This window comes from Lactuca virosa, chromosome 4 (assembly GCF_052849685.1).
Source record: "Lactuca virosa cultivar CGN04683 chromosome 4, Lactuca_virosa_CGN04683_v6, whole genome shotgun sequence".
NCBI lineage: Eukaryota > Viridiplantae > Streptophyta > Magnoliopsida > Asterales > Asteraceae > Lactuca > Lactuca virosa.
The window spans coordinates 226,395,024-226,467,112 of NC_136429.1; the positions used below are offsets into that span (position 1 = coordinate 226,395,024).

At 36.4% G+C, this 72,089-nt stretch overlaps 2 protein-coding genes across 2 annotated transcripts; one reads left to right on the forward strand and one right to left on the reverse strand.

Moving 5' to 3' along the window:
* The first annotated feature begins 27,773 nt into the window (after positions 1-27,773).
* Positions 27,774-29,727, forward strand: LOC145108045 (uncharacterized). Its single transcript, XM_079045032.1, has 2 exons — positions 27,774-27,921; positions 28,055-29,727. Exons 1-2 carry the CDS (start codon positions 27,858-27,860, stop codon positions 29,608-29,610), a joined length of 1,620 nt encoding a protein of 539 aa, XP_078901158.1. The 5' UTR covers positions 27,774-27,857; the 3' UTR covers positions 29,611-29,727.
* A 24-nt stretch (positions 29,728-29,751) lies between these two features.
* On the reverse strand, positions 29,752-30,564 carry LOC145108046 (uncharacterized). Its single transcript, XM_079045034.1, has 2 exons — positions 30,150-30,564; positions 29,752-30,052 (listed from the first exon to the last, which is right to left on the reverse strand). Exons 1-2 carry the CDS (start codon positions 30,446-30,448, stop codon positions 29,827-29,829), a joined length of 525 nt encoding a protein of 174 aa, XP_078901160.1. The 5' UTR covers positions 30,449-30,564; the 3' UTR covers positions 29,752-29,826.
* Between the last annotated feature and the right edge of the window lie 41,525 nt (positions 30,565-72,089).

Genomic DNA, 72,089 nt, shown 5'->3' on the forward strand with positions numbered 1-72,089 from the left:
TATCAATTCAAGTACATACCAATTATAGTTATGGGCTTAGACACCTAATCCAACAGTCTCCCACTTGGATAAGTCTGTAACTATAATTGCTAGTATGCCTTCTAAATTTGACCAGCAAATTGTAGCTTCCAAAAAGCTGCTGCCGAACTCTGACCCAGTCAGTTACGTGTCCTAAGATAAGTGATCATATAACCCTTCGTTCTGCTTGATATCCCCAGACAAAAGACATGGAATGTAATCAATCTGTTTGTCCAGAATCTATGTTTCCCGATTCCTGATTTGTGATGATGTAGGACTTCTAATCGAACACATCAATTTAGTCCTGGCTGGGCCCAGCACATAAGTCAACACCAAATCATCGAGGGGCCCACAGATATCGCTTTTCCTGTTAGGGCAAAAGGAACGAATAAACGTTGACTCATATGCTTGTATCTTTTACTCATCAAATTATGCATGACAATACGTTTTATAACACCAAGTTACTGATGCGTTTTCGTATCACCAATGCACAACCGACTTGTAAATTACAACTCATATATCTTCGTTTCAAGATTATAAGATATTATCGTCTCAGTATTACTCGTGATGAATTCCATGAAGTAATATTCTGAGCGTGGGTTTATCCAATACTCAAATCTCAATTTCTGAGTACTCATGAACATTGCAGCAATTCTATTGCCATGTCTATCCTTAGACAATCTGCAATCCAATTCATGACAGTCTTAATTCACTACTTACTTCCAAGAGTACGAGCGACTGTGGAGTTTGAATAATCTCATTATTCAGGAAGTAAAACATGCAAAAATGAAACACAATAATAAACAATTGACAAAAGGTAGTAGCCAAACTTATAAATAATACTTTATTATTTAATCACCAAAAGTCAATTACATTTACTTTGTTACAAGTTTCAAAAACTAATCTAACTACTAAAACTAATATCATCTTTCAGTCCTATGCTCCGAGAATGCTGAATATGCTTAGCCCTACTCAGACCCTTTGTGAGGGGATCTGCTGGGTTATCTTCAGATGACACCCTCTTTACTATAAGATGGCCTTCTTCAACTCTATGTCTAATGAAATGGTACTTTCTGTCGATATGTCTGGTCTTACCATGATCTCTCGGTTCCTTTGTCAAGGCAACCGCTCCTTCATTATCGCAGAACAGTTCCATAGGCTCCTGGATGGTTGGAACAACTCCGAGATCCCCGATGAAGTTCCTCAACCAAGCTTCTTCTTTCGACGCTTCACTTGCTGCAATGTACTCTGATTCACAAGTAGAATCAGCCACCGTATTTTGCTTGGAACTCTTCCAAGTAACTGCTCCTCCATTCAGTAAAAATACCCAGCCTGACTGAGAACGGAAGTTATCTCTATCCGTCTGAAAGCTGGCATCACTGTAACCATCTACTCTCAAAGTATCACTGCCACCAAGCACAAGAACCCAGTCCTTTGTCCTTCGCAAATACTTGAGTATATTCTTAACTGCTATCCAATGAGCTCTACCTGGGTTTCCCTGATAGCGACTGACCATGCTCAAAGCAAATGCCACATCAGGGCGAGTACATGTCATAGCGTACATGATCGATCCGACAGCGGAAGCATAAGGTACACGACTCATGTCATCTATTTCAACATCTGTACTCGGGCATTGAGTCTTACTCAATTTGGTATTGCTCTGGATAGGTAGCTCTCCCTTCTTGGAATTTTCCATACTAAACCTCTTTAGTACCTTATCCAAGTATGTGCTCTGACTAAGTCCAATTAGTCTCTTCTTTCTATCTCTCAATATTCTAATCCCAAGAATATAGGCAGCTTCTCCAAGGTCTTTCATGGCAAAACACTTTCCAAGCCAAGACTTAACTTCTTTCAAGGTTGGAACGTCGTTACCAATGAGTAATATGTCATCGACATACAACACCAGAAAAGTTACTATACTCCCACTAGCTTTGATATACACACAGAACTCATCTTCACTTCTAGAGAAACCAAATTCTTTGACTTTCTCATGGAAGCAAAGATTCCAACTGCGAGATGCTTGTTTCAATCCATAAATGGATTTCTCAAGCTTGCACACTCTATTAGGGAACTTTGCATCAACAAAACCCTCTGGCTGACTCATGTAAACATCTTCAGCCAACTTCCCATTAAGGAAAGCAGTTTTGACATCCATCTGCCAGATTTCATAATCATGAAAGGCAGCTATGGCGAGCAATATCCTAATAGATTTAATCTTAGCCACTGGCGAGAAGGTTTCATCATAGTCAACCCCTGGGGTTTGAGTGAAACCTTTTGCAACCAGTCGAGCCTTGAATGTGTGCACATTTCCATCCATGTCTGTCTTCTTCTTGAAGATCCATTTGCACCCAACTGTCTTACGACCTGGTGCACTATCAACCAAATTCCAAACTTGGTTGTCATACATGGACTTAATCTCGCTGTCCATTGCCTCTTTCCACTTGGAAGCCTCTGGACCTTCCATTGCTTCCTGATAAGTGACTGGTTCATCTAAGTTTACCAGTGTTCTGTCACTTATGAATGTGTCACCATCTGAAGTAATATGGAAACCATACAACTCAGGTGGCACACTCACCCTAGTGGATCTTCTAAGAGGTAATGAGTTATCAATTGGTTCAACAGGAACTGTTTCCTCTGGTTGAGTGCTAGTGTCATCTAAGATTCCTTCATTGGCTGACTCTTGAATTTCTTCAAGGTCAATAGTGCTCCCACTGTCCTCTTTGAATATGAGCTCTCTTTCAAGAAAGACTCCTCTTCGTGCTACAAAGACCACGTTCTCACTAGGCCTGTAGAACAAATATCCAAAAGACTGCTTTGGGTAACCAATGAAAACACATTTCTCACTTCTAGCTGCTAGCTTGTCGTGAGTCTCTCGTCTTACGAAAGCTTCACAACCCCAGACTTTAATATGTGCTAACGAGGGAACTTTCCCTGTCCACATTTCGTGAGGTGTTTTGGCAACCTTCTTTGTAGGGACAAGATTGAGGATGTGGGCGGCTGTCTCTAAGGCATACCCCCAGAAGTGAATAGGAAGCGAAGCCCGACTCATCATAGAACGAGCCATGTCTAACAAGGTTCGATTGCGCCTCTCAGCTACACCATTTAACTGTGGTGTCCTAGGAGGAGTCAATTGTGAGACTATCCCACATTCTTTCAGATAGTCGTTAAACTCGATACTAAGATACTCCCCGCCTCTATCGGATCTAAGTATCTTTATCTTTCTGCCCAATTGATTTTCGACTTCATGTTTAAACTCTTTGAACTTTTCAAAAGTTTCTGACTTATGCTTGATCAAGTAGATATATCCATATCTGCTATAATCGTCAGTGAAAGTCACATAGAATCGATTAGCATCTCTTGTAGTTGATCTGAAGGGCCCACACACATCTGTGTGTATGAGATCCAACAGACCTTCACCTCTTTCACAAGACCCTGTGAATGGTGATTTTGTCATCTTTCCCAAAAGACAAGATTCACACATATCATCTGACTTTAGGTCAAATGATTCCAACACTCCATCCTTTTGGAGTTGGGCTATGCGTTTCTTGTTAATGTGTCCAAGACGACAATGCCACAAGCATGCCTTGTCTACACTATTAGACAAGTCAATATTAAGTACACTATTTCCTAAGCTATCAACACAAGTCACTGTTTCATACACACCATTACAAGGCAAAGCTTCAAACATAAAAACACCATTCTTATAAACAGAAATTGAACCATTCAAATCATTAAAAGAATATGTAAAACCTTGTCTGAACAATGCATGAAATGAAATAATGTTTCTCGTCATCTCAGACGAATAGCAACAATTTATTAAATCTAATCTAACATCATTACTAAGCAGAAGCTGATAAACTCCGATCTTGGTTACTGGTGAAGACTTTCTGTTTTCCATGATCAGGTTTATCCTTCCTCGCTCTATCTCCTCACTTTCCTTTAGACCCTGCAAATCAGAACAGATATGAAAACCACATCCTGTGTCAAGGACCCATGAACGAGAAGATAATGAGTTATTAGCAGAAATAGTGTAAATACCTGCCGAAGATGGCTTCACTTTGCCATCCTTGATATCTTGCAGATATTGTGGGCAAGATCTCTTCCAATGCCCTTTTTGGTTGCAGTAAAAGCAAACTGCCTCTTTTGGATCAGAAACATGGGGAGTGGAACCATTGGGCTTAGCCTTTGGGCCATTACTAGATGACCCAGCTTGAGCCTTGCTCTTCCAGTTTTGCTTGGGAGGACCTTTCCTCTTTTTCCCCTTTCCCTGTCCAATAGCCAAAACAGGGGCACTAGCAGGTGTGGAGGGTATACTTTTACCCTTCATCCCTGCCTCAGCTGTCTGCAACAAGTTGTGCAATTGGGCCAAGGTCTGCTCAGTATTGTTCAAATGGTAAGTTAGAATAAACTGACCATAACATTCAGGAAGTGAGTTCAAGACCATGTCAATGGCCAATTCCTCATCAAAGTGAATATTGAGCTTGACCAAACGCTCTATGTAGCGTTGCATTCTTTGCACATGTGACACAACCGACTCCCCATCTTTCATCTTGCAAGCCATGAGTGACTTGACTACTTCGAACTTTTCTTGACGAGCTCGCTTATGGTACTTTTCCATAAGGTCCTTGTTCATCTCGAAAGGCCAGTAGTCCTCATAGTACCTCTGCAGTTCTGGGGACATAGTTGCCACCATGATGCATGCCACTTTGGTAGCATCATCGTAATGTTTCTTGTAGGCAGCAAGATCTTCAGGAGTAGCTTCATTCTCATCAAGCTCTTTGAGCTCCTTTTCAAGAACATATTCTTTGTTCTCGAAACGAAGAGCCATCTTGATGTTGCGCATCCAATCGTTATAGTTTGAGCCATCCATAACGACTTTGGAGCATATATTGAGCAAGGAGAAGTTCTGGTTGGAGGAGGATGAAGTAGAAGTGTTTCCAGAAGTAGACATCTGAAAAGAAAGAAAGTTTTACTTAGATTTCAAGATACCTTAATAGAATAACCCAAAGATATAATATCAAGGTTAGGATCCAACTATGAAGATTCACGAATCAGAAATGGGATGCCGAGATCCAAGTGCAAATTTCATAAAGGTAGGCGAATGACGATTCACCAATTCCACCATTAGACGAAACAAACGAAGTGAAATTCCTAATTCTTTTGAGATACATTAAAACTATTCAATGGCATGTTTTAATCTCAGATTATGCTCTTCTATTTGTGACTGGGATGCCGAGGATCACAAACAAGATGTGAATAACCATGCAAATGTGCTTGGTAACCTCATTGTCTTTATCATTAACTATTGATGTGCTGGTAAACCACACACGCTCCATCAAAATAAAAATTATGAGATACCCATTACTACTCTTTATTGGTGCCTTTTAGTGTGCTGGTTAACCACACACGCTCCACTAACGACCAATAAAGCATAATGTGCAATTTCATGGATTAGCATACTTTTCACATTTTTCCTAAAGTAACTAGAGTTGGGATTTTTGAAAATAATGTTCTAGTACTTTTAATATCATTATACTTTTAATGAAAAGTAGTTGTCCTATCAAATCCGTTCTGCTAACGACCCTCCACTAATCAAGGAAGCGGTGGGTGAGAGTGGACACCCATTCAACTACCATTTTATAGGCAGTTTCCTTATACCCCCCTTATAGATTAGCTTCGTGAATGAGGCATACTAGCGATTTGACTGACCATATTCTTATACATATAATATTAAACCTTTAATTATAATATATATAAGGTGTGTTTTAAAACTTTTTAAAACTTCAAGGGTTTATATAAATTTCGAAATTTAAGCTATTAATTTCAAATTTAAATAAACCAATTAACTAGATTTAATATTTATCTATTAATTAACTATTAATCAAATTATTAAATCTTGTAAGGATTATCTAATTAAATTAATCAATTAATTTAATCCTAATCCTTATCCCTCTAATTTTGAAAAATAGGGTAAGGATAATTATCCATTTAATCTAATTAAGTAACAATTATCCAAAAACAAGAAACCCTAGTTATCCTCTTAGCATATTTCGAAATTCATAAGGGAGGAGGCTAGGGTTTTCAAAACCCTAACCCTAATTTCGATTAGGGTTCTTTGGAGGCTAGGGTTTTCGAAAAAACCCTTTGATCCAAAACCCTAGAAATCAAAAGATTGCCTTTAGGGTTTAATAGCTATAAACCCTAATTTGCAATTCAACAATTGTAGCAATTCAATTTAAAACAACAATGGCTCTGATACCACTGATGGGTTTTAGGTACAACAAATAAACTAGAAAACAATTCCTAAGTTCACATGCAACCTACTTTGGATCTATGTTTTAACTATTGAACATACAACTTTGAATTGCAAAACAAGAACCCTAGAGGAGAGAGGCTATTTTCGAAAATAGTAAACTAGAGTTTAGGGTTTACATACCTTTCAATTGCTATAGCAAACAATTGACAATCCTCTTGATCTTGATCTTGATCTTCTTGGAAGCTTTAGCACCACAAGTGTAATGCCTCTAATGGAATCACACCCAATGACTAGCAAGAAGGAAAGTAGAAGAAGAGAGAGGAGAGGGAGTATGCAATTTCGGCCAAGGTATTCTTCCAAAGAATCAGTACCCAAAATGTGAGCCAGGAGGCTCCTTAAATAGTTGAGGGAACTAGGGTTTAGGGAAAACCCTAGTTATCCTTTGCTTAGGGCCTAAGCAAGACCCAAGGCCTTATCTTGGAGCCCTTGGACGAATTCTCTAGGGTTTCCCCTAGGGTTTTCGTCCACCCCCTTCCAAGGGCGTTCTGGAACCTTCCACTCAACTATTAGTTAATTGCAAACTAGTCCCTACACTTTATAATTAATTCTTTTAACCCCAAAATTAATTCCGATTAATTTCTGGCTAACAATTAATTAAACATAATTATACATTCTGCTGAGAGATTCAAGGAGTATTAGGCCACTAGTTTAATTACTGTAAGGCTTGTAATAATTCGTTATGCTTATGTTTCTGTATTGACGATGACATCCCAATGTTTTAATATAAATAAAATACATTTCTTTGGAAATGCTTTGATAATATCATTATCATGTTTTCTGGGAATAAATTCCTCAATATTATTCTTCAAAAAGGATACTCTGATTTAAATAAGCATAAACAAATCAGTCTTTTCTGGCCGTGAAATCGGGGATGTTACACATTTTTTAATTGATTTGAACGTAACGAACAAACAATAGTTTAATAACCTTTTTAACTAAAGTTTATGACACAAATTCACACACTTTTAGATCTGTTAAACTTGAGATTTTTATGTGTTATTACTCTTCATCAACTAAGAATAAAAACTTAGTAAAACCTTTTGTACTATAACCATTAAATCTTAAACGAGCAAGGAACGTATTGTATAGATCTATATGGGTTGACACTCCCGCCTGTGGTTTCTAGCTACAACATTCGCCTGACGAGTCGAAACAGACGATAATGTTCATTCACTTATTTCTTTCACGACGTCGATGCAACGTTGGTGATGTTCTCAACACGTCACTTTGTAGTGCCACACGGATGCTCGATCTAGTCATTTAGCTCAGTTGTAGGCTCATGATAGCCCCAGCGTACACTCTAAAAGCTTGTGTATAAAATAAAATAATATTTATACGTAGCCAGAACACTCGTATAGAATTGAAATAGTATTTATATGTAGCCAAAACACTCGTACAAAATTGAAATGTTATTTATGCGTAGCCAAAGTACACACAAAGAACGATAGATTATGTTTCTTTATATTTTTACAAGTAAACAAATACTTGTAAATATACGAAACACACAAACTGTTGTTATTAAACTTTTCTTTTTATAAGTAAAAAAATATTAACAAGTACACTTGCACCGAGTCACAAGCACGTTTATATAAGTAAGGTAAGTGCTTATACTTCACGAACTCGCACTTTTAAATACACTTTTGGTTTTAAAGTACGCAAAGTCAAAACCTATGGAACTCACTAACATTATTGTTGACGTATTTTACAACACATGTATTCTCAGGAACTTAAGAGATGGATATGCACTCACCGATTAGTTATGGGATCAATCATTGTTTCTATTTTGTTCTGGCCTATCTGTTTAAGCAAAGATTATGTTTTAAGTTTACGTTTTGCTAAACTTGTATTGTTTTGTACTCCTCAAGCACGAGTTATGTAAACACTACTTTTAGTAATAATTATATAGTTAACTTTATGATTTTTGTATTGCTCATTGTATGATGTAACTATAATGCAACGCTATGTCGCACAGCCTGACGTTTTCATCGCTGGTCGGGGGTGTGACATAACCCTTATTTTTTTATCATGTATTGAGGTTGAAGGTCTTAGTAATATCGTTAACGGATTAGTTTTTGGATATTTAGAAGACCTTGTAATCTTAGATTTGTTTACTCAAACTATTGCTTTTCGATTCATTTCTTACACCATCATATGACTTGTTCAAACATTAATATAAGACAAAATTGCAAAAATGGTCCCTGTGGTATGCATTTTTGGGGGGTTTTAGTCCAAACCACAACTTTTTTGGATTGGTGGTCCTTTTGAGGTAGTTTCGTTGCGTTTTTTGGTCCCTAGGTAAACTGAAATGACTGTAATGCCCTTATGATATAATTTTTTTATGTTTTTTCTATTTAATTTAAATGAAAAAGAAAATAAATAATTAAATTGGACCCACATATCTCTCACTCTCTCTCTCACACACACACACACATCGTCTACTGATAAAATGTGTCCCTTTTGCATATTGGAAACCAAATCAATTTCTCCGATGAAATTATCAGATATTCACTTCTCCGACTAAATTGTTGATACTCCTTACGTCAAGGATTTGGTTTGCCTCTGATGAAACACACAAGCTCTTCAGAAAACCCAAATCGATGATTCCTCTGGTGAAACAAACCCTAAAACCGTTCAAGAAGCCAAAATTGTTCATTAATGACACAATCAATAAAGCCGAGATCAATGGAACATTAACTCATTGATTCCAGTGAAGAAACCAGACGTTGTTAACCTGTATTCAGAAACCAACTAAAAATATTGAATCAAACCCTAAATCTCTTCAATAAACCCCAGAATTGAATGTTTGTAGAGGTAACCTTGCGTTTGCTATTCCCTTGTGACAAGTCGAATTGGGTGGTGACGTTGATTTAGCGGAGGAGGTAAGTGGTGAGGTTGGTTAATAAAGGAAATACACATTTTAGTACATTTGATGCAAAATCCGGATATTGGCAATTACGCTTACATGAAAATACGAAACCACTAACCGCTTTTTCATGTCCTCCTCAGAAGCATTATGAATGGAATGTCCTTCCATTCGGTTTCAAGCATGCACTAGCAATATATCAACGATTCATGAACGAAACCCTAAATGGTTTACATCATATTTGTCTTGCATACATTGATGATATAATTGTTTTTACAAAAGGAAATGAAAAAACACATATTGATGCAGTTATCAAAGTTTTACAAAGAATAAAAAAAAAAGGTTTAGTTTTATCAAAAAAGAAATCAAAACTTTTTCAATCTACAGTTGAATATCTTGGTTTAAAAATCGGAGAAAATGGTCAATTATCTTTAACAGACAACATACGAGAAAAATTACATATGTTTCCAGATAAACTTGAAAATAGAAAACAAATACAACGTTTTTTTGGTTGTTTAAATTACATTGCAGAACAATGATTTTTAAACAATTTAGCAAAAGAAAGAAAAGTTTTACAAAAGAAAATATCAGAAAAAATACTTTGGTCTTGGACCAATACAAATACTGTTTTGGTGCAAAATATAAAACAAAAAATTCAAGTCCTCCCTACATTATATAATGCAAAAATCGACGATTTTCTAATTGTAGAGACATATGCATCACAAGACACTTGGGCAGGATGCCTAAAAGCAATTATACATGGAAAAGTATTATTGGGACTAGATAATGAGGGAAACCTCATATCTGACCCATCAAAAGTAAACAATGATAAAGTATACAGTGATATGAAAGTATCAACAAAAGCATACATTTGTATGAAAATACCATCTGAAGTAAACAATGATAAAGTATACAGTGATATGAAAGTATCAACAAAAGCATACATTTGTATGAAAATACCATCTGAAGTAAACAATGATAAAGTATACAGTGATATGAAAATATCACCAAAAGCATACATTGATACGAATGTATCATCTGAAGTATTAAAAACAGATAAATAAGAGCAAAAATTATGCAAGTATATGTCGGGAACATTTTCCCAAACGGAGCAAAATTATAGCACACATGAACGAAAAACACTAGCTTGTCTAAGAACGTTAAAGAAATGGAATGTCGAGCTTCTACAAACAAGATTCGAGTTACGAACAGATTCCAAGTATCTACTTGGATTTTGGCGCTATAAATTACAAGAAGATTATTGCCGTGGACGATTGATTCGTTGGCAATTACAATTACATCAATTTCATCCTTATCTCAGATACATCAAAAGCGCAAACAATCATATAGCAGACACTTTGACGAGAGAATGGAAGCCATCATGAAGCAAGAACAACAACAATTCAAAAAAGCATCCATTCATGAAAGAAACATTGAGAACACCACTCATGAAGGATTAACGTTGGCCATGACATAAGCAAACATTATTCAAAAATATCTGTCCTTTCGAAGGCGGGAGGAATGACGTAAGCAATGACGTATAAAGCCATTATTTATTAAAGACATTATCGAAGACACATGTCCTTTCGTTGTGGAAGGATGTATTTTATAATTTGTATATTATTTGTATTTGTTGGTATTTGTCATTTTCAGTAGACTAAGAGTCATATGTCGATAGGTTATATGTCACTATCGAATATGATGTCTAGTTTGTAGGATATGATTTAAAGTGTGTAACCCTCAATAGTCTAGGGGGCTATATTGTAAATATGTTTGTCGTATTGCAATCATACGATTGCAATTCAATTATGTAACCGACTCCTTTGAGCCTATAAATAGGGCCTTTGCCCATATGGAATAAACAAGTTAAGTTTGAGTGTTTAAGACTTGAGTTGATCTCAAAGTTCTTCCTCTTTTGAAATAGTTGTTCTATTTCTGAATAGCAGAGCCCTATCCAAATATATTCATATAATCATTCATATAATCCAAACAATCCATCGTCAATCCATCCCGACGCATCATTCAGGTATAATTCTATCCTAATCTTTTTATTAATTTCGTCATGTCGGGAATGACGTAAGCAATGACATAAAAAGTCATTATTATTAAAGACACATTATTGAAGACATGTGGCCTTTCAATATGGAAAGAATTTGTTATTGTTTATATAATAAAAGTGTCGGTAAGAAGTTTAGATAGAATAATTATTGAGTGTGTATTATATTATTTGATGTAACATAAAGTGTGTAAGTCCTTCAATAGTCTAGGGGGCTATAATGTAAATAGGTTTGTCATATTGCAATCAAACGATTGCAATTCAATTATGTACTCGACTCCTTTGAGCCTATAAATAGGGCATTTGCCCATATGAAATAAATAAGCTAAATTTGAGTGTTTAAGACTTGAGTTGATCTCAATCTTCTTCTGTTGAAATAGTTTTCTATTTCTGAATACCAGAGCCCTATCCAAACATATTCATATAATCATTCATATAATCATACAATCCATCGTCAATCCATCCTGACGCATCATTCAGGTATAATCATATCCTAATCTTTTTTATTAATTCTGTCATGTCGTTAAATTTGGTATCAGAGCTTAGTAACGTTCTTATTATTATTTTGAATATTCAATCTTTCGTTCATAAGAATATATGCATATGCAGCATCATAAACATGATAATGAATATTCATCATTTTACATAATTACTCATATTCAAAAAATCATCGCTATTAAAAATCAATTCACCAACAATTGAAATAATTCTCGTAAGAAGGTTTTAATATAATTATAGATGTTATTATATCATTTATCATACTCGTCTTTATTTATCATGCATCATCATAAATATTATTATGAGTATGAATATTCATCGTTATGACTTATCATTATAATCATCAATAGTCACAATAAAGTCTACTATCACTATCATTTTTAAAAGCTATAAATTTTAGTCGTAATTTTAATCCAAAACAAAATTAAACTATTATTATTATAAAGTTATAATCATGAGTTTTTCAAGTCTAGATAAAAATAAACAAGAATTAAAAATTTTTCGTAAAACATTGAAACAATCTAAAAAATTTCTTTTAGATTTAAAAATAGATTCTAATATATCAATAATTAATTGTATATCCAATATTGAAGCAATACATATAATAAATAATAATATAAATTGGAAACAAGAACAAATAAAAAACCTTGAAGATAAGATAACAAAATTAATTTGTTAAATATGTTTCAAAAAATAGAAAAATCGTTAATAATAACTATTTCACTAGTAAAAAGAAACTAAAGATTTCATTTACAAAAGACACACAATTTATATGGAAACTTTACAAGAAAAAGTAGAAACACTAACTAAATTATTTGCAGCATAAGAAATTTCATCCGAAACTCAAGAAAATAATATAGAAATAGAAAATAATTTAGATAATAATGACGCAGAAGTAATATATGATTTTTCTTCAGATGACGAAAATCCTTATTCAAATCCATATAGAAATTCACAAAACAATTTTGGATTAAAACGAAAACAATCATACGTTGAAGATGATTATCAAAGTCAATATATTTATGGACCACCTTCATTAGAAGAAAATTTTTTATATAGACAAGGAATGGTTAAAAATAAACAAAATAAATGGGAAAAAATACCTCCTCAATACATACCTAAATTATTTACATTTCCAACAAATTCAGATATTCTTTTTATTGATTGTGATCAAAATCCTGAAGCAAAAATTCAAGAATAGAGTAATAAAATGGGAGTACAAATTCAGTTAACTGAAGAATTAAGAAATTTACACCCAATACATTTTTTTAATTATAGCATTCATAAAACACAAGGTAACGCATATCGTTTTCTATCATCTCTTGATGAAACCGAAACAATGATGATAGCTACTACTGATGCAATGGAAACATTTAAAAATGTATTAAGTCGTCTTATTCAGGAATTCATAGGAAAACAAATTGAAGATAAAGTATCAAAAGAAGCTTTTCAATTAGAATCATTATGACATTTAACTAATCTACGAATTTGTAATATGTGTTATCTAGATCCATTTATATGTGAATATTCTGAACATTATTATAATTTAGATTCCACTAGAAAAAAGGCAGCATTAGATATGTTTTATCAAAAATTACCATCATTAGTAAGCCAAAGTGTAATAAAAGATTTCCAAGAAGCATTACAACAAAATAAAGTTGCAGATACCTTAGGAGCACGAATAAGTATATTAAAAGCATGGATGCAGAAAAAATGTTTAGAACAAAAAACAACACAAGACGCAAAAATTGATTTATGTTGTGACATCCTTTCAAATAAAGTTAATCAATATGGTTGTAAAGATAATAAAAAACAACAATATAAAAAGAAAATTTGGAAAAAACAAACTTATAAACCTAAATATAAAGAATATTATAAACAAGGAGAAAGAAAATATTTCCGAAATAGAAAACAATATAAACAAAAATATCAATCTAATTATTGCCCATCAAATAAAAAGGATTGTAAATGTTGGATATGTCAAGAAGACGGACACAAAGCTTATGAATGCCCAAAAAAGATTAAAAAAGAAAAAGAAACAAATATATTAAAAATTGCATATGATCTTGGATACGAACCCATAGAAGATTCAGATATAAATTCAGATATAGATATTTATGCATATACAACTGATTCTGATTCAGATGCAGATACATAATCCTATGGAAAAAGTTTTATTAGAATCAGAACTTGAGGGAAACCTCATATCTAACCTATTTGGAATATACATTGCTAAAACATAGAATGGTATGAAAATACCATCTGAAGTAAACAATGATAAAGTATACAGTGATAAGAATATATCACCAAAAGCATACAGTGATATGAATATATCACCAAAAGCATACATTGATATGAAAATTCTCATATCATCATCTGAAATATTAAAAACAAACAAATTTAAGCAATCATTCAGGTATCCAAGAGACGCAAATATTCAATCCACAGATATATTGAAATGGAAGCAATCATGAAGCAAATCAAACACCAGTTCAAACAAAAAGAGGAGCAAGAAGCATCATTAGTCAGACAACTTGAAGTAGTCAGACGTGAAAAAGAACAACTACAACAAACAATACAAATTTTATCATCTCATTCAGTACCTAAAGAAGAAGCAGCTAGCAGTTCAACAACGAAGCAACCAAAAGAAGACATTCAAGAAATATCATCCGATGATAGTCAGCCGCAAACAGTACTCAAGTCAGAAAAACAAAATCCAGATGAATATCCACCATTTCAAGCAGATCATAAAAATACAAAGAAATGGTATGTGATTTTCAACGGAGAAAACAAAGGAATCTATGATGATTGGGGAATTGCCAACTCATATATTCTTGGAAAAAATGTCATTCACAAAAGTTACAAAACAACAGGAGAACTGTTTTTGAACATTCGACGTTATCTTTTGTTTTGTAACTTTTGTGAATGACATTTTTTCCAAGAATATATGAGTTGAATTTGTACTCCCATTTCCAACAAAAAACAACAGGAGAACTGTTTTTGAACATTCGACGTTATCTTTTGTTTTGTAACTTTTGTGAATGACATTTTTTCCAAGAATATATGAGTTGGCAATTCCCCAATCATCATAGATTCCTTTGTTTTCTCCGTTGAAAATCACGTACCATTTCTTTGTATTTTTATGATCTGCTTGAAATGGTGGATATTCATCTGGATTTTGTTTTTCTGACTTGAGTACTGTTTGCGGCTGACTATCATCGGATGATATTTCTTGAATGTCTTCTTTTGGTTGCTTCGTTGTTGAACTGCTAGCTGCTTCTTCTTTAGGTACTGCATGAGATGATAAAATTTGTATTGTTTGTTGTAGTTGTTCTTTTTCACGTCTGACTACTTCAAGTTGTCTGACTAATGATGCTTCTTGCTCCTCTTTTTGTTTGAACTGGTGTTTGATTTGCTTCATGATTGCTTCCATTTCAATATATCTGTGGATTGAATATTTGCGTCTCTTGGATACCTGAATGATTGCTTAAATTTGTTTGTTTTTAATATTTCAGATGATGATATGAGAATTTTCATATCAATGTATGCTTTTAGTGATATATTCATATCACTGTATGCTTTTGGTGATATATTCATATCACTGTATACTTTATCATTGTTTACTTCAGATGGTATTTTCATACCATTGTATGCTTTAGCAATGTATATTCCAAATAGGTTAGATATGAGGTTTCCCTCAAGTTCTGATTCTAATAAAACTTTTTCCATAGGATTATGTATCTGCATCTGAATCAGAATCAGTTGTATATGCATAAATATCTATATCTGAATTTATATCTGAATCTTCTATGGGTTCGTATCCAAGATCATATGCAATTTTTAATATATTTGTTTCTTTTTCTTTTTTAATCTTTTTTGGGCATTCATAAGCTTTGTGTCCGTCTTCTTGACATATCCAACATTTACAATCTTTTTTATTTGATGGGCAATAATTAGATTGATATTTTTGTTTATATTGTTTTCTATTTCGGAAATATTTTCTTTCTCCTTGTTTATAATATTCTTTATATTTAGATTTATAAGTTTGTTTTTTCCAAATTTTCTTTTTATATTGTTGTTTTTTATTATCTTTACAACCATATTGATTAACTTTATTTGAAAGGATGTCACAACATAAATCAATTTTTGCGTCTTGTGTTGTTTTTTGTTCTAAACATTTTTTCTGCATCCATGCTTTTAATATACTTATTCGTGCTCCTAAGGTATCTGCAACTTTATTTTGTTGTAATGCTTCTTGGAAATCTTTTATTACACTTTGGCTTACTAATGATGGTAATTTTTGATAAAACATATCTAATGCTGCCTTTTTTCTAGTGGAATCTAAATTATAATAATGTTCAGAATATTCGCATATAAATGGATCTAGATAACACATATTACAAATTCGTAGATTAGTTAAATGCCATAATGATTCTAATTGAAAAGCTTCTTTTGATACTTTATCTTCAATTTGTTTTCCTATGAATTCCTGAATAAGACGACTTAATACATTTTTAAATGTTTCCATTGCATCAGTAGTAGCTATCATCATTGTTTCGGTTTCATCAAGAGATGATACAAAACGATATGCGTTACCTTGTGTTTTATGAATGATATAATTAAGAAAATGTATTGGGTTTAAATTTCTTAATTCTTCAGTGAACTGAATTTGTACTCCCATTTTATTACTCCATTCTTGAATTTTCGCTTCAGGATTTTGATCACAATCAATAAAAAGAATATCTGAATTTGTTGGAAATGTAAATAATTTAGGTATGTATTGAGGAGGTATTTTTTCCCATTTATTTTGTTTATTTTTAACCATTCCTTGTCTATATAAAAAATTTTCTTCTAATGAAGGTGGTCCATAAATATATTGACTTTGATAATCATCTTCAACGTATGATTGTTTTCGTTTTAATCCAAAATTGTTTTGTGAATTTCTATATGGATTTGAATAAGGATTTTCGTCATCTGAAGAAAAATCATATATTATTTCTATGTCATTATTATCTAAATTATTTTCTATTTCTATATTATTTTCTTGAGTTTCGGATGGAATTTCTAATGCTGCAAATAATTTAGTTAGTGTTTCTACTTTTCCTTGTAAAGTTTCCATATAAATTGTGTGTGTTTTGTAAATGAAATCTTTAGTTTCTTTTTACTAGTGAAATAGTTATTATTAACGATTTTTCTATTTTTTGAAACATATTTAACAAATTAATTTTGTTATCTTATCTTCAAGGTTTTTTATTTGTTCTTGTTTCCAATTTATATTATTATTTATTATATGTATTGCTTCAATATTGGATATACAATTAATTATTGATATATTAGAATCTATTTTTAAATCTAAAAGAAATTTTTTAGATTGTTTCAATGTTTTACGAAAAAATTTTAATTCTTGATTATTTTTATCTAGACTTGAAAAACTCATGATTATAACTTTATAATAATAATAGTTTAATTTTGTTTTGGATTAAAATTACAATTAAAATTTATAGCTTTTAAAAATGATAGTGATAGTAGAGTTTATTGTGACTATTGATGATTATGATGATAAGTCATAACGATGAATATTCATACTCATAATAATATTTATGATGATGCATGATAAATAAAGACGAGTATGATAAATGATATAATAACATCTATAATTATATTAAAACCTTCTTACGACAATTATTTCAATTGTTGGTGAATTGATTTTTAATAGCGATGATTTTTTGAATATGAGTAATTATGTAAAATGATGAATATTCATTATCATGTTTATGATGCTGCATATGCATATATTCTTATTAACGAAAGATTGAATATTCAAAAAAATAATAAGAACGTTACTAAGCTCTGATACCAAATTTAACGACATGACGGAATTAATAAAAAGATTATGATAGAATTATACCTGAATGATGCGTCGGGATGGATTGACGATGGATTGTTTGGATTATATGAATATATTTGGATAGGGCTCTGCTATTCAGAAATAGAACAACTATTTCAACAGAGGAAGAACTTTGAGATCAACTCAAGTCTTAAACACTCAAACTTAGCTTATTTATTCCATATGGGCAAAGGCCTTATTTATAGGCTCAAAGGAGCCGAGTACATAATTGAATTGCAATCGTTTGATTGCAATATGACAAACATATTTACATTATAGCCCCCTAGACTATTGAGGGACTTACATACTTTATGTTACATCAAATAATACACTTAATAATTATTCTATTATTCTACCGACACATAATAACAAATCCTTTCCATATTGAAAGCCACATGTCTTGAATAATGATGGCTTTTTATGTCATTGGTTACGTCATTCCTCCCGCCTCTGAAAATACATATTTTTGAATAATGTTTGCTTGTGTCATGGCTGACGTTAATGGTGTTCACAATGTTTCTTTCATGAATGAATGCTTTTTTGAACTGTTGTTGTTCTTGCTTCATGATGGCTTCCATTCTCTCGTCAAAGTGTCTGCTATATGATTGTTTGCGCTTTTGATGTATCTGGGATAAGGATGAAATTGATGTAATTGTAATTGCCAACGAATCAATCGTCCACGGCAATAATCTTGTTGTAGTTTATAGCGCCAAAATCCAAGTAGATACTTGGAATCTGTTCGTAACTCGAATCTTGTTTGTAGAAGCTCGACTTTCCATTTTTTCAATGTTCTGAGACATGCTAGTGTTTCTCGTTCATGTGTGCTGTAATTTTGCTCCGTTTGGGAAAATGTTCCCAATATATACTTGCATAGTTTTTGCTCGTATTTATCTGTTTTTAATACTTCAGATGATACATCTGTATCAGTGTATGCTTTTGGTGATATTTTCATATCACTGTATACTTTATCATTGTTTACTTCGGATGGTATTTTCATACCAGTGTATGCTTTATCATTGTATACTTTTGATGAGTTAGATATGAGGTTTCCCTCACTATCTAAACCCAATAATACCTTTCCACGTATAATTGCTTTTAGGCATCCTGCCCAAGTGTCTTGTGATGCATCTGTTTCTACAATTAGGAAATCGTCGATTTTTGCATTATATAAAGTAGGGAGAACTTGAATTTTTTGTTTTATATTTTGTACCAAAATAGTATCTGTATTGGTCCAAGACCAAGGTATTTTTTCTGATATTTTCTTTTGTAAAACTTTTCTTTCTTTCGCTAAATTTTTCAAAAATCCTTGTTCTGCAATATAATTTAAACAACCAAGAAATCGTTGTATTTGTTTTCTATTTTCAAGTTTATCAGGAAACATATTTAATTTTTCTCGTATATTGTCTGTTAATGATAATTGACAATTTTCTCCAATTTTTAAACCGATATATTCAACTGTAGATTGAAAAAGTTTTGATTTCTTTTTTGATAAAACTAAACCATTTTCTTTAATTCTTTGTAAAACCTTGATGACTGCATCAATGTGTGTTTGTTCATTTCCTTTTGTAAAAACAATTATATCATCAATATATGCAAGACAAATATGATCTAAACCATTTAGAGTTTCATCCATTAATCGCTGATATATTGATGGTGCCTGTTTTAAGCCGAATGGAAGGACATTCCATTCATAATGCTTCTGAGGAGGACATGAAAAAGCGGTTAGTGGTTTCGTATTTTCATGTAAGCGTAATTGCCAACATCCGGATTTTGCATCAAATGTACTAAAATGTGTATTTCCTTTTATTTTTTCTAAAATATATTCTTTTCGTGGTAATTTATATGAATCTCCTATAGTAGCATCATTCATCTTTTTATAATTAATTACCATTCTTCGTTTACCTCGTTTTATTTCATTATTATTTTCTACATAGAATGCAGGTGCAGAATGAGGACTCGTGCTAGGTCGAATGATTCCTTTTTCTAATAGTTCAGTGCATTCCTGTTTGAATTCAGAAACATCTTTTATACTGTATGGAATTTTATTTGGAACATTAATTTCATCATTAGGGTTTTTTAATAATATTATTATTTCTTGATTATTTCTATTTTTTAAATGATCTAGCGGATTTTCGCTACATACTTCTTCAAGTTGTTTTTCAGCAATTTCTTTAGCAAATGTTAGTAATATGCGTAGTTGAAAACCAATTTCTTGTTTGATTATTTTAATAAGATCATAATGTTTGATAATTGCAGTTTTCATGATACCGTTTGTCGGATGATTGAGACTTATATGATCATTTGTTTGTATAAATGGCTGATATAATTTAAGGAAATTATTTCCTATTGCTAAATCTATTCCTGAATCATGTTGATATATAGTTGGAGTTTTAAATGGTGCCTTTTCAATTACTATATCTATATCTCTTCCTACGAACCAAATTTTGTGAATTGATTTATCAGCAATTGTAAATTTTAATGGTTTTTCTAATTTTTCCCAATTTTTTAATATCTTTCTTCTTCCAAAACATAAAGTAGCTCCTGTATCTATATACGAAACTAATTTTTTATCTTGTATTTTGGTTGTAATAAAGATACTGTTTGGGTTAATATTTGTTTTTCTTTTACTCATTGGGGTTAGTTTATAAATTTCTATTAATTAATGATTTTTCTTGCGAAATTTTCATATTAACAAGTTGTGTTTGTTAGTATAGTTGAAACATTATGTATTGTTTCTAAATTACGGTTTTGTGATTTTTTATATTTCTTAATTCCTTCTTTTAATCGAGATATCTTTTTTAGTTGTTTATTGTATTCTTTTTTCTTTGGTTGTAATTTTAACAAATAGTTTTCTTCATATAGTAAAGCATTTTTTAAATGTTGAATGGTATTAGAGATATTAGAGTTTATTTTCCAATGGTTTTTTAATATATTAGTCCAAAGCATGTTATCTTTTGAAGAATTAATTTGTACTTTCGAATTCATTTTAATAAATTATTAAAGCGTCTGAAAGAAAATTAATTGAATTGTTAATATTTTTTATTACTATTTTTAAATGATTAATTTCAATTTTTAATCTTCCAATCTTAACTAATTGATATGCAGTATAATTTTTGTTTTTAGAAATTAGTTCGTGTACTTCAGATTCTTTTTCTTTTAAATGTTTTGTAGATTTTTCTAAATCTTTCCATAATTTTTTAAGTAGATCAACTTTATATTTATTATCGTAAATACAATATACTTGGGTTTTATTACTCATAATTTTTATTTTACCATGTGAAAGGTCGTTTGATAGTAAGTGGTTTTTCTTTAAGTAGTGGTTTTTCATTAAGTGGTTCTTCTTTAATAGTTTTTATTTTTAAATATTTTTTCAAGTAATATCTTCTGTTGAGTTAAACTTTGTAATAGTTCAGGAATTTGTTTTAATACAATTAAACTTTCTACTTCTATAATATTATTTAATTTTTGACTAATTATATTTAATTTATCTCCTATTGATTTATCTTCTTCAGAATTAAGACCAATATTATATATTGTTCCTTGCGGTAAGTTTTGTGGTATTTCTATAATCATTTCTTTATCTAGTATACATGGTTTTGTATTTTGATATGATCATTCAAGTGTTTTAAAATATTTTAGGGAATTACTAGATGATTCTGGCATATTCTTAAACTTAATGATCTAATCATTTCTTTAATATCTTCTAATTTTTCATCGTTTTTTTCATTAGATGTTGTAGGTTGACATTCCGAGATAGAAGATCTACCCATTATAGTTGAAAATGGAGGTTCTATAATTGGACTTCTTTTTATTAACGGAGTAGTTATTATTGGTTGAAAATTAGTTTCATTGAATATTCTATTATTAGTCATATTTGGTGATTCAAGTGAAAATTAGTTTCATTGAATATGCATAATTTATTTGATATGTAATAGTAAACGGATGATTACCTTTTATCATAAAATTTTGTCTTAATAATTTATATCGTACAGTAATACTATTACTTAGATTTTTATCTTTAAGACTTAATCCTAGTTGAATATTAATATCAAATTTTATTTTTCCTTCGATTAAATTACCTTTTCCTTTTGCAATAATACTTTCTTGGTTATTAATTATACGATCATCTCTGATTTCTAATTCTATTGGCGTATCTAAATCGCTAAAAGTACTTTTTAAAATTACTTGAATAGTTGCTATATGAATATAAGCAATTTTTATTCTATCTGCTTCTTTAATATTAGATAATTTATTTCTAATTTGTTGTTTATTTATTATGGGTATAATAATATTTCCTTGAGTTGATTCTATAGGTATTGCTTCTTCTCCTATAATTTTTCCATAATATATAATATTTTTCTAGAAAATAAATTTTTTAATGAGTTATTTTTAAAATTATGTTTTTCTGATAGTGTAAAATTTGATTTTTTATAGCATCTTTATTAATGTTATTTTTGTTAATTAAAGCATCAAAAATATATCCAGATTCATTTTCTTCGTTATTAATAATGATTGGTGAATTTTCTATTTCTTGGGACATATTTATAATGATATTAAAACCTTCTTACGATAATTATTATTGATTTTTAATAACGATGATTTTTGAATATGAGTTTTTATGAAGAGATATGTAAAATATTCATTATCATGTTTATGATGCTGCATATGCATATATTCTTATTAACGAAAGATTGGATATTCAAAATAATAATAAGAACGTTACTAAGCTCTGATACCAAATTTAACGACATGACGGAATTAATAAAAAGATTATGATAGAATTATACCTGAATGATGCGTCGGGATGGATTGACGATGGATTGTTTGGATTATATGAATATATTTGGATAGGGCTCTGCTATTCAGAAATAGAACAACTATTTCAACAGAGGAAGAACTTTGAGATCAACTCAAGTCTTAAACACTCAAACTTAGCTTATTTATTCCATATGGGCAAAGGCCTTATTTATAGGCTCAAAGGAGCCAAGTACATAATTGAATTGCAATCGTTTGATTGCAATATGACAAACATATTTACATTATAGCCCCCTAGACTATTGAGGGACTTACATACTTTATGCTACATCAAATAATACACTTAATAATTATTCTATTATTCTACCGACACATAATAACAAATCATTTCCATATTGAAACACTACAAGAAAAAAGGATATTAGAGACTGACATGATCAGTCTCCGATGGTCAATATTCAGTCTCTGATAAGAATCAGGGACTGATTTAGCTAGTCCCCAACTAGTCCCTGAAACCTAGTCCTAGATAGTCAGATATTTTATGTATCTAAGACTGAAAATCAGTCCCTAATACATCGAAGTATCAAAGACTGGAAATCAGTCATTGATAATATCGCATTCAGTCTCCAACTTGTTTTCTTCAAATCCCCGATTGGATGTCATATCAGTCCCCGATTCCACCTTTTAGGGACCGAATATCAGCCCTTTATAATTATTATTCAGTCTCCAATATGTTTCATTGAAATCTCAATTTTATGTCGGATCAGTCTTGATACTATCTTTTAAGGACTAAATATTAGTTTTTGATACTATCATGTGCAGAGTTCAATATATTTCCTTCAAGACCCCACTTATATCATACTAGTCCCTAATTTATATGGAATATAAAATAATAAATATAAAATATAATATTATTATTTGAATTAAAATTTAACTACTAAAACAACAATATCCTCAATATTGGAAACACGAATGTCTTGAATAACTAACAAATCTAAATGTTTTGCTAGTAAGACTCAAAACATAAAACTATAAAACTAGGTATTTGTCGAGGAAGAAACATGAAAGTCTCTTGTATATGAACTTTACATAATTGATCTTCTTGTTTGTCCAACTTACAAGTAGTTGCCTACCATATACATAAGACATCACATAAAACATGTTAGAGAAGACTTGAAAGTAGCCTAATACATAAAATATGTTCTGATCGTAATTTTGATTTAAAAAGAAAAAATAGAAAATATAACTAAATAAAGAGGTAAAGTAAGAGAAATATACTCTTTTTCAAGACATTTAAATTCAAGGGTGGCTTTGTCTGTCCGGATTTCAAAAATGACATCACCCACTTGTATCTATTTGATCAAACTAATGATTAGGTGCATATAATAAACCATAATTACCGATAATAGATCTCTAAATTTCTATATATCAACTTGGCATTTTCTATGCATATAATTAAATACACAAAAAAATAGATTTCCCCATAACAATTACAACCGACCCTATCTCCTTTCTTCACTCTGCAATGTTATCATGAGTCTATATTGAAGTACAAAAAATGCAAAATTTATGAGCAAAGGAAGTAAATCAAACTTTAAAAATACAAAAAAAAAAAATAGTTTCTTGTCACAACTTACAAGTGTAGGCGACAAAGTTGGCATTCCAATCACTATATGTGCAGAAGGTTACGTTCTTTCCCAATTTTCTTTTTGCAAATACGGAAAAGTGAAGAATAAATTGTCAAGAATCCATTTGAAAATTGATATCATATTCAAACACATATATTTAAAACGCAGATAACTATTGTTGGCTTGTTGCAATACATAATCAAAAGGTCACTTGGCAATCGACAATGTGGTTGAAATATCTACCATATTAAACTCATTTTTCTCTGCAGTAATTACCTATCAAATCTTAATACAATATGTCAATACCTTATAATCACATTTTATAATTTACAGATATAATTTTCCTAATTCCATCATCTTATCTGATTGAAAATTTGAAACCTATAACTAATCGTCCATATAATCCATTCAATAATTTCAACTTTAGTGACATTAATCGACTGGAAATACATTAAATCAGTTATCAGTTTTAAATCAAACACAAACCTCAGGTCCAGTTGGAGGTCATGCCACAGTCACAGACTCAATTCGGACGTGTTCTCTTAAATTCGAGTATAAACAATGAAATGTCAAAAGATACACAATGAATTATGAACAGTTAACAGAAGCCTACTCCACATTCTTCTAACTGTAATCTCGATGGGCAATGGCCATTTAAAAAAGAATCATAATTAGAATCAGAGAATGAAAATTAAGAACGATTGTGTATGGTATTGGTAGTGAGATTGAAGATGTAGGGTTGCAATAAGAACATACCTAATTATAGAAGCGGACAACGATGAGGTCAGTTACGATGACTAAAGGATGAACAAGCGGAGTAGCGGAACAAAACGAATATATGGGATAAAATGCGATTTGACGAAGTTGGGGTGGAGGTGCGGAGAGGCGTCGAAGAGACGAAACGGTGACCCATTAAAGTACAAGGAAACAATCAGAACCCTAGATGTAGAATGCTTAATATGAAAAAAAAATAACGCATCTCCAACCTATATTGAGATTTGGGATCTTGAAAATTAAGGAACTTTGAAAAAAAAAAAGACGACATATATGAAAAGAGAAGCGGCAAAAGAGGGCAAATTAGAATTTATCATAATCTTTAATTTTAAAATTTTTGAATTTATGGGCCTCATATTACGATATTTTAACTTTTTTGAATTTACTTCCATTTTTAAAAATTTGAATTTTCTTTATATATATATATATATATATATATATATATATATATATATATATATATATCCAATAAAATAAATAAATTTTTGGTAAGAAGGTTAGAATTTTTCAATCTACATATTTGTTTGGCCAACCAAAAAAAAATGATTCATTAGATGCATAAAAATAACAAGATTCACAGATAAAAAAATAAAAAATAAAAAATCCAAAGTTACATTTGATGATTTATTTATGTGATGATTTTGTTTTTTTCACAAAAATTGTCCTAAAAATGAATTTTTACTTGATTTACAACAATGTCAATCATAAAGGTGTTTTTTGGGTAATTTTTTGTGAATCATATTACTTTTGATTCATCTATTAAATCATTTAGTTGGTTTACTAAAACAATCTCTAATATATGACATCTATGACTAGAGAATCAGTTTTAGATACTAAAATACAGCCAGTTAAAAGTGTTCAGTTGAAAATAAAATAATGCACGTCTATTAGGGACTGAAATTCAGTATTTAAAAAGTTTCTCATCCAAAAGATAAATTGGTTTACCTGTATCAATGACTGAAATTCAGTCCCTAATAAGTTCCACGCACAGTCAAAACTAACACAAGTCTAATAAGGACTAAAATTCAGTCCCACATAACTTTTGCTTCGAAGTCAAAGTTTGCGCTAAACTATTCGAGACTGAAATTTAGTCCCCAATGTGTTTCACACCAAATCTAAATCGACGCAAACATACTAGGGACTGAAATTTAGTATCAAATAAGTTTGGTCAGTCTCTAATGATTCAAACATTAAAATCAGTCTCAGATAGTATCTAAGACTAATTTATCAGTTCCAAATGCATAGTTTCCAAGACTGATTAATCAATCTCTAAAAACTTAGTCACAGGAGCTCCTTTTTCTTGTAGTGAAAGGCCACATGTCTTGAATAATGATGGCTTTTTATGTCATTGCTTACGTCATTCCTCCCTGGGGGGGGGGGGGGGGAGGGTGAGATGAAGGAGATAAAGGGGGCCGACAATTCCGAGATTCTTTTGTGGATTGATTTCTAATATGATAAATTGCACGTTTTGCTTCTGATTTTGCATACCCATCATCCCCTGTCCATCCATAGGTTTATCTTCTCCACTTCTGTTCATATACAATTTGTTTTTGCCCTAAATCACTGAATCGGTGCATGTATATGTTGAAATCGGCGAGGATGGCCTGCTGGAGACGGCAGTTTATGGGTTTTACTTGAATCTTGGCGAGAACCCCTTTCGTTTCTAGGGTTCTAGCGATGAGGGTATGTAGCTCCATCATTTCTCAAGTGTAAGCATCCATCATGGTTGTTTTAGACGTGTTCGTCTTCTTTAGGTGTATCTTTGTAAGAAGAACCCCTACTGAACTTGGGTTGTATGTAGAATTGCAGAATGTAGTATATACTTCTCTAAACGTGGGATGATTTTTGGGTATGTAAAGTGTGATCCAAGAGAACAAAACATGTTGTGATTAATTTGGAGAGAGAGAGAGACGCTCTTATTTTTTAATTAAATAAATATAAATAATTATTTGATTTTAAAAAAAATGAAAGAAAAATAGAAAATAAATACTCCAATGGTATTATCGTCATTTCAGTTTACTGAGGGACCAAATGTGCAATGAAACTAGCTCAAAAGGACCATCAATCCAAAAAAATCGTGGTGTGGACTAAAACCCCAAAAAAATACATACCTCAGAGACATTTTTGCAATTTTGTCTTAATATAATGAATTTGACCGTTCGGGATCTAATATCTAGTACTTTATTTTTCCGTACAGAATGTTTTTTTTTCTAAAATAAATGAAACGTTTATTATATCAATCACAAATTTAACCAGCTTAGATGATGAGTGTTTCATAATCCACCTAAAAGGACCCTAAAATTGGATTTTATTATTTTTCGATAAAAAAAATAAAGAGTATTTTTAACATTTTGTTGGTACCAATCCTATATACAATCATTTTATCGACATAAAAATATCAAAATAAAAAAGTTAAGAAATTCGGTTTAACTTAAAAATTAAAGCGGCGATCATCTTTGTTTAATATCGTCTTCGTCAACGGAAGTCAATTGGTTTGGTCTTGGATACTTATAATCGTCTTGTTGGAAAATTTTACTATTAGTTATCAATGATTCATCTAGAATATGATCGTGATCTTTGTTTCCTTTCAATCAGTGGGAGTTGTATGCATTGATTTGATACTATTTTTGATAAAAGAAAAAATAGATAAACTTCAAAAGAGCAATAACTACATGAAATTTACCAGACAAACTAAGATAAAGATATAAATATTAAATCCAAGAAACAGTAAAATATGACTACAATATTGAGCCCATTAATTCAAGATAGTTATTGGGCCTTGGGTTGTTGGGCTTGGGTTCATTTATATTATTAAAATATAGATGATCCATTATGTTACACAGGCTCCACTGATTCGAGCTTGTGGTCAAGAATAGGCTACTTTCTAGTTTTTTCATTTACACCCCTCCAACGGTCAAAAAAGAATCTTATTTCAAAATCTTTAATCTTTATAAACATCGCCTAACAAAAATAACGGTCATATTTTCATCCCCGTCTTCCCCTCTTTCTCCGTCTCAATTCCATCGATCAGTTCTTGACAACAATCAAAGTTCTAGAAAATTATGGATAGTTTCACTTCATCAAACTCCATTAAACCTTCTTCGGTTACTGATACTTCATTCAATTGTAAGCTCTCTTTCTATCTCTTTCTTATGATTTGTAGAAATGTAATCGTATTGATTTTGACCTAAATTCTGTTAGTTTAATTTGAATTTGAATTTGAATTTTTGTTTATGATATCTGGAAAATTGAAATCTAGATGCAGGAGGAAACAACGAGAATGAACTGAACCCAGAAATGGCTTCAAGGTTAAAGAAACAATCACCCACCAAGAATTTCATGAGTCACACCATTTGCACAACTAACAAAGCTACTGTTCTTAAAAAGAAAATCTTGGGTGAAAGGAACGAAACCCTAGATGTTAATGAACAACCAAGTCTCCGAAGATCCTCTAGTTTCGATTCAAAATCTGTGAAATCCCCTGTTGTTGTTGATCATGTCCAGAAGCCTTATGACCCTGTTAACAATTACCTTTCACCGAGGCCTAAGTTCTTACGTTATAACCCTAATCGACGTAGGATGGTATCTGTTCTTCATGGAAACGAAGAAAGTGTCAGAAGTAGTAATTCTTTTGAAGCTCCTGGAATGGAATTAGGGGCAGATTCGTATGGGTTTGTTGATTCTTGTTCTCAAAAAGAAGAACAAACCCTAGATTTGATTAACAACGAAGGTGAATGTGAAGAAGAAGAAGAAGAAGAAGAAGAGATTGAGTTTGGGGATGATGAGAGATTCTGGAATTTGAAAGGCTTTTTGAAGTTTATCGCTGTTGTGATTGCTGTAATCTATACTACCCAAGCTATATGTTCAATGGATTCTCCAACCCCTTTTCATACAGTAGAAACTTGGAGTAATGTTTATGGAGTTGCAGGTTTAAACTTTTCTCAAGTTGGAAGTTGTTCGCTAATGGAAACGGAATTAGTGGTAGGAAGATTGAAGGAAGTAGATATGGTTGGCGTTCATGACGATGAAGAAGAAACCTCTGATTCGTTGCAAGAATTAGGAGCTGATATTGATGTAGAAAATGATGAAGCAGATGTCATTCATGGTGAAATGTGGACAGAAGATGAAGATCTTGATGAAAACGACGAAATTGCAGAAGAAATGGTGGAGAATTATGATGTAGAGGGTGAAAGAGAAGTTGAAGATGATGATCAGACGTTGGTAGCAGATTCCGATGAAATCGAAGAAATTGCAGAAGAAGAAATGGAGGAAATCAATGATGCAGAAATAGAAACTGAAACTATCCAATCGGAAAGTTTTGATCTAAATCTTGCAGGTGTAATCGGGTTTTTCGTGTTAATTCTCACATCATCTTTCGGTGTCATGTATTCAAGATGGATGAAATCCTCACCTCCGGTAACACCAACTGTCGCCGGAGCAAATCACGACGCTGAAACGGAAGAAATTAGGGTTCTTGAACAAGAAATTGGGGTTCATGAAGAAGAAGAAGCACCATTGATGAAATCTACATCTTTACAGAAAGATGTTTCTGAAGAACATAGTCACATTCATCCACCATCTGTCGAGTTGCTAGGCGAGTTTGTGTTCGGAGAAAGCAATTCTTTGATCCAATCAACCATTTTTTCCGGCGAAACAAAAGCCTCTCACATCGAGAACTCAACCGGAGATCCTGTTGAGTTTAACCAGAAGACAATCAAGAAACAGAGGCGCAAAATAGAACCGACCACCATGGTTACACCATCTCCGATGAGAAGATCAAGCAGATTACAAAATCGGTCCATCAAATCTCCATGAAAACATCAATCTCTGCTGTTTTTGTGTAATAACTTCGATCATCAATTCATCATTATCTCTTAGATTTGTGTAATAACTTTTTTTTTTCTCTGAATCTAATGAATTTAACTTTTTTAATTTGCTCTTTTTGGTTAAAAGTAATTAAGAAGCAAAAAGCTTTATATTTACAGAAAAAACATCGATTAGCCTACAACAGACATGGAAAAGCCACAAATCTCACTCATCGATTTTCTTCTTCATGCTGCTACTTCCAAACTTTTTCTTCAAATAGCCTCTCGATTTTCTCTTTGAGATGATCGGTTTAGGAAGTGTATGAGATCTGTAGCTCTTCTTCTTCTTCTTCATTTTGTGTTCTTTCTTAGGAAGATCTTCAATGCTCGTTACCCTTGCTAGAGATGAAAACGAGTCTGATTTTCCATGATAAAACTTCGATAGCCCTCGTCTGCAGCAAATTCAACCATTTCAGTATACAGATGACAGATCGTAACCTAAAATCAATCAAATTTGGGGGGGAAATTACGCAAATTAACGGAACTTACTTGATAGGTAACTGAGACATTAGGTCTGATAGATCATACAAGGAAGATCTACTGGAATTCGCGGAAGAAGAAGACGCATCATCTGTTGTATCAGATGAAGAAGATGAAGAACAACACGTTATGGACGACGATGATCCATCTGAGATTGTTGAACAAGCTTCTTCATTTGAAGAACATGGATGTTTATGTTCATGTTTATACTTGTCTGCTTCTTCTTCCATTACATCCCATTTTTTATTCTGATGATGATGATGATTATGATGATCTTTGTTATAGTTTTGATTTTTTCCTTCACCCATTTCAATTAGATTTTGATGATGAAGGAATGAAAATGGAATTATGGGGTATGAAAAACAAAGAAACAAAGAAATTGAGTGTTTGTGAAACACAGATCAAAGATAGGGTTGGAACCATTCTTGGGGAGCATATAAATATGGATTTGATAAAGAGCAAAAAAAGCGTGGACACGTGGCAAGCAATCGTTGGCACGTGGGAACAGCATTAGTGTCTTACCAAGTCTAGCTATACTTGCCTGAGCTTATCATTAAGATATGGATGAATCAAATTTAGCCAAATTATTATCTTTATCCGCTTTTTATTTTAATTTAGAAAACAAAAAATAGCTGAAATTAATAAGGTTTAAAATTTTAAAATGTTAATCTAAATTTTAAAAAAATTCTCTATATAACCATCAATTTTGCAATGTCAATGGGAATGTGTATTATTAATATCTAAGTTTTAAAATGATATGTTTCAAAAAAAATTAAAAATTTTAATCGTACTACGATTTGGTATGAAATTTAAAACTAATATTGTAAACTATTTTATTTTTAAGAAAATCATTATTTTTTTTATTAGTAAAACAGTTTTTTTGAAGGTTTTTTAATGGTAAAGATTTTACAAAATTACTTTTTTAGAAGATGAAACTTCATATTGTTGGAACAAAATTTTGGATAAAGATAGAAAAGAGAAGTCTTAAGACCCTTTTCACATTGCTAAAGCCCTTTGCAATGTCCTTGTGAATAGATGGTTATTGGAAGAATTTATAAAATTATTGATAAATTTTAAAATATTTTTTAAATGAATAGATACATTTATTCTTCTCCTTAATCCTAAATGTATATTCTCATTTTATTATTCCGTAGAATTGAGAATTTATTACAATATTTTGGAGATATTGCATTCGTAATGGCTTTTTTTAGAGCTAGAGGGTGAATTAAGTTTTAGTTTTTGTATGTTCAGTTTCAAGTTTTAGATGTGTGATACATTACCAAAAATATTAAAGAAGGAAATAAATAAATGTACGAAATAATTTTAGAATTGTGGAATATATTTATTTGGGTTGTTTGATGGTTTGACCAAACACACAGATCCACGTTCGTAAAGCGGATAAGCTCTGACGGATATTGGATAGGGATGATAACTATCATCCACGTCCCTACTCTATGTTTTTCTTCGTATGGTCCCAATTTAGTACTTTTCTTTTAAATTAAAATTAATAGACAAAATTATGTAAATGGTCCATATGACTTTTTAGATTTGCAACTTTTGTCCATAAATTTTTTATATTATATAGACGGTTCATGTGATTTTAATTTTTTTTATGTGGTTGGTTATGAACCCATGTAAAAAATTATTCTATCATTTTTGTTTTTATCTTTTTATATAATATTAAAATTTATAAACATTAAATACAAACTCTTAAAAACCCACCCGCCCACCACCGGTAACCTTAACCTATTGTACCCATACCCCCTTTCCCGAGTCCATTCCTCCTTTGCCTTATTGACTCCGATGAAATGAGATGATATGGAGGAGGAACTCAAAAACCATGGATTTTGCGGCGAAGAAGCAGTGTCAGAGAGAGAGAGAAAGAGAGAGAGAGAGAGAGAGAGAGAGAGAGAGAGAGAGAGAGAGAGAGAGAGACCTTAAAGTTGGAGATGTTAAACCAAATTATCACAAGAAGGAACCGTAAAAGGAAAACCGGGCATGGAGAGAGAGACCTCGTTTGGTAATTATAGTTGTTGAAGCTCCTTAACGGAGGAATCATCATTGGAGAAAGTGAAATAGGATAGCATCATCAAGTCAAACTGGTGGTGATTGGTGTAACGTCTCAAAAATCACAACAAATTTAAACTTTAAAAAAAATCCACTTACTTAAAAAGAAGTGTTTACATAACCATTGTTTTCAAAACATTATTCAAAAACAAAGTTTCCCAAGATCCACAATATAAAACCAGGGATATGTACGGTCACGCCTTCGCCTTGCCATGGTCCTCGGAAGTACCTGAAACAAAACTAAAATTGTAAGTCAACGCTTAGTGAGTTCCCCCAAAGTACCACAACATAAGCATAACAAACAACAACATGCAAATATAAGCCTCCAGCCTGACTGGACCGCCTCGCAGGGACTACAACCTATCTGGATCGCTCTCCGACCCTTCAGCATGATTGGACCGCCTCGTAGGGCCTACAGCCTATCCAGACCGCTCTCCGGGCCTTCGGCCTGACTGAACCGCCTCGCAGGGCCTACAACCTATCCGGACCACCCCGCGTATCTTGGCCTTCAGCACAAAACAGGACCGCCTCAACCCGATACACCATCACATATCAACATATACCATAACAATTAATAGCTAGCACATATAGGTGGTCACACAGATCTAACAGATCACTACAACATAGCAACATCCTATATACCAGGATACACATCTAACAGATCACTACAACATAGCAACATACGGTAAACCAGGATATTGATCTAATGGGACGACCTTGGTGCCTTCGACCCATAAGTACAGTGAGGAAAACTCACCTCGTACTCTGACGAATAGCTGATGTAACACCCTGAATTTCAACCCATATTTTTCAATTAAAACTTTAATTATTTATGAAATTCACAACTGTAAGAATATTAAAACATTTATTAGAGTATCATTAAAATTTATCAAGTACACAAGTACCCCATAGATGTGATGCCATCGAGTCGTGCCCCTCCTTTAATATAACAAAACCTGAAACATGTAAACCGCAAACTGTAAGCACAAAGCTTAGTAAGTTCCCCAAAATACCACACACAACACAACATAAATAAACAACTATGGGTTATCAGCAACCTTGGGGACTATCAGCAGTCCCAATGGGCTAACAGCACGCCCGATGGGTTATCAGCAACCCTGGAGACTATCAGCAGTCTCAGTGGGCTAACATCACACCCGATGGGTTATCAGCAACCCTGGAGACTATCAGCGGTCTTAGTCACATATAAACAACATAACACAATAATAATAGCTAGACCCAACTAGTCATCACAGACACAACTATTCTACCACACAGGCTCGTATAAACATGCAAGAGTCAAAAAGACAGCTAGCATCCTACATACATAATTTAGTGAACCGACATTGGTGCCTTCGACTCACGAGCACCGGGAGAAAACTCACCTCATACTGTTGAAACATCCAGATAAATGCTCGAACTGCTGATCCAGGAAGCCTCCGCACTAAATATCATCAAGCAATATACTTATTATTAATCAGGTCATAAACCACAACTGGGCCCTGCCCAAAGACACCCAAAAGCCTACAATGGCCCAAAATCCTAAATGGTGCCCAAAGCCCACCATGGTCCAAATTCCAAGAAGGCCCAATGCCTAACAATAACCCAAAGTCAAAAAGGACTAGTAACCCAATAAGACCAAAACCTTAATAGTCCAACATGGCCCAAACCCAAAAGTCAACGGCGGTCAACAATCTGAGTACGCCACGCGTACTCGATCTACGCCCAACGTACGCCACCTCTGGGCAGTATGCACTGCGTATTAGCTGCGTACGCCCAACGTACTCCACAACAACCCAAACTCATCATTAAGGACTTAAATGGTTAAGCCATTAAGTCGACTTCCCAGATCTGATCCTAAATAACATCTTAACCCATAAAGTCAAGGACTTTAAGCCTTTGCATGGCTGGAAAGAGTTTAAACCTTGAAACTCTAACTTGATCCACACTCAACACTATCAAAATCTTGCATGGCTAGAAAGAGACCATCAATTAATCATTTTTATGAATCCACAAGACCTAAAATGCTTGAAAGGACAGCTAATAAGCTCTGGAGTACTCCATACTCACAAAGGTCCAAGCTTTGGGAAAAAAGTTCATGAAAAAGCCATCTATGTAGATCTAAAAGGAGACTCATCAAGGTATGAACCTTATACCTTTAGAAGACGCACCAAACGAAGTAGTTTCTGGATCCAAAAGCTTGCAAGCAACCCCTCCTTCTTCACTAGTCTTCCTCTTCAACAAAAGGCTACTAAAATCATCACCAAGGTTCCATATCTTCAATCACAAAGGATACACTCGAAATTAGGGTGTGGAAGGAGTGGAGGTTGATTATGGGAGGCCCAAGGGTGAGTTAATGGCTTTAAATAGGGATGATACCCTAAAAATTAGGGTTTGGCATCAGCCTACGTACGCCCTGTGTAGTCCTAGTACGCCAACGTATTAGGTTCAACTCTGCGATCTTCCATCGCCTAGTACGCCCAGCGTACACCCTATACGCCCAACGTATTAGTCTCAACCTAAAATCCCTCCAACTTAGAATGACCATAACTTATTTGTATGGTGCATATACAACCCTAGATTTTGTTGGGTTTTAAGTACTATAACACTCCTATGGTGCATATACAACCCTAGATGCTTTGGATCTAAGTTTTCTCTAATTATACATGCAATTTCATTTTCCAAAGCATGAAGCCTAACTAGCATACAAATTTTATATTTGAATCATAAAAACTAGTTAGATGATTACCTCTTGTTGTAGCTTGCAGAACTTGGCCTTATAAGAGCTTAGCACCCCAAGTATGATGCCTCAAACAAGTCACAAACACCAAGAACAATTAGAAGAATATGAGAGAGGTCTAGGAGACACCAAAATCAACTAGTTTCTTCTTGGAATACTTGTGTCACGATTTTGGAGCTAAGGGAACATATTTATAGTGTAGAATTTCAAGGGTCACTTGTAAACCCTAATTCATACACTTAGTTTTTTAATCCAATAACACTTCATGGACTCTTATATGAACTTAGTCCATTACTAATTAATCATGGATCATTAGCCCAAATTATATGTATCATTGATTTACAAAATCAGCCCCTGTTAATTTAATTAGTCTCTTTTGATCACTAAATTAATTCCAAATTAATTCTTGATCAATACCAATTAAATAATATGATTTATCAATTAATATATTATTATTATAATATATTAATAAATCAAAAATAACCTCTTTCTCAAATATCCATCCTATCAAATTGTACTGGTGAAGGCAACCCGAAATGGACCATGCTACTATCGGGTCAAGTACATATCAATTATAGTTATGGGCTTAGACACCTAATCCAACAGTCTCCCACTTGGACAAGTCTAATAACTATAATTGTAAGCACTACTTCAAAATCCGATTAGCAATCGTAGCTCTTAAAAGCCGCTGTCGAACTCTGATGCATCCATTAGATAATGGATCATATAATCCTCTGTTCTTCAAGATATCGTGTGGACAAAGACATGGAATAAAGTCATACTCCTTGTCCAACAGTTTGTTTCACGATTTCTGATTTGTTTGACATAGAACTTAATTGAACACATCAATTGAGTCCTGACCGGGCCTGGCATATAAGTCAAAACAAAATCATCGAGGGGCCCAAGATATCGCTTTTAATCCTATTAGGATAAAAAGAACAGGTAAACTTCGACTTATATGCTTATACTAACTACTCGTTAAATCATACACAATAATACGTTTTATAACATCAAGTTACTAATGCGGTTTCGTACTATCAATGCACAACCAACTCGTAATCAACAACTCATATATCTTGGTTTGAAGACTATACGATATTATCATCTCACAATCACTCGTGATAAATTCCATGAAGTGATTCATGTGAGCCTGGGTTTAGGCCAATACTCAAATCTTATTTCAAGAGCACTCATGAATGTTGTAGCAAACCTTTGTTATGTCTAACTCCTTAGACAATCTTACAAACCCATTCATGACAGTCTAGTCTCATAACCTACTTCCAAGGTATGATCGACTGTGGATAGTTTGAATAATTTTATTATTCTGGAAGTCAAAACATGCAAAAATGAACAATAGTAAACAATTAACACAAGATAGTATCTTTACTTATAAATAAAACTCCTTTTATTCAATTATCAAATGTCAATTACATTTTAGCTATTACAAGTTTCTTAATATCTATCTAATCACTAAAAACTAATATCGTCCTAGCTATTACAAGTTTCTTAATATCTATCTAATCACTAAAAACTAATATCGTCCTTCAGCCCGATACTCTTAGCGTGCTGCAAGTGCTTAACCCTATTCAATCCCTTCGTAAGGGGATCTGTTGGGTTCTCCTCTGGCGATACCCCTTCACTACGAGGAATCCTTCTTCTACTCGATGTCTTATGAAGTGATATTTTCTGTCGATGTGCCTGGATCTGCCATGATCCCTTGGTTCCTTGGTTAAGGCGAATGCACCCTCGTTGTCACAGAAAATCTTCATAGGCTCCTTTACAGCTGGTACAACTCCAAGGTCTCCGATGAAGTTCCTTAGCCATATCGCCTCCTTCGATGATTCGCTTGCTGCTATGTACTATGATTCACACGTTGAATCAGCTACAGTCTCCTGTTTGGAACTTTTCCAAGTTACTGCTCCTCCATTTAAGGTAAATACCCAGCCTGACTGAGAGCGGAAATTATCTCTATCGGTCTGAAAGTTGGCGTCACTATAACCTATCACTCTTAAGTCATTACTCCCACCGAGGGTAAGGACCCAATCCTCTGTCCTTCATAGGTACTTGACAATGTTCTTTACCGTAGTCCAGTGAGCTTTACCAGGATTCCCTTGATACCCGCTGACCATGCTCAAAGCAAAAGCTACATCAGAGCGAGTACATGTCATAACATACATGATCGAGCCAACTGCAGAAGCATATGGTATTCGACTCATTTCTGCTATCTCATCATCAGTACCCGGACTCTGAGTGTTACTCAGTTTGGTATTTCTCAGGATAGGTAATTCTCCTTTCTTGGAGTCCTCCATGCTGAAATGTTTCAACACCTTGTCCAAGTAGTTACTTTGACTAAGTCCTATTAGTCTTTTACTCATATTTCTCAAAATCCTTATTCCTAGAATGTTAGCAGCTTCCCCAAGGTCCTTCATAGCAAAACACTTCCCAAGCCAGGACTTAACCTCCTGCAAGGTTGGGATGTTGTTTCTTATGATCCGTATGTCATCTACATACAATAGAAGAAAGCTAACTATACTCCCACTAGCTTTGACATATACGCGGGACTCATCCTCGCTTCTCGAAAAACAAAACTCTTTGACTTTCTCATCGAAACAAAGATTCCATCTGCGAAATGCTTGTTTCAATCCATAAATGTATTTCTCAAGCTTACACACTCTATTAGGATACTTTACATTGACAAAACCCTCTGGCTGACCCATGTAAACATCTTCAGCCAACTTCCCATTTAGGAAAGCGGTTTTGACATCCATTTTCCATATTTCATAATCATGAAATGCAACTATGGCTAGCATAACCCTTATAGATTTTATCTTGGCCACTGGTGAGAAGGTCTCGTCATAGTCAACTCCAGGAGTTTGAGTAAAGCCCATCGCAACCAATCGCGCCTTATATGTGTGTACTTTCCCATCCATGTCAGTCTTCTTCTTGAATATTTATTTGCACCCGATCGTCTTACGACCTGGTACATTGACAACCAAGTTCCAAACTTGATTGCCATACATGGACTGAATCTCGTTGTCCATCGCCTCTTTCCATTTTGCAGACTCGGGGCCTGCCATGGCTTCCTTGTAGTTGTTAGGTTCATCCAAATTTACCAGTGTACTATCACTGATAAATGTATCACCATCTGTAGTAATATGGAAACCATAAAACTCAGGTGCCATTCTAACTCTACTGGAATGTATCAAAGGTAAGGACTCGTCAACTGGTTCAATATGAGTTTCCTCCTCGGGTTGAGTGCTAGTGTTTGAGGTTCCTTCATCACTTAACTCTTGAATCTCTTCAAGGTCAATTTTCCTCCTACTGTCCTCTTGGCATATGAGTTCTCTTTCGCGGAAAACCCATCTTCTTGCAACGAAGACAACATTGTCGCTCGGTCTATAGAAGAGATATCCAAAGTATTTCTGTGGGTAGCCAATGAAAATACAACGCTCACTACGAGGTTCGAGCTTGTCGTGAGTTTCTCGTCTTACGAAAGCCTCGTAACCCCAAACCTTGATATGTGCTAACGAGGGAACCTTCCCTTTCCACATTTCGTGAGGTGTTTTGGTAACCTTCTTAGTTGGGACTAGATTAAGGATATGTGCGACAGTCTCTAAGGCATACCCCCAGAATGAGATAAGTAACGAAGCTCGACTCATCATGGAACGAACCATGTCCAACAAGGTTCGATTGCGCCTCTCACCACACCATTAAGCTGTGGTTTCCTAGGTGACGTCAATTGTGAAACAATTCCACATTCCTTAAGATAGTCGTGGAACTTGATACTAAGATACTCACCACCTTAATCGGATCGGAGCATCTTTATCTTCCTGCCCAATTGATTCTCCACTTCTTGCTTAAACTCTTTGAATTTTTCAAAGGTTTATGACTTATGCTTGATTAAGTAGATATACCCATATCTACTATAATCATCGGTAATAGCCACATAGAAGTGGTTAGCATCCCTTGTGGCGGATCTGAAGGGTCCACACACATCGGTGTGTATGAGATCTAACAAACCCTCACCCCTTGCACAAGAACCAGTGAAGGGTGACTTGGTTATCTTTCCAAGAAAACAAGATCCGCATGTGTCATTCGAGTTTAAGTCAAATGACTCCAACACTCCATCCTTTTGGAGTTGGGCTATGTGCTTCTTATTGACATGTCCAAGACGACAATGCCCCAAGCATGCGTTATCCAAACCATTGGACGAGTTGATATGCAACACATTATTTCCTAAATTATCTACAACCATCACAGTTTTATATATACCATTACAAGGCAATGCTTCAAAATAAATTTTACCATTATAATAAGCATTAATACCACCAATCTCGTTACTAAATGAAAATGTAAAACCTTGTTTATACAAACAATGAAAAGAAATAATGTTTCTCGCCATATCAGACGAGTAGCAACAATTATTCAACTCTAAATTTAACCCACTACTAAGAAATAAAGAATAAACTCCAATCTTGGTGACAAGCGACACTTTCCTATTCCCCATAATAAAGTTCATCTTCCCGTGGTCCACATCCCTACTTCTTTTTAGACCCTGCAAATAAGAACAAATGTGAAAACCACATCCTGTATCAAGGACCCAAGAATTTGCATGTGATGAGTTATTAGATAGAATAATGTAAATACCTGCGAAGGTGGGTTTGATCTTCCCATCCTTTATGTCCTGCAAGTATTTGGGGCAGCTTCGTTTCCAGATCCCTTTTTCATGACAATGGAAGCACTCTGCTTCCTTTAGATTGGAAGAGGGTGTAGCAGAACCAACTTTGGTCCCACTAGAAGAGGATCCATCATGGGACTTTCCCTTGTGACTCTTAGAAGGAGCCTTCCTCTTCTTTCCCTTCCCATGTCCAATTGCCAAGACAGGGGCATCAGTAGGAGTAGGTACAACAAACTTGCCTTTCAAACTACTTTCAGCAGTTCTCAAAAGACCTTGAACCTTGCTAAGAGTGACTTCCTCCTTGTTCATATAATAGGTCATTACGAACTGATCATAACAAGGAGGTAAAGAGTGTAGGATAATGTCAATAGCCAACTCTTCATCGAAATTGACATTCAACTTCAGCAAGCGGTCCACAAACCTTTGCATCTTTTGCAAGTGGGCTGCGATGGAATCTCCATCCTTCATTTTTATTGTGATCATAGAGGCAATGATGTCATATCTTTCCTACCGAGCACTTTGATGGTACATTTTCATCAAGTCTTGGTGCATCTCATAGGTCCAAAAGTCCACATAGGACTTTTGAAGCTCAGCAGTCATGGTAGCAATCATGATACACGACACCTTTGTCGCGTCCCTATCATGGGTCTTATATTCAGCAATCTGTTCAGGAGTGGCAGTGCTTTCATCAATCTCCTTTAGCTCTTTATCGAGGACATATTCCCTTTCCTCGTATCGAATGGCCATGCGAATGTTTCGAATCCAATCATTGAAGTTCGACCCATCGAAAAAGACCCTCCCACATAAGTTCATTAGGGAGAAAGAGCCGGAAGCAGTTGAGTTAGAAGCAGTGTTTGAAGTAGACATCTGAAAAGAAAGACAAAGTTTAGATTAGATAATGATCCTTAATAGAAAACCCAAATGAAATATTAAGGCTAGGACCCAACGCAATATTCTACAATTCGGAAGAGGGATGCCGTAATCCAATTGTAAAATATTTGAAGGTAGGTAAATGGCGATTTACCAATTTCCACCATGAAAAACGAAAATGAAGATTAGGTTTTAAATGAATTGAAATTCCTAGATTCTTTGAGATTCATTGAACTTTTCAATGGCATGTTTAAATCTCGATTATGCCCTTCAAGTTTGTGACTGGGATACTGAGGATCACAAACAAGGTTTGAATAACCATGCAAATATGCTTGGTACTCTTGATGTTACTTATCACCTAATCAATGTGCCGGTTAACCACACACGCTCCATTGATCTATGATAACCATCAAGATACCCTTTGTCACCCTTGTTAGTCCCAAATTAGTGTGCCGGTTAACCACACACGCTCCACTAACAACTAGGCAAGGTGCAAAGTGCAATTTCATGGAATATCACCATTTTCACATTTTTCCTAAAGTAACTAAGAATGGGAATTTATAAAAGTTTAGTTACTTTATAATATCATTATACTTATTAATGAGGATTAATGTCTTATCCTACCCGTTTGGCTAACGACTCTCCACCAATCAAGGAAGCGGTGGGTGAGAGTGGACACCAATTCAACCACCATTTTATAGGCAGTTTCCTTATACCCCCCTTATAGATCGGCTTCGTGAATGAGGCCTACTAACGGTAAGACTGACTTGTCTTATACATATATATAAGTATTAATCTTTTAATATTATAATAGTATAAGGGTTGAATTTTAAAATTTTAAAATTCTAGGGTTTAGAATTAAAGTTTCAAAAATGAGACCTTTCAAATTCCCAAAATTGAGGACAAGTTTTGAAACTCTTCAAAACCTCTTGAGTTTTAGAATTTATGTTACATAAATGAGACTTTCCAAATTCCATAACTTGAGGGCAAGTTATGAAACTCTTCAAGACCTTTGGAATTTCATAACTTAAGGAGTTAATGTTTCATGAATGAGACTTTTCAAATTCCATAACTTGAGGACAAGTTATGAAACTTTTCAAGAAACATTTAGATCAAATTTAACTAATAGAATTATCATATGATTTTATCATCTACCAATTTGACCTAATACTATTCATATAGCAAGATAATTTCAAATTCTACAAATAATTAGTTTTTCCCAAAATCAAGTAATTATCTTAAAAAATTTGAATCATCATGTTATTGGATGGGGATAATCATTACCATATCAGTAAAATCGAATTTTATGAGCCAAAACAGTCTGTGGTAATGATCCTAATCCAAAACAGGCCAAAAACTCAAAAATTCTGCCAACAGACGATCCAACTCGTCGAGCTAGGCAATGGACTCATCGAGTTCATCATCATAAGATCCAACTCGTCGAGTTCCATTATGGGACTCGTCGAGTTCAGCCTGGCAGAATCCAGAATTACAAATTTTTCAACATTGAAAATAACACAATTGCATCAATATAACAGAAAACACCTTAGGCACTGATACCACTGTTGGGTTTTAAGTATTATAACACTCCTATGGTGCACATACAACCCTAGATGCTTTGGATCTAGGTTTTATGTAATTATACATGCAATTTCATTTTCCAAAGCATGAAGCCTAACTAGCATACAAATTTGATATTTGGATCATAAAAACTAGTTAGATGAGTACCTCTTGTTGTAGCTTGCAGAACTTGGCCTTATAAGAGCTTAGCACCCCAAGTGTGATGCCTCAAACAAGTCAAAAACACTAAGAACAATTAGAAGAATATGAGAGAGGTCTAGGAGATACCAAAAATCGACTAGCTTCTTCTTGGAATACTTGTGTCACGATTTTGGAGCTAAGGGAACATAATTTTAGTGTAGAATCTCAAGGGTCACTTGTAAACCCTAATTCATACACTTAGGCTTTTAATCCAATAACACTTCATGGACTCTTATATGAACTTAGTCCATTACTAATTAATCATGGATCATTAGCCCAAATTATATGTATCATTGATTTACAAAATCAGCCCTTATTAATTTAATTAGTCTCTTTTGATCACTAAATTAATTCCAAATTAGTTCTTGATCAATACAATTAAATAATATGATTTCTTAATTAATATATTATTCTTATAATATATTAATAAATCACAAATAACCTCTTTGTCAAATATCCATCCTATCAAATTGTACTGGTGAAGGCAACCCGAAATGGACCATGCTACTATCGGGTCAAGTACATACCAATTATAGTTATGGACTTAGACACCTAATCCAACAAATTTTCCCACGCTACCCTTCGGCCTAAAGCACAATCCAGAGGATTTAGGTCTCATAACCTTCATTGTCTTCTTCCAAAAGATCTAAACATCGCCTCCTTAAGGCCTCAAAGCTTTTTGGAATCGATTTCCGGCCCACGCCCTTGAATCACAGAATGACCTAGAACAAGGTGTTACAACTCTCCCCCACTTAAATTAGATTTCTTCCTCAAAATCATTCCTTACTATCTCCTCTGTCGAACCGAACGATCCCGACTGAACTCCCTGAATCACGAGGATGACGAGGAAAGTCACCTCACTCCGATAACCACCCACCCTTACTAATGACAAACCCAAAATAGCGGAAATCACAAGCCCTTATGAAGAATGAACCACAACTTTGCTCTCAACCAACTTGTGCCCAACCGCTATGTCTGAAACTGAAACCCTGATCGGTGTCTCACTCCCGGGAAGGCAAAACCACTCCAAAACATTTCCACAATGACTCAACCATGTGATGATCTAAATCATCCTAGAGAATGTCACGCGCAAAGTCATAGACTTCCATCACTGCTACCACCACCTACCATCCTAGTGAATGCTACGGCTGCTCTGCAGTCTTATAACACCTCCACAACTGCACACTAACCCGGTGAATGCTACGGCTGCTCCACTGTCTTACATCACTCCTACAACCGCACACTAACCTGGTGAATGCTACAGCTACTCCGCAGTCTTACTACACTTCCACAACTACACTCTAACCTGGTGAATGATACGACTGCTCCGCAGTCTTACATCTCTCCTACAACCACACATTAATCTAGTGAATGCTACGACTGCTCTATAGTCTTTACATCACTCCCACAACTACACTCTAACCTGGTGAACGCTACTGCTGCTCTGCAGTCTTACATCACCCCCGCAACTGCACACTAACCAAGAACACTGCGAGCCATAACCCTGCCTACCGGATGCTATCAGGTGTCCGGGTCGTGCTTCAGACCCTAAGCCTTCATCGGACAAGAACAGGCAGAGAGGTCCTAATGCAACCCTCAACCCAAACCTAACCATGAATCCATATCAATTGCTCCGATGCTCCTCACTGGACAAAGAACACTATTTCTTGCTTAACTCCGACCCTATCGCAACCAGAAGTGGCTCTCTAGTTAACTGGCCTTCCCAGCTAATCCTTAATCAAACAACATCTTATCCGCACCTCCTTATTAGCCGTTCAAGGCCCCGCCGGCCAAACGGTAGTCTGCTCCCCACTCACAATACCGATCTATCTTGGATTCTTCCCAACCTCAAGGAACCATGGAGCTCCCTCCAGATATACAGATCCAAAACTTTAACATGGGCACAAATTCTAAAGTGGCTCGCACTTGGAACTATTCTTGACAGCCCCAAGTAACCATCCCTCATTTGGATCCATCTACATTCTGATAACTCCATAATCACTGGATTACCTAGCCATCCTACGGTCTTCTTACCAAATCACCACCACATTGAGCTCACTGGACTAAGATCCCATGATCAAACGATATCGGGTGCTCACACCCCCAGACCAGATGAAACACTTTACTACTCTCTACAAGGATTTCCGTATCCGAAGTACCTTCCCTTGATACAATTCCACATCCAACTACTATTATAACGGATGAGAAGGAACCTAAAAGACCCATAATTTGAACATATAGATAATCACTTCAATATTCTTCCTACTGCCAAAACAAACTAGAGTCTGCTATAGACCATAACAGAACATGACGACAAACGAGAACAACCAGCAATCGAGAAATGCACTCACAGCAACCCATTGATTCGTAGTTTTCCACTAAACTAAACTCGTGCAGAACTACACATACCCAATCCTGAAATCGATTGATAGATCAACCACTGCTTATCTAAGATTATAGGTAGCAATCTACACCCTGCTGACGAATCCTTCAAACAACGATATTCAACCCGAGTGACCCAAACAGCTCATGACCTAAACATCAATGAACCCAAAATAATCACTGACTACATTGAACTCCCTGAATAACAACTTCCTGCTGCGAAAACGACTTGCACATTCTTGAGCTCGTACAACAAAGATTAACTTGCTTTACACGTCGTCTTGACCACATCTTGAACCAAAGCCTTGCATATCCGGACCGCAAATCCCTATAACCCATTCTTATGAAACCGCAAACTCAAACAGATTGATGATTTTACAAATAGCATGCCCAGTTCTCCCCCACTTGGGTTCAAACTATCACGAACATACATTTCATACAAACCCCACTCAAACCAACTCAACCAGATACATACCATCCCCGACTCTTGGAATGTATAACACAACGCAAGATAATCTCCCAGATAAAGATCCAGCAACTCAAAGACATTCCGAATCTCAGATGGAGACCTCGGAAACTTCCCAGACCTAACCGCCTCTATCATCAAGAATCTCATGCAAATGCACAAGCAAAACTTTAATAGCCCATTCATGGATTCAATTCTCTATCTGAGAACAATTGGACTGTAACACTTGGATCTTGGTATGTTTCATTATTGCCCCTTTATTATTTAAATGATACATTTTAGCCCTTGGAGTAGTACACGGGGCGTACCACATGGTACGCTTAGCATACTAAGCAGATGTGGACGGGATTGCGAGGCCTCGTACGCTGGGCATACTAGGGTTACGCTTAGTGTACGAGGAGGATATGAAACCCTAATTTTAGGGTGTTTCACCCTATTTAAAGACCTTAAGTCCCTAGGGTTGGCCTCTTTACCAGCCCCCAAACCACCTAAAACCCTAAATCAACCCTTAAGCCTTCTTTGTGGTGTTCTTGAGCTCTTGAGAAGACTTTGGTGGTTATTTTGACCTTTGTGAAGGAAGTAAAGAAGATTGAAGGTGCTTTGCTTGGTGAGGAGTTTGTAGATCCAGAATCATCACCCTTTTTGAAATACTTTTAAGGTATCAAGTTCATACCTTGGATTGTAGATGTTTAGATCTCTTTATGGATTGATTTGTTATGTTTTTGGTCCTTTTTCGCTTGGTCGTTCAGTTAAGTCGTTTGAAGGACTTATTTTTTTAGATCTGAGCTTATCAGGAGTTCCTTGGTAATAAAGGTGCCAACTTTATGGGGTATTGGGTCTCATGCATGCATTAAGTCACCCATTAAGTTCTTTTTAATCTTAAGAGCTTCATTCAGACATGCATGAATGTAAAGTTAGCAACTTTACGTGATAATCCAGTTCAAGGAAGTCAGATCTACGTTTTGGAGCAATGTCTTAATGGATTAAGGGGTTAAAAATGAGTTTTGGCTGAATGGGTGAGTACTCTGGACGTACAAGTCTGTATGCGTCGCGTATACAGACATTTAGCGTGTACGCTTAGCATACAGCTGAGTACGCCCCGCGTACTAAGTCTGACGGGCTTCGCATCTTGGGCTTTGAGTTTGGGCCATTCTATTGGGATTGGATGCTTGGGGTCTTGTTGGGCCATCTGAATGCAAGTTTTTGGACTAGGGAAAAGTGGTGGGCCTTGGGGTAAGGCCAATGTAAGGGTTTGGGCCCAATTTGGAAAATAGGGCCGTGTTTGGGCCTTGGATGGTTAGTTGGTTTCTGAGCCTTTTAGATTGTAAGTTTGGGCCTTAGTCTTGGACTAAACTAGGTAAGGGGTAAAATGGTCTTTTTACCCTAAGTATGGATTGATAATTATAGATTGGAATCAAATTGTTAATTGGGTGTTATTTGATATTGATAACTCGGGGATTTGTCGGATCAGCAGCCAGGGACTATCAGTGTGATTCAACAGTGCGAGGTGAGTTTGCTCACTGGGTTTAGCAGGTCGAAGTCACCAATGCCGGCCCATGATTATGCTATGTTAGTATGCTAGTTGTCTACGTGACTCTTGCATGTGTTATGTACTTGTATGCTTTTCGGGCGGGGCCCGATGACCATTTTGTATGTTATGTATCTTTGTGATTATTGCACGTGTATTTGTTTATTTGATATATGTTATATGTATGTTGGGCGGGGCCTGATCTGTATACCGAGCGGGGCCCAACGACGGGTGAGGCCCATTGTGTGTTTATTATGTATGGTATATGGTATTTTGGGTAACTCACTAAGCTTTGTGCTTATAATTTCAGTTTATGTTTCAGGTACTTCTAGTTCCAAAGGGAAGGGCTCAGGATGACTGTAGGGCACACACCACCTCTTTCTGCATTTTCTTGATTTACTCTGATATGTCATGATGATTGATACATTTGTTTACCTGGATTTGTATGACATTGTTTTGGAATACTGGTTTTATTAATTTGAAAATGAACTTTTTGGGTCTTATTTTTTGGACGTTACAAGTTGGTATCAGAGTCTTGGTTTGAGGGATTCGGACATGCTCTTGGGTACGTCTGAACTCAAACTGAGGATTTGGTAGAATTTTTTTTCCCAAAAAGAAATGTATTTTAAGACAAGAGTTTTCTAAGACAAGAAAGGGTGTGGTGCATGTAATCAGCCGAGCTCAAGTAAGTTTTCCCAAAATACCTATACATGTTATCTGATATGATTTGATATGTGAATTTGTGAATCACATGCTAGTTAGGGCTAAGGATCTGCTCAGTTTTTGCATGATAGAATGCTAGGAGAGATACGTTTGTATGCCTATTGTATGAGCTTGTAGACTCGCATTCTAGTACTGATCAGTCAGTGATAGGGTGGCTTGATTAGGTGATGCTTGATTCTGGTTACTTGATGCTTGAATGTTGCTGGCTTTATGCTTTTAGGAGTTCTCACTAACTTCATATAACTAGTAAGCGAATATTCTAAGTTACATACTATGGGAAATAAATAATTTTAGAAGGTTAGGTCTTAACTCTATTGCGCAGCTCTTATTTGAGTCCAACTGTCGTAGTGTGAGATCTTTCATTCGAAGATTTAAATGGTTTTAGTGATATGTAATTGTATTCGTGAGCTAGTTAGAGGGAGTTAGCGGGAGTTTCCTTCTGTAGCTGATGGCGGAGAGTGGTATGGAGTTTGCCCTAGGATGAGATCTAGTGTTGGGAGCCTTATCTGTGAGGGGAAGTGGTATGGATATAAAGTGACTTGGTGGAGTCAAGGCAATCTTTGAGGAAAGTACGGATAGATGTGGAAGGTAGTTTGGGCCTGTACTACAGGAAGCAGAGGATCCATACTCGATTCAAGGAGAGCTGCGATGAAACCAGGAAGCTTGTGGAGTTGTGATCCATCGATATATATATATATATATATATATATATATATATATATATATATATATAAATTTTGATGCGTATTCTGATGGTTTATATGGTCTATTTTCAGTATGATGACATTGCGAGGCAGACCTATTGGCAGTTCTGGTGCTGGTGAGGGCTTGAGCTCCGGTTCTGTAGTCGGGCAGCTAGATGATCTAACGAGGGAGTTCATTACGTCTGAGGTTACGCGCTGTATTCTCGAGAAAAATTTTGTGATCTTCGATAGGATCAAGGAGGGTATTGTGGAGTTACAAGAGGAGCGTTTGGGTTCTTTCTGTACTGAGATAATGACCTTGATGGGGGCACACTACTTTTCCTACAAGGAGTTTCGGTCATGTGGAGCTCCATACTAACACGGGGCGAAGGACCCGATAGCGAGCCGGAGGTGGTTATTGGATGGTGCTAACGCCTTCTGCACCAATAGTTTCCCTGACGAGGCAAAGGTTAGGCTTACCTCATGTCTTTTGAAGGACATGGCACGAGATTGGTGGGAGGAGGTCGGGCGCACAGTGGGTGATGATGATGTTGATTTGATGACCTAGGATGATTTTGTGACCAGGTTCAGGGCTGAGTTCGCACCGGTGATTGAGGTGTAGTAGTTGGCGTGGGAGTTTCAAGATCTCCGCTAGACTATTAAGACGGTGGCTGAGATCCCCGCCATGTTCCGGGAGAGGGCACTTCTGGTTTCGCAGTATGTGGTGGACGAGGAGACGAAGATGGCCCAATATCATGAGATATTGAGGAGTGACATTTGGCAGTTTGTGAGCCGATCCAGCTGCAAGACGCTAGAGGATATGATAGCACGATCTAGGAAGAGGGAGATTGATCTGGAGACGGAGAAGAAGAGGAAGCCTGAGTATGTGCCGAGTACTGAGGGTTCGGGAAAGAGACCCAAGGTATATGATTCTAGATCGAGAGGCCATCAGGGCTGTAGCCGCTGTGGCAAGTGAGGAAAGGTGCACGAGGGAGCGTGCAGGGTGGGTGGTTCTGGCTACTTCAAGTGCGCCCGGACTGGTCATAATATCAGAGATTATACTGCTACCACCACCACCATCCCGATATCTGATCTGATTTGCTTTCATTGCAATCAGAGGGGCCACAAGAAGGCCCATTGTCCGAGTTTGGCTGCAGCAGGACCAATTTCAGCACCCGCTCCTACAACTCTTTGGATTACTGACGGCCGCCAGGGACGGGAAGATGCGCCTATGGTGAAGAGCAGGGCTTTCCAGTTAACAACCGAGAAGGCTCGCGCGGCACCCGATGTGGTGACGAGTATGTATCTTTTCCTTATCTCATTATCTACATTGGTATTGTTTGATTCGGGGGCTACCCGATCTTTTGTATTGCTTGCACTTAAAAAAAGATTTGGTGGAGCTCCGGGGGAGCTGGATTTTCCTCTTGATGTTGAGATTGTTGATGATAGGTCTGTTCGGGTTGCGAGAGTTCATCGGGGTTGTACTCTTCAGTTGTTCAGTGAGCAGTATTTGGTGGATTTGGTTCCCATTCTGTTGCTTGGGAACAAGGTTATCATGGGCATGGAGTGGTTGAGCCCTAATGGGGCAGTGATCGATTGTGAGTAGCAGTTAGTATGAGTTTAGACCCCAAGTGGGGGAGAGTTAGTCGTTCATGGGGTGAGATCTCAACGTGGTCCGATTTTGTGTTCAGCAGCGAGGGCCAGACGCTATTTTCAGCAACGTTGTTCCGAATATGTCGCCTATGTCATGGATACCCGAGATAAGGGTAAGGCGACCGTGGAAAATGTGTCGATTATGCGGGACTATCCCGATGTGTTTCCAGAGGATTTGCCTGGGGTGCCTCCCGAGAGGCAGGTTGAGTTCAGGATTGATCTGGTTCCGGGTGCGGCTCCGATAGCCAAAGCACCATATCGGTTGGCTCCTTCCGAGATGCAGGAGTTGTCTACACAACTGCAGGAGCTGTTAGACAAGGGATTTATTCTATCGAGTAGTTCGCCTTGGGGAGCACCGATCTTGTTCGTGAAGAAGAAGGATGGGTCTCATCGTATGTGCATCGACTACCGGGAGCTGAATAAGGTAACGGTGAAGAACCGCTATCCACTCACGAGGATTGATAATCTTTTTGACCAGCTTCAGGGTGTATCTTGGTTCTCCAAGATTGATTTGCGACCGGGTTATCATCAGATCCGGGTCAGATAAGGATGTGCAGAAGACAACCTTCCGGACTCGTTATGGTCATTACGAGTTCGTGGTAGCTCCATCCGCGTTCATGGATCTCGTGAACCCCGTGTGCAGGTCGATGCTGGATCTGTCTGTGATTGTATTTATCGATGATATCTTGGTTTATTCCAAGACTCAAGATCAGCATAAGGAGCACTTGAGGGAAGTGATGGAGACTTTGAGGAGGGATATACTTTTCGCAAAGTTCTCCAAGTATGAGTTCTGGTTGTGCGAGGTGCAGTTTCTGGGGCACCTTGTCAAACAGAAGGGTATTCTGGTCGATCTGGCCAAGGTCGAGGGCGTGATGCAGTGGGAGGTTCTGAGGTCTCCATCTGAGATTTGAAGTTTTCTTGGTTTGGCGGGTTATTATCGGAGATTCATCCAGGATTTCTCCAAGATAACTGTTCCTTTGACCCGACTGACCAAGAAGACGGTTACATTTCACTGGGGGCCTGAGCAGCATACAACTTTTGATACTTTGAGACAGCGGTTGTGTGAGGCGCCGATTTTGACCCTGCCAGATGGCGTTGATGATTTCATGGTTTATTGTGATGCTTCGATCACAGGATTGAGGGCAGTGTTGATGCAGAGAGGTCGCGTGATCGCTTACGCTTCAAGGCAGCTGAAGCCTCATAAGGCGAATTATCCGACACATGATTTTGAGTTAGGGGCGATGGTTTTTGAGCATTACAACATTCCTATGTACACATGCAACCCTATTTGCTTTGGATCTAGGTTTTTCTCAAGTTATACATGCAACTTAATTTTCCAAAGTAAGAAACCTAATTCTAAGATATAAAATCAAAATCTAATCATATTAGGCTTTAGATGAATACCATTCTTGTTAGCTAGTAGTAACAAGCAATCCTCACTTCAATTCCTTGACCTTCGAAAGCCTAGTGCCCCAAGCGTTGCACCTCTAATGGAGTCACAAACACCACAAGCAAGGAATGAGGGAGAGAGAGTAAGAAATCGGCTAGGGTTTGTCTTAGGAATCAAGCGGCCGATTTCATGAGGCTTAGGGTTCCTTTATAGTTGAGGCTGCTAGGGTTTTCAACTGGAAACCCTAATTCCCTTGCTTAGGCCCTAAGTAATCCATAGACTCCCATACGATAGGCCTTGGACGAAAACTCTATGGGCTTCCCATAGATTTTCGTCCATTCCTTATCAATATAGTCCATTAGCCCAAACTACAACTATCACTGATTTACATAATCAGTCCCCATTCATTTAATTGGTTTCTTTTGATCACTAAATTAAATCCAAATTAATTTATGATCAATACTAATTAAATAATATGATTTCTCAATTAATATATTATTCTTATAGTATATTAATAAACCATTAAATAACCTCTTACTCTAAAACTCATCCTGTCCAGTTGCAATGGTGAAGGCAACCCAAAAGGACCATGCTACAATCAAATCAAGTACATACCAATTATAGTTATGGGCTTAGACACCTAATCCAACAGTCTCCCACTTAGATAAGTCTAATAACTATAACTGCAACTATGACTTCAAAATCTGATTTGCAATCGTAGCTCTCAAAAGCCGTTGTCGAGCTCTGACCTAGTCAATGACGCGTCCTTTAGATAAGGGATCATATAATCCTCCGTTCTGAAAGATATCGTGTGGAAAAAGACATGGAACATAATCATTCTCAATGTCCAACAGTTTGTTTCCCAACTTCTGATTTGTTTGACATAGAACTTAATTGAACACATCAATTCAGTCCTGACCAGGCCCGACATATAAGTCAACACAAAATCATCGAGGGGCCCAAGATATCTCTTTTAGCCTCTTAGGATAAAAGGAACAGATAAACTTTGACTTATATGCTTGTACTATTTACTCATCAAATCATACACAACAACACGTTTTATAACATCAAGTTACTAATGCGTTTACGCATTATCAATGTACAACCAACTTGTAAACAACAACTCATATATCTCGGTTTAAAGATTATACGATATTATCATCTCACAATCACTCGTGATAAATTCCATGAAGTGATTCAAATGAGCGTGGGTTTAATCCAATACTCAAATCTTATTTCAGTAGTACTCATGAACGTTGCAGCAAACCTTTGCTATGTCTAAGCACTTAGATAATCTACAAACCAATTCATGACAATCTAACCTAATAACTTACTTCCAAAGTATGATCGACTGTGGATAATTTGAACAATCCAATTATTCAGGAAGTAAAACATGCAAAAAATGAAACAATAGTAAACAATTGACACAAGATAGTAAACAATACTTATATATAAATCTCCATTATATAATCACCAAATGTCAACTACATTTAACTATTACAAGTTTCTAAACATCTATCTAATCAATAAAACTAATATCGTCCTTCAGACCAATGCTCATCGCATGTTGTAAGTGCTTCACCCTGCTCAGACCCTTTGTGAGGGGATCTGCCGGATTCTCCTCTGACGATACACTCTTGACTACGAGGAGTCCCTCTTCTACCCGATGTATGATGAAGTGGTATTTTCTGTCGATGGATCTAGATCTACCATGATCCCTTGGTTCCTTGGTTAAGGAAACTGCTCCTTCGTTATCACCAAAAGTCTCCATAGGCTCCTTTATGGCTAGTACAACTCCAAGGTCTCCAATAAAGTTCTTCAACCATATCACTTCCTTCGACGCTTCGCTCGCTGCTATGTACTCTGATTCACATGTTGAATCAACCACGGTCTCCTGCTTGGAACTTTTCCAAGTAACTGCTCCTCCATTCAGGGTAAATACCCAGCCCGACTGAGAGTGGAAGTTATCTCTAATGGTCTAAAAGTTGGCGTCACTATACCCTGTCACTCTCAAGTCATCACTCCCACCAAGTGTAAGGACCCAGTCCTTATTCCTTCGTAGGTACTTAAGAATGTTCTTAACTGCTGTCCAGTGAGCTCTACCCAGATTCCCTTGATATCGGTTAACCATGCTCAACGCAAAAGCCACATCAGGGCGAGTACATGTCATAGCGTACATGATCGAGCCAACAGCGGAAGCATATGGCACTCGACTCATTTCTGCTATCTCGACATTGGTAGTCGGACTCTGAGTCTTAATCAGCTTGGTATTGCTTTGGATTGGCAGTTCCCCTTTCTTGGAATTTTCCATGCTAAAATGTTTCAGTACCTTGTCCAAGTAAGTACTTTAACTAAGTCCAATTAGTATTCTACTCCTATTTCTAAAAATCCTTATCCCCAGAATATGAGCAACTTCTCCTAGATCCTTCATAGTGAAGCACTTCCCAAGCCAGTACTTAACCTCCTGCAAGGTCGGGATGTCGTTTCCTATGAGTAGTATGTCATCAACATACAATACTAGAAAGCTAACTATACTCCCACTAGCTTTGACATATACACAGGACTCATCATCGCTTCTCGAAAATCCAAACTCTTTGAATTTCTAATCGAAACAAAGATTCCATCTGCGAGACGCTTGCTTTAATCCATAAATGGATTTCTCAAGCTTGCACACTCTATTTAGGTACTTCGCATCTACAAAACCCTCTGGCTGACACATGTAAACATCTTCAGCCAGTTTCCCATTAAGGAAAGCAGTTTTGACATCCATCTGCCATATTTCATAATCATGAAATGCAGCTATGGCCAGCATAACCCTTATAGACTCGATCTTGGCCACTGGTGAGAAGGTCTCATCATAGTCAACCCCCGGGGTTTGAGTAAAGCCCTTCGCGACCAGTCGTGCCTTGAACGTATGCACCTTTCCTTCCATGTCGGTCTTCTTCTTGAAGATCCATTTGCACCCAACTGTCTTTCGACCTGGTACATTCTCAACCAAGTTCCAAACTTGATTGTCATACATGGACTGAATCTCGTTGTCCATTGCCTCCTTCCACTTTGCAGACTCTGGGCCCGCCATGGCTTCCTTGTAGTTGTTAGGTTCATCTAAATTTATCAGTGTACTATCACTGATAAACGTATCACCTTCAGCTGTTATATGGAAACCGTACAACACAGGTGGAACACTAACTCTACTGGAACATATTAGAGGTAAGGACTCGTTAACTGGTTCAACATGAATCTCTTCCTCAGATTGAGCGCTAGTGTTAGAGGTTCCTCCATCGCTTGTCTCTTGAAGCTCTTCAAGATCAATTTGCCTCCCACTGTCCTCTTGCCATATGAGTTCTCTTTCGTGGAAAACCCCTCTCCTTGCTACGAAGACCACGTTTGTCACTAGGTCTGTAGAAAAGATATCTAAAAGATTTTTGTGGGTAGCCGATGAAAATACACCGCTCAGTATGAGGTTCAAGCTTGTCATGAGTCTCTCGTCTTACGAAAGTCTCGCAACCCCAAACCTTGATATGTGCCAACGAGGGAACCTTCCCTGTCCACATCTCGTGAGGTGTTTTGGCAACCTTCTTAGTTGGGACTAGATTAAGGATATGGGTGGCAGTCTCTAAGGCATACCCCCATAATGAGATAGGTAACGAAGCTCAACTCATCATAGAACGAACCATGTATAACAAGGTTCTATTGTGCCTCTCAGCCACACCATTAAGTTGTGGTGTCCTAGGTGGCGTCAATTGTGAAACAATTCCACATTCCTTAAGATAGTCATGGAACTCGATACTAAGATACTCACCACCCCTATCGGATCTGAGCATCTTTATCTTCCTGCCCAATTGATTCTCCACTTCTTCCTTAAACTCTTTGAACTTTTCAAAGGTTTCCGACTTGTGCTTGATTAAGTAGATATATCCATATATGCTCTAATCGTCGGTAAAAGTTACATAGAAGCGGTTAGCATCCCTTGTGGTCGATTTGAAGGACCCACACACGTCTGTGTGTCTGAGATCCAACAAACCCTCTCATCTTTCACAAGTACCAGTGAAAGGTGATTTAGTCATCTTTCCAAGTAAACAAGATCCGCACGTGTCATCCGACTTTAGGTCAAATGACTCCAAGATGACAATGCCACAAGCATGCCTTGTCTAAACCATTAGACGCATCGATATGCAACAAATTATTTCATGAGTTATCTATAACCATCACAGTTTCATATACACCATTACAAGGCAATGCTTCAAAATAAAGAGTACCATTATAGAAAGCATTAATAGAACCAACTTCATTATTAAATGAAAATATAAAACCTTGTCTGTACAAACCATGAAAAGAAATAATATCCCTCGTCATCTCTGACGAGTAGCAACAATCATTCAAGTCTAATCCTAACCCACTACTAAGCACTAAAGAGTAAATCCCGATCTTGGTGACAGGCGATGATTTCCTATTCTCCATTATCAGGTTCATCTTCCCATGCTCCACATCCTTACTTCTTCTTAGCCCCTGCAAATTAGAACAAATGTGAAAACCACATCCTATATCAAGGACCCAAGAACTAGCATGTGATGAGTTATTAGATTGAATACTATAAATACCTGCGAATGAGGGCTTTACCTTCCCATCCTTGATGTCCTGCAAGTATTTTGGGCAGCTTCGTTTCTAATGCCCCTTCTCGTGACAGTAGAAGCACGTTGCTTCTTTAGGATCGGATGAGGGAGTGGTAGAACCGGCTTTACCTTTGGATCCATTTGAAGAAGATCCATCATGAGACTTTCCTTTATGGTTCTTAGAGGGAGCTTTCCTCATTTTCCCTTTTCCATGTCCAATAGCAAGGACCGGGGCAGCAGCAGTAGGAGTGGACTCGACAGCTTTGCCTTTAAGTCCACTTTTAGCAGTTCTCAACAAACCTTGAAGCTTGCTCAAGGTGACTTCCTCCTTGTTCATATGATAAGTCATCTTGAACTGATCATAACAAGGAGGTAAAGAGTGTAGGATTATATCAATCGCCAACTCTTTGTCAAAGTTGACATTCAACTTGAGCAAACGATCCACATACCTTTGCATCGTTTGCAAGTGGCTCGTGATGGACTCTCCATCTTTCATCTTGGTTGTTATCAGCGAGGCGGAAATCTCGTACCTTTATTGACGCGCACTTTGATGGTACTTTTCCATCAAATATTGGAACATCTCGTAAGGACAGTAGTCCTCATAGAACCGCTGCAACTCAGGAGTCATAGTGGCTACCATGATACACGACACCTTTGTCGCGTCCTTTTCGTGAGCCCTATACTCAACTATTTGTTCAGCAGTAGCTTTGGTTTCATCTATCTCCTTGAGTTCTTTGTCGAGGACGTATTCTTTCTCCTTGTATCGCAAGGCCATTCAAATGTTGCGAATCCAATCATTGAAATTGGATCCATCGAAGGTGACCCTCGCACAAATGTTCATAAGAGAGAATGAGCCTGAGGAGTTGGAGTTCGAGCCAGAAGCGTTGTTTGAGCCAGACATCTGAAAAAGAAAAGGAACAACGTTTTGATTAGATAAAGAATCCTTAATATAACACCCAAATGAAATATTAAGGCTAGGACCCAACACAATAATTTACAATTCGGAAGAGGGATGACGTAATCCAATTGCAAATTATTTGAAGGTAGGTAAATGACGATTTACCAATTCCACCACGAAAAACGAAATGAAGAATTAGGTTTTAATTGAAATGAAATTCCTAGATTCTTTTGAGATTCATTGAACTTTTCAATGGCATGCTTAAACTCGATTATGTCGTTCAAGTTTGTGACTGGGATACCGAGGATCACAAACAAGGTGTGAATAACCATGCAAATAAGCTTGGTACTCTCGATGTCATTTATCACCTAATCAATGTGCCGGTTAACCACACACGCTCTATTGATCTATGGTAATTCTCGAGCTACCCTTTGCCACACTTGTTAGTCCAAGTTAGTGTGCCGGTTAACTACACACGCTCCACTAACGACTTGGCAAGGTGCAAAGTGCAATTTCAAGGATTAACATCATTTTCACATTTTTCCTAAAGTAACTAAGATTGGGAATTTATAAAAACATTTAGTTACTTTATTATTATCATTATACTTATTAATGAGAGAATTAATGTCATATCCTACCCGTTCGGCTAGCGACCCTCCACTAGTCAAGAGTGCGGTGGGTAAGAGTGGATACCCAATGACGGTCATTTTATAGGCCGCTTCCTTAAACACCCCTTATAGACCAACTTCGTGAATGAGGCCTACTAACGGTAAGACTAACTCATCTTATACACACACACACAGATATATATATATATATATATATATATATATATATATATATATATATTAATCTTTTAATATTATAATAGTATAAGGGTTGTATTTTAAACTTTTAAAATACTAGGGTTTTAGAATTAAATATTTCAAAATTAAAACTTTTAATCAAATTTTAAATTCCAAAACTTGAGGGCAAATTTTGAAAATTTTCAAAACTTCTAGATCAAATTTTAAATAATTAAACTAATCATATAATTTTGAACATTATCTTAAAATTTGACCATTACCTTTTAATTAGATGAGGATATCCATTACCATATCAGAAAATTAGATTTTAAACAGTTAAAACAATTTAAGGTAATGATCCTTATCTAAATTAGGCATGAAATCCGAAAAATCTGTCAACAGACGAACCAACTCGTCGAGTCAGGGCATGGACTCGTCGAGTTGGTCCAACTCATCGAGTTCAGCATACAGTGAGCAAAACGATTTTGATATTGCTTTGAACAAATTACAATTGCATCATATATAACAGAAAACACCCTAAGCTCTGATACCACTAATGGGTTTTGAGCATTACAACATTCCTATATGCACATGCAAGCCTATTTGCTTTGGATCTAGGTTTTCTCAAGTTATACATGCAAATTAATTTTCCAAAGCAAGAACCCTAATTCTAAGATATAAAATCGAAATCGGGTCATATTACGGTTTAGATGAATACCTTTCTTGTTAGCTAGTAGTAACAGGCAATCCTCACTTCAATTCCTTGACCTTCGAAAGCCTAGTGCCCCAAGCATTGCACCTCTAATGGAGTCACAAACACCACAATCAAGGAATGAGGGAGAGAGAGTAAGAAATCGGCTAGGGTTTCTCTTAGGAATCAAGTGGCCGATTTCATGAGGCTTGGGGTTCCTTTTCTAATCAATACTAATTAAATAATATGATTTCTCAATTAATATATTATTCTTATAATATATTAATAAACCATTAAATAACCTCTTACTCCAAAACTCATCTTGTCCAGCTGCTATGGTGAAGGCAACCCAAAAGGACCATGCTACAATCAAATCAAGTACATACCAATTATAGTTATGGGCTTAGACACCAAATCCAATAGTTTTCGCCCTGAAGATTTGGCGGCATTACCTCTATATGGTCCGTTGTACTATTTACAATGATCACAAGAGCCTGAGGTATCTGATGAATCAGCCGAATTTGAACATGAGGCAGCATCGATGGTTGGATGTGGTGAAGGATTATGATTGTGAGATCCTTTATCACCAGGGAAGGCCAATGTGGTGGCCAATGCTCTCAGCCGCAAGGCGGTCGCGGCTCTGATCAGAGACATATGTTTGAGGATGTCCGTGATTACTCCATTGTTGGAACGAATTCATGAGGCTCAGGTCGAGGCTATGAAGGAAGAGAACTGAAAGAGCGAGCGTATTGTGGGTCAGGTGGCTTCCTTCGATTATAATAGTCGTGGATTGTTGACTCTGCATCGACGACTTTGGGTTCCATATTAGGGCGGTATACGTCCGATTCTGATGGAGGAGGCTCATAAGTCGAGGTTCTCCATTCATCCTGGGGCGACGAAGATGTATAGGGATCTTCGTCCTGATTATTGGTGGCCCTGCATGAAGCGGGATGTGACATGGTATGTGGAGCGGTGCTTGACTTGTAGGAAAGTCAAGGATGAGCACCGGCGACCTCACGACAAGATGCAACCGTTGGCTATTTCCATATGGAAATGGGAAGATATCACCATGGATTTTATCACAAAGCTACCCCAGACTGCTCGCGGAGTAGATTCGATTTAGGTCATCGTCAATCGTTTGACCCAGAGTGTGCATTTCATCCCGATTCAGGAGAGTATTTCTGTTGAGAAGTTGGCTGAGATTTATATCAGGGAGGTTGTGGCACGTCATGGGGTGCCGATATCGGTGGTTTCTGATAGAGATGTCCGGTTTACGTCCAGGTTCTGGAAGAGGTTCCATGACGAGTTTGGCACTCGTCTCCATTTTAGCACAACTTTCCATTCGCAGACTGATGGTCAGAGTGAATTGACTATTCAGACCCTTGAGGATATGTTGCGGGCGTGTGTTCTGGATTTCGTTCGGAGTTAGGATACGTATCTTCCGTTAGTGGAATTTTTTTATAACAACAATTATCACGCCAACATTGGTCGACCTCCTTTCGAGATGCTCTATAGGAGGAAGTGTAGGACCCCGATTTGTTGGCGCGAGGTCGGTTAGTGGGTTATGGGGAGTACTGAAGTGGTACTCAAGACCACTGAGCTGATACAATAGGTTCGGAGTAGGCTCCAGACAGCTTAAAGTCGACAAAAGAGTTATGCCGACAGGCACCGGTCAGACTTAGAGTTCCAGGTGGGAGATATGGTTCTCCTGAAGGTGCCACCTTGGAAAGGTGTCATCCGGTTCAGGAAGTGGGGCAAGCTGGGCCCCAGGTATATTGGTCCTTTCATGGTTTTGGGTCTGGTGGTCAGGTTTTCTTATCTCTTGGATCTTCCAGACGAGCTCAGTCAAATTCATAGCACGTTCCACGTCTCTCAACTGCGGAAGTGCTTAGTGAATGATTTCGTAGTGGTACCATTGGAGGATATTCAGGTGGATGACCGTCTGAATTATACTGAGAGACTGGTGGTGCTTCTGGATCGGAAGACAAAAACCTTGAGGAACAAGGTTGTCGAGCTGGTGAAGGTGAAATGGCAACACCGCAAGGGTTCAGAGTGGACTTGGGAGCCCGAGGATGAGATGAGGGAGCACTATCCGGAGTTGTTCGGGGCAGCGGACTTCGAGGACGAATTCTGATTCAAGTGAAGGAGAATTGTAACACTTGGATCTTGGTATGTTTCATTATTTCCCCTTTATTATTTAAATGATACATTTTAGCCCTTGGAGTAGTACGCAGGGCTTACCACATGGTACACTTAGCGTACTAGATGAAAAGCTAGTATGCGGGGCGTACCACATGGTACGCTTAGCGTACTAAGCAGATGCGTACGAGATTGCGAGGCCTCGTATGCTGGGCGTACGAGGGTTACGCATAGCGTACGAGGAGGATATGAAACCCTAATTTTAGGGTGTTTCACCCTATTTAAAGACCTTAAGTCCCTAGGGCTAGCCTCTTTACTAGCCCCCAAACCTCCTAAAACACTAAATCGACCCTTAAGCCTTCTTTGTGATGTTCTTGAGCTCTTGAGAAGATTTTGGTGGTTATTTTTCCCTTTGTGAAGGAAGTAAAGAAGATTAAAGGTGATTTACTTGGTGAGGAGTTTGTAGATCCAGAATCATCACCCTTTTTGCAAGACTTTTGAGGTATCAAGTTCATACCTTGGCTTGTAGATGTTTAGATCTCTTTATGGTTTGATTTATTATGTTTTTGGTCCCTTTTTGGGTTGGTCGTTGAGTTAAGTCGTTTGAAGGACTTATTCTTTTAGATCTGAGCTTATTAGGAGTTCCTTGGTAATAAAGGTGCCAACTTTATGGGGTATTGGGTCTCATGCATGCATTAAGTCACCCATTAAGTCCTTTTTAAGCTTAAGAGCTTCATTTAGACATGCATGAATGTAAAGTTAGCAACTTTACGTGATAATCTAGCTCAAGGAAGTCAGATCTACCTTTTGGAGCAATGTAATAATGGATTAAGGGGTTAAAAGTGAGTTTTGGCTGAATGGGTGAGTACGCTGGGCGTACAAGTTTGTACGCGCCGCGTACAATCCATTTAGCGTGTACGATTAGCGTACAGCTGAATACGCCCCGCGTACTCAGTCTTATGGGCTTCACATCTTGGGCTTTGAGTTTGGGTCATTCTATTAGGCTTGGATGCTTGGGGTCTTGTTGGGCCATCTGAATGAAAGTGTTTGGAGTAGGGAAAATTGGTGGGCCTTGGGGTAAGGCCCATGTAAGGGTTTGGGACCAATTCGGAAAATTGGGCCATGTTTGGGCCTTAGATGGTTAGTTGATTTTTTGGCCTTTTAGATTGTAAGTTTGGGCCTTAGTCTTGGACCAAACTAGGTAAGGGGTAAAATGGTCTTTTTACCCAAAGTATGGATTGATAATTATATATTGGAATCCAATTTCTAATTGGGTGTTATTTGATATTGATAGATCGGGGATTCGTCGGATCATCAGCCAGGGACTATCAGTGTGATTCACCAGTACGAGGTGAGTTTCCTCATTGGGTTTAGCTGGTCGAAGGCACCAATTCCGGCCCATGATTATGATATGTTAGTATGCTAGTTGTCTTCATGACTCTTGCATGTGTTATGTACTTGTTTGCTTACCGGGCGGGGCCCGATGGCCATTTTGTATGCTATATATCTTTGTGATTATTGCATGTGTATGTGTTTATTTGATATATGTGATATTTATGTTGGGCGGGGCCCGATCTGTATACCTAGCGGGGATCGATTCCGGGCGGGGCCCATTATGTGTTTATTATGTATGGTATGTGGTATTTTGGGGAACTCATTAAGCTTTGTGCTTACGGTTTTCAGTTTATATTTCAGGTACTTCTAGTTCCAAAGGGAAGTGCACGGGATGATTGCAGGGAACACACCACCTCGTTCCGCATTTTATAGATTTACTCTGATAAGTCATGATGATTGATACATTTGTTTACCTGGATTTGTATGACAATGTTTTGGAATACTAGTTTTATTAATTTAAAAATGAACTTTTGGGTCTTATTTTTGGGACGTTACATGGACTACCTCAAACTTCCCTGACCCTCACTCCATCGCGAGAGGCAATCATGCAACATGAGGCATCATCCTCATAATCGAGATACAACAAAAGTTTTTGTCCCCGATTCACTTTTCCTGCTAATATGGAACAAAATGCCGGAAAACGTTCTAACTGGACTCAAGGAAAGCATACCCATCGTCCTCATCTTGTATAATCTCCACAAAATGACTCTCTTTTCACATATGAAAGAATTTGGAAGGACAGAACCCTCGTCATAGAAAATAATATCATAAGCCATCAGCCGATCACTTAATCTCAATACTGCCATCCTCAAGATGCTCATCCCAACTACTCCCTCATTGAGTTCCACGACTCAGATTGACACTAACTCAGGTAGGGCCCCCAAGACCTTAAAATAAACTACTCATCTAGGTATGCACCATTCAACCCCAACTGACATGGCCACTGAGGCCCAAACAATCACCTGACCCGTCTTCTTCTCGGACAACCATAACTGAAAGCTGATAATACCCAAAATGTTGCAACCGATTCATGGTGCCAAACCATGTTCCTTCCCTCAAACAGTTCCTTCAATTTTTGGGACTTTCCTTGATTCGAGTACAGATCCGGTGCTTCCAGTAGTACGGGCCCAATACTACCCTCCACACCTATCCGTACATTCCTCAGAATCATCTGAATCCTCTAAGTCACTTCCTCATAATGATACCCTCCCAAAATTTGCTAAACAGCGCAACACTCACACTAAATCGCTTCCTAGGTTCTCCTAGGATTACCTCCTCACCCTACCATCAGCTGCTGAAGGACCCCGACCAATGTCGGTCAACTACTTCATGAATACAACTACATGCAACAAGGCTTAGATAATCCTTCGACTAAAAGACCCAACCCTACAACGGTTAGACTCAGAAAAGAGCTGCACAATAAGGCCAAGTCAACCAATCTAAGATTATTTAACCCTCATTTCATGTAACTTAACATATTCATGTGATAGCTAACTTACATCCATATGAGTCCTAAAAAGCACAAAGCAAGCAACATTCGAGCATCTACCACTAAAAGCATCACATAAACATGCAGTCCTACCTCAAAAGCTCCTAAAGATCTCTGGTCACTAGCATGCATCCCTACCAGCTCATACAATAGGCATAAAGGCATTTCTCCTAATTAGACATCCTACCATGCAACACTGAGCAAATCCTTCGCCCTAATCTAGCATGCAGTTCTCATATACTCACATCAAACATCAATCATATAGCATGCATGGGTATTTTGGGAAACACTTACTTGAGCTCGGCTGATTGCACGCATCGCACCCCTTTTTATTTTAAAAACTTTCTTAAAATCAATTTCTTTTAGAAAATTTTACTAAATCCTCAGTTTGAGTTCAAGCACACCCGAGAGTATTGTAACGCCCGTAGATCCGGGCTAGTCAATTTAGAGACGTTAAACGTCAAAAATGACTTTTTGATAGAAGATTATTTAGAATGAATAATCTTAACTAAGTTGTAGTTTATGTTACAAGGATTCCATACATATAAAGAACGTTGAAATCCGAGTTATAACGAAGAAGTTATGACCTGTCGAAGTTTCGCGACAGAACCGGCACGACGCTGAGTGACGTAAAATATGAATTTACGATAGAGCGATATTTGGATTTAGCGATCTAAACGAAAGTCATAGAATACGTTAAACCGAGAGCGTGCATGAAAAGAACGCCCAAATCTGACTTTGTATGAGGAAGTTATGATTTTCCGAAGTTTCGACTTAGCAGTGTGCAGCCCGAATACTCGATTCGAGATCGAGCGCTTTTTAGCCGAAACAATCTAAACGAGAATCGAAGATCTCGTCAATGGTAGTGAACCCCAAGGCTGTGTCAGTTCACGAGGTGAGCATTAGTGACTCACGAGGTGAACAGATGATGGACGTCTTCCAGGGCAAGTGGCCATGACGAACGCAATGACGTATCGAGCTCACAAGGTGAATATTAGAAACTCACGAGGTGAGCCAATTCACGAGGTGAATATTAGAAACTCACGAGGTGAACTCAGAAAATTCACCCTATAAATAGAATGCGAGGGCAACCGATTCCTTTGCTCATTCTCATCTCTCTCTCCCATTTTGCATCGATTTTCGTGCAAGAGATATCCCGAAGCCCCGGTATCATTCCCGAGCCCCAAAGCAAGTCTCGAAGCCCCGAAGATCCCGAGAAGCGAAGTTTCCGAGCCGAAACTCTGCCCGCGAAAGGCCCGGTTTTCAAGGAAAACATCCCGGTTTTATCGGAAAAGTTTATTTTAAGAGACGAGGTGCTGTCCGATCATTTTCTTATCAAGTGAGTGTATAGTCCCTTTCATAAACACGATTTTAATACAAGTATTGTTTGAATGTATTAAGTATACGTTTGGTGTGAGTGTGTAGTTACTTTCTTCTAACACATAAATATGAAGTATTTGCTATGAAATACGTGCTATGTGTTTATATATTATTTGTCTATTTGAAATGGGCATGGAATTGATGTTTTATACAGGTGTTAAATGATTTAAAACTGTGTAAGTATTTATATCTACGAAAATGTTGGGTAGAACATGGGTAGATGGGATAGTTGGTGACTATGGAGTTAGCGCCTATTGTATAAACCTTGGTGACTATGGAGTTAGCGCCTATTGTGTAAACCCTGGTGACTATGCGACGTAGTGCCTATTGTATAAACCCTGGTGACTATGCGACGTAGTGCCTATTGTATAAACCCTGGTGACTATGCGACGTAGTGCCTATTGTATAAACCCTGGTGACTATGCGACGTAGTGCCTATTGTGTAAACCCTGGTGACTATGCGACGTAGTGCCTATTGTATAAACCCTGGTGACTATGAGACGTAGTGCCTGTTGTGTAAACCGTGGTAGCAATGGACTTTGTGCCAATTCCTTAGGTCAATCCTTAGGAATGAATGAAGGATAGTTGATTCTTAGGGTAAAACCTTAAGAATTAAAGAAGATAATGGGGATGGGTAATTGGGTTGATTGTTTGATGATTAAATATAATAATTATATTATTGTGGGTTGAAAACCCTATATGCTCACCAGGCCCCCAAGCCTGACCCACTCAGTTTTCTTTGCATTACAGGTAATGGCACAAGAGTATAAGTTGGTGGACTTGACGAGAGATTTTGGATTATAGATCAGTAGTTATAAATAACTGTTGTAAGGTCTATTTTATACTGTTTATGCTTTTGGTCTGTATCGGAACATGACATCCCGAGATTTTGTTATTTAATGAAAATACATTTCTTTAAAGAAATGCTTTGATAAATTCTTATCACATTTTATTTTGGGAACAAATTCTGCAACTGTTTTCTGTAAACGATTACTCTGATTTATAAAACAAAGCATAAACAAATCGGTCTTTTCTGGCCGTGATTTTGGGGATGTCACAGTTGGTATCAGAGCATTAGTTTAAGCGAACTAGGAATTTGTAGGAAAATTCTAGACTTAAACTTAGAATGCTAAGTATGATTGTGAGGAGTGTGTCCAAAATATGTTAGGTAGTACACCTAAATTGACACAAGCACTAGTATATTTTAGGAATGATGCCTAAAATGCTTTTATGTGCTAAATGTTATATGTTTGCCATATATGATGTTATTTGTTCGGATCTATGGTCTGTTGCCGACCGGATCTGGAAACCTTATGTGTTTAGGATTCTAAGCGTATGACGACGGCATTAGAACTAGCATGTAAACGTTTCGGAATGATAAGGAGATTTATACGTTTATCGTAAATAAAGCTTTCTTATCTTAAATTCTCGCCCGGTACACCGAACGTCTGCTTGGGTGTACAAAATGTTATGGTGGAGACTCGTAGAGAATTGAGTAAATGGAGGAAATGAAAGGCTTATGATAGTGAATGACACCTATCGGAAGATACCTTAAGAGTGGTATCTTGCCTTTAGAATATGTCTGATAAAATAACGGAACGTTTATGGGAGTACGGTACGTCTGAGGTACACCTCCGGTTGGCAGGATGGTGGAACGATTGGTGTAATTCTTGAAGTTGTCCCATCGTCTGGAATTTCCATCACCAACCGAGTCGAAGTAGAATTGATGATTGAAGATACGCATAGAAGAAGTCCTAGTAGAGTCTAGGAAAATTTTTATGATTAATTGAACACATTCGTATGTGTACATGCAACCCTAAATACCTTGGATCTATGTTTTCTCTATTATACATGCAAATATGATTATCCAAGGTATTATCCTAACTAGCATACCAAAACATTGATACTAGGATACTAAAATAGATAGAATACATACCTTGTTGTTGTTGCTTGACTCCATGAAGCTTGAGAGCCTAGTGCCCCAAGTGTGACACCTCAAATGGTTCACACAACATCATGAACTCTTGGAATAACCATGAGAAGAAGACATACATGTTCAAATCGGCTAGCCCTCAAAATATGTATCACTAGTGCCAATTTCTTGAACTAAAGGGGTTCTTATATAGTGTGGCTATTAGGGTTACACCATGTAACTCATGACTTTACCCATTCCTTATGCTCCATGGGTTTTAACCTCCATGGAGTATCCATGGATCACCACATGGGTTAAACCCAACATAAAGGAATCTTGGATCATAAGCCCACATATATAAGAATGAATGATTTACACAATCAATCCCCATATATTTAATTAGTCTCTTTTTGATCACTAAATTGAGTCCAAATTAATTCTTGATCAATACTAATTAAATAACATGATTTCATATTAATATATTAGAACTTATAATATATTAATATGTCACAAAATGTCTTTTCCTCATAAACGGTCTATCCAAATGTTCCGATGCCATGCAACCCAAATGGACCATGCCGAGTCGGGTCAAGTACATACCAATTATAGTTATGGACTTAGACACTAATCCAACAGTCTCCCACTTGGATAAGTCTAAAACTATTATTGCGTATGACTTCAGGAACCAACTGGAATCGTAGCTCTCAAAAGCCGCTGTCGAACTCTGACCTTGTAGATGAACTCTGACCTTTGTCAATGACTTGTCCATTAGATAAGGGATCATATATTCCTCCATTCTAGATATCATATGGACTGAGACATGGATTATAATCATTCTCTCTGTCCATTTGTTGTTTCCCGATTTCCGATTTATGACGACTGACTAATTGAACAAATCAAATCAGTCCAGGCCCGACCGAGCACTTACATTTGTCATCACCAAATCATCGAGGGGCCCACAGATATCGCTTTTATCCCGAAGGTAAAAGGAATGGATAAACTTCGACTCATATGGCTTGTTCTACTACTTGTTGAATCATACACAAAGGCACGTTTTATAACACCGAGTTACCGAATGCGTTTTCGTGCAATCAATGTACAACCAACTCATAGTAACAACTCATATATCTAGGTTTGAAGAATATAAGATATTATCGTCTCATGATCACTCGTGATAAAATCCATGAAGTGATTCCAATGAGCGCGGGTTGAATCCAATACTCAGAACTTATGAGCACTCATGAGTGTTGTAGCCCCTTGTCCAACATCTTAGACCTCTACAAGCCAACCCATGACAGTCTTGATTCATATCTACTTCCAACATATGACCGACTGTGGATAGTTTGAATAACTTAGTCAATCAGGAAGAACGACCTAGTTATTCTGGAAGTCAAAACATGCAAAATGAAACACAATAATAATAAAATCTAATATGGTATCAAAACCTATGAACATAAATAAAACACCTTTTATTTATCACCATATGATTACACATTATTCAGTGTATACTGTTTCAGCTATCAACTTTATTCTTGAATTTAAAACAATAGTTGTCCCATGCTCCAAGCATGTACACTATGTTTTCTAAACACTAGTCATGCCATACACCAAGTATGCATACTATGTTTGTCTATGATCTTCACTTTGTGAATTAGATCAATTGAACATAACTCCAATGATCCTCTTTCACAGTCCCAAATCCTTACTGCAAATGCAAGAATTCCAAATTCATGCCATTTACTGAAATCTGTTAGATTCTAAACTTATATGCATTGATCCTCCTGTAATGATTATGCACAGAGTCAGAAAGACTTGACAACAACCATTACAGAGCATTCCAAGGAGATCAACTCCTTGGAAACATCCTTCTTGCATTAAGTTTCCTAATCTTACACAGATTGAATAATTTCCAACTTTGAAACATTTACATATTCCATTTTGACTATCACTTCTGAATAAGAGTTGCCTCCTTACAGATTATGTCAATATGGTCCTTCCAGAATTAACACTATACTTCCAACTGTCCTTGAGCAACCAATCTTTGGTAAACCTTAGATTTTCCTCGACAATTGCTTAATCCTTTTAGTCATATCCAGTTCTAGACCTTTTCCCTTCTTAATGCCCCAGGCATTTGGAAAATTTTAGAAAGGATAAATATAGCACATGTAATCGATCCTATATCCGAAGCATATGGGACATGATTCATGATGTCTCACATAAAGACTAAACCAGTCTTTTGCTATAACATTTCCTTTTCTATTTGCCAAGTTCTCATAATTCAGATTATGAAAAGGGATGCCGTAATCATAATCGAATTTTAGAACGCAAATAATGGACCCATATATAGAGTTTCCTTATGTTGAGTCATTCCAACATGAAATTCATATATATATCCTTGACTAAATACGACTTAAAACCTCAATCTAAGCTTTTAGAATTGAAATGAAGTATAATTTCTTCTCCCTTAATTATAGCAAAACAACTTTTTCAACCCCTGCAACCTCACGAATTGAAACTTTTGTTTTCTATAATTAACATTGCTAACTTGCAATCTTTATCATAATTATCATGCTCCCACTAACATGACGATTATTAGCATAACACTCATGCTCCCACTAGCTTTGACATGTAATCAGAAATCAGCTGGACTTCTAGAAATCAATACTTTATTGACTTTCTTACCAAAGTTCAGATTTCTGATACTAGATTGCTTTGATAAAACTTTATCAATATCATACACCTTATCTTAGATAGCTCACAGGTGTGTCTAAACAATTTTAAGAACTATGAAAAGGGATGCCGTAATCATAGTCTCGATTGTTTAGACCTTTACCACTTCTCACAAGTCCATGTTAGTGTGCTGTTTAACCACACACGCTCCACTAACGACTTTGAGAATGCAAATATCACAATTGCTATCTGGCTAAAATCTACTTAGTGAAAGTGTTTCCTCACCAGCATTTTCATGAATCGGAGAGAAACCTTATGACACTTAGATTTTATGGTGTATGAGTTCCTATCCATATGAATTTTGTCAAAACCATAATCACAAGACAAGGTTACTGACAAATCCACACTTATATGGATTAAACTTGTGCAATCTTAAATTCTTGCCATTTGGAAGCTCAAGGGCCTGTCATTGCTTCCAAGTAGCTGTGCAACCAATTGAGAACTCTTAGAACTCCTATGCAAAGCCAACTTGAATAGGCACAGACATGTCGACACGATAGGTTATAAACCTCAAGTCGTGTGCTAGTGAAGAACTTCAGGTTTTATTCTTGATTAGTTCTTGAGACTTTCAAGACCTTTAAGACTCCCACTGTCCTCTTGACATATAAGACTTTCTTGTCAGATATTCAAGAGATAGTGTGGATTCTAATCAAGATAAACACTTCACACAATTGGCCTTAGTTGGTCTTTGTTTTATCCAAAACATCACAACTTACCAATTTCAAATGTACAAGAGTAGAAAACTTTTACTCTTACATTTGACAAGTGTTTTAAACCTTCTTTAAGACATGTCACTCAAGTTACAATCTTAGAGTATAACTCTAAGGATTGTTTTTGGAACGAAGTATAAATCATCTTCTTGATTTAACCACTTCAACAATTCATAGCTCCTCTTCTTAGCTACCAGAATGCACTTAGAGGATGAATTGTGATAAGGTCTCTTAATCATTAAGATGATTATATAACATGATACTAAAGTACTCTCCCATCTTTTCAGATTTGAGAAACTTTTATCTTTCTGCCTAAGTTGATTCTTCTTATTCGCTCTGCCATACATTGAAACCTTTTCCAATGTCTCAGAATTACACTTAAGCTTGTAAGTATAACCATATTTACTGAATTTTAGTAAATAATGACGAAAAGTCTTAACGATTATTTGTGGTGGGCTTGATCAGTGCACAAGAATGTGTACTCGATCATTTACTTGACTCACACATCCATGTGAACAAGTAGTTAGTCTTAATTTTTCCAATGCTTGAAAGTTCTTATTCATCATGCTATACAACTTGCATGATTCCAAGTTTCTATTCAACTGAAACTTAGGTGATGAGAATCTTTCCTTATTTGGTAAATTTAGACACTACCACAAATGAAAGAATCAAATTCATATTTCCACTCTTGCTATTAATGGAATCATATAAGCAACAATTTTTTCCTCAAATGCCATTGTAATGATATTTTAAAATAAATAAATAAAATCATCATTTTTCCTTTTATTTTAAAAAACTTTGCGGAAAAACTATCCTTACAATGCAAAAGCACATGAAAACTTTGTTGTTATCTAATCCTAAGCAATATATCATAACTCCTTAGATGTAGCTCAAGAATCCGATCTTCAAACTATGCGATAGAAATCCATCTACGCGATCAGATTCAGCATAATCTTTCTTTAAGTTTCTTCACTTTTTTCTTTGATTCTTAAAACATCAACATGTGACCCAGTCACATCATGTATCAAGAATCTCAGAATAGAAACTTAGTAGAGTTAGATAGTGGACTTTACTTGAAGTAGAGTCAAACTTATTGACTTTAACATCCTTAGGTAAATTTGGCAGCTTCGCAACTAATGCCCCTTTCTTTGGCAATGGACCCTTGATAATGGGACTATCTCAGACTTAGCCTCTCTCTTTACCATTTGGTCAACCGAGTTGACTATGGCCGATCCCTTTCCATTGGGAAGAGAGAGCTTTACTGGATATCCAATGTCATCATTGTCAATGTCCATAAAGTTTTAGGAAGTTGATCTTAGCAAATAGATAAGATCATTAAGGGTCTTGTCATAGTCTGTTTCATAGGAGTCCCAAAGGAACTCACTATGTGACTTAGAAAATAGTTGAGTCACCAACTTTCTCAAGACTTTGACACCTAACTCTCTCGGCTTGTCAATATCTGACTACATCTCCAAGATGTGATCACATATAGACCTTTGCTTGAGTGACCTTAAACTTTTCAGGAACTTGTGGGTTAGGGAGAATAATTGGAGGAGGTGAAAGAAGTATGATTTCCATGGGACATCATCTTCATTTAGGAAAGCTTGTTTCAAGAGATTTGGGAAGATCATCTTTTGGGAGATATTCAAGAGAGTTGATTTAAAGTCCTTAATATAACACCCAATATGAAATATTAAGGCTAGGACCCAACACAATACTTTTATAACTTGGAAGAGGGATGCCGTAATCCAAGCTATAAAATATTTGAAGGTAGGTGAATGACGATTCACCGATTTCCACCAAGATAAACGAAATGTAATATTAGGTTTTAATTGGTTTTGAAACTCCTAGATCTTTGAGATTCATTGAACTTTTCAATGGCATGTTTCAATCTCGAGTGTGCCCTTCAGGTTTTGTGACTGGGATGCCGAGGATCACAAAACAAGGTGTAAAGTAACCATGCAAATTACTTGGTACTCTTAAATATTTATCACCCAACCGATGTGCCGGTAAACCACACACGCTCCACCGGCCTATGATAAATTTTAAGAAACCCTTTGCCTACCTTGTTAAATCAAGCTAGTGTGCCGGTAAACCACACACGCTCCACCAACCGACTTAAGCAAAGTGCAAAGTGTAATTTCATGGGTTAGCACCTTATTCACATTTTCCTAAGTAACTAAGATTGGGAATTTATAAGTGTTTAGTTACTTAGTATTTATCATTAATACTTTTAATGAAGGGAGAATTATAGTCCTTTCCTACC

What these genes read in the sequence shown, in the direction of transcription:
- LOC145108046 (XM_079045034.1), bottom strand. Translation starts at nt 30,448, where the DNA reads ATGGGTGAAGGAAAAAATCAAAACTATAACAAAGATCATCATAATCAT. An exon ending in ATGTCTCAGTTACCTATCAA is followed by an intron (nt 30,053 to 30,149) that starts GTAAGTTCCGTT and finishes AATTTGCTGCAG; the next exon opens with ACGAGGGCTATCGAAGTTTT.
- LOC145108045 (XM_079045032.1), top strand. Translation starts at nt 27,858, where the DNA reads ATGGATAGTTTCACTTCATCAAACTCCATTAAACCTTCTTCGGTTACT. An exon ending in TACTGATACTTCATTCAATT is followed by an intron (nt 27,922 to 28,054) that starts GTAAGCTCTCTT and finishes ATTGAAATCTAG; the next exon opens with ATGCAGGAGGAAACAACGAG.